The sequence below is a fragment of the Loxodonta africana genome, chromosome 5 (genome assembly GCF_030014295.1).
Source record: "Loxodonta africana isolate mLoxAfr1 chromosome 5, mLoxAfr1.hap2, whole genome shotgun sequence".
Lineage (NCBI taxonomy): Eukaryota > Metazoa > Chordata > Mammalia > Proboscidea > Elephantidae > Loxodonta > Loxodonta africana.
This window is the reverse complement of record NC_087346.1, coordinates 26,498,075-26,570,163: the sequence shown is the minus strand read 5'-3', so window position 1 is coordinate 26,570,163 and position 72,089 is coordinate 26,498,075. Positions and strand designations below refer to the sequence as shown.

Here is a 72,089-nt window from a genome sequence, read left to right as displayed (position 1 = left end):
TGGTGTACTTTAATGTATTTTTATCCCCAATTTAGGTTCATTGGATCTACTGATTTACACAGATAAAGATTTGGTTGTACCTGAGAAATGGGAAGAATCAGGACCACAGTTCATTATCAGTTCAGAGGAAGTCTGTCTTCGTTCATTCACTACTACAATCCACAAAGTGAATAGCATGGTGGCCTACAAAACTCCTGTCAATGACTGAGGGATGAGCTGAGAAAAATAATGTACTTGCAATTCTCAAATGTGTTTTCCTGAAAGGAAGTCAACTACAAGTTGATATGTTTTATTTTGCTGGTGAATTTTTAGGTGGGGAAACAACATTATACCCTACTGAAGTGTGCATCATCCATTTTTTTGTGCCTGTTTAATGTTCCATGGAGTTGACATCATGAATTTGAGGAGGTGATGGCATTATCCCTTCATGAATGTATTTGGCTAAATAGATGGGCACAAAAGCATATTGCACGTTGTCCAAAAGGGAATCAGTGTTCTAATGTCAGTTCTTTTGAAGGTGGCAACGGTACTTGGAAGAACTTTCACTATAAAGCTAAATAACTTCCTAAATTAGACATTTTGGTCAAGTAGCTTGAGTCAGAATATAGGTAGGGTGATATTTAATTGTAAATTACTGCAAAAATAGTCTGACTATTCAGAATCTTTGTTTAGATCCTGAAAATAACTAATATAATCCATAAGTCAAGAAATATTGAGGTCCGTCCAGCATTTTTTTAGATCTAGAGTTCCCATGTTGAAAAAATTCCCAATTATTTGACTATATATAACTTTATGAAGCTTTGAATGTTTCTACTGTTTAATTTCCTGTGATAGAGAACTCTTTGAAAATGTCCTTGTATGTTTGATAAAATCAAGCTTTTAATGACAATGGTGAAATAAAGTTGAATTTGTTTTAAATTTGTCTTAAAATGTTTTGATACTGGTGTTAAATGGTAGGTGGGATGGGTTCAGTATTGCAAATGATTTTTTTGTGTCACCTTTTTTTTTTTTTTTTTTAGGCTATAATTCCAAAGCATACAAAGACGAGGAAATCTTGAGGTACCTTGAATCTATTGTGTTTGGTTATACCACTTTAATCTCATAATAATCGACTTAAAATAAACATTGTTTGTATAACAAGAGATATGCCTTTTGGAATTAGTTCAGTTTAGCAAATGTTGGATTGTAGTACCTTTAGGAGTCCCTGGGTGGTGCAAAAAATTAAGCACTGGACTAGTAACGAAAAGTTTGGTGGTTCAAACTCACCTAAAGGCAACTCGGAAATAAGGCCTGGCAATCTGCTTTCAAAATTTCAGAGCCTTGAAAAATATGGAGCAGTTCTACTGTGTGCACGATGAGTTGCCATGGGGTAAAATCAACTCGAGGGCAACTGACAATAACAACAAAGTGCCTTTCTACACTCTTAGCCTTACCTTCTTGACTTATGTGTCAGATTTCTCACAATATCCTTAATACGGCCTTTTTTTTACTCTCAGCTTCATTATCTTTGTATACTTATACAGCTTGCTTATCCCGGTGCCTGCCTTAATACCATCATCAGGTGTGTTTTATCTAGTTCTCACCTATTTTTCCAAGGTCAGTTTATTGCGAACTTCAAAGAAATCTTTTATAAACTATTCTTAATCTCATCTCTTTTGTAGTAAGTAAATTTATTATGTAGCTACAATGTCCATTGGACACTGTTCTAATTTAACTTTCACTTCTAAGTGAATACACATAGCCTGTATTCATTTATTCAAAAATTACATGTTGAGCATCTATTAATGTGGAAAAATACTATGTTGCAAGTGTCAGGATGAATGAAACAACGTTCTGGCCTTTCTGAAGCTTAAAATCTTAGGAGGCAAAGGAAGATATATTGCAGAGGACCATAAAGTAGCCACACATGTCATTTAATTATGTATTTCTTTGTCTTCATTACTTCACTTGATGAATCATATCTTTTTGATCCAATTGCATACTTTTTAAGAACGAAGTGAATTGTCTTATATTCCTTCATCTCAGTGCTTGGCAAATAGATGCTACTCTTTGATGCTGGTTATACTGAATGCTGTTAAGAAAGCCCATACCCTAAGGAGCTGTTGAAGCTACCTAAATGAGGCCCAGGTGGCTAGAAAGGGTTACCCACAAGCCTTTTCTTGAATAAGAAAAGTAATAGTGCAGAAATGGAAGTGATTTTCAATTAGGTATAATCAAAAGTCTCTAGGTTTCCAAACAACATACAGTGTAACACAAAGTGGACAGTATTAAAATTAAAGCATTCCTTTGAATTCTTGGACAGTTCATAACCTGTAACATTTGAAATATAGGTTGAGAAGGAAAGGAGAAATAGAACATTGGAATAAATAAGGAAAAATGAAAATTCTGGTTGTATTTTTAGTAAATATGTTTCAAAATCTTGAAAGAAAGCAAGGATTGTTTAGCCTTCAAGAAGTATTGAATGCCTATGTAGTAAACAATGGAAATGGTAAATAAGATGTGGTTCTTCCCCAAAGGAGCTCACATATTACTGATTACACTAAAATTTCAGGCATTCATGTCTTTATTTGGCAAATTAAATGATTTTGTTTTAATTTGTGATTTAGTATAGCACTGACTTCTTTCTCCTTTAAGAGACATCTCCAGAAGTTAATGCTGTGAATTTTAATGTTTGTCATTCAAAATAGTTTTAATGATAGGAGCTTCTGTCCTGTGGTCTATAGCTGCAACTCTGTAGTACCAATTCTGCATCAGGTAAGCTCTTCTTTGAAAATAAAAGCTAGTTTAGGGAAGGTTTAATGGAAGAATGTTAACTGCATAAGGAATCAAAGGCTGAAAACCTGAGAAGTAGGGCAGCTTTAGAGTCCTCAGTGACAGCAACTGTGGATTCTCTATCTCTATGTAATAAATAGACCTTTCCCCAAATGACCTTGCTTGATGGATTCAAGAAAAATGTCAATGGAAAGCTTTGTTTGTCTTTCAGTTTGAGAATTAAGAATGTAAAACTGAAATCACATTTTCAAAGGTTCAGCATATACTTCAGTCACTTCATCTCACCTAATACCGTTAACAGAGTTAAATTTTTCGATTTTAAATTTGCATGACACTGTTTACTGTTGTAGGGTTCTAAAGACCAGGCTATGTATCAGTTAAGAAATAAACATGTTGGAATTGAATAGGAATCAAGCTACGAGCTTTATTGTTAAAGCGAGATTAGAAAACAGCTTCGGTCTATGACTCCAATTGGACTTGTCCCAACCTGTTTCTATACCTTTAGGCGTACCTTGGGGGAAGACATTTAAAGAAACAGCTGTAAGATTTGTGACAGGTTTCTACACCATTTTAAACAGACATTAAGATTCCAAGAGTCCGGTGGGCCTCTAGACCTGGCCATGACTCTGATTCAGTTTTGCTTACCATAGGTAGAGGAATGAAAACATGTTCCCGTTGAGCCCATCAAAGTCTGAAATAGAGCCCAGAAGGGACTGAGCGACACCTGGCCTCCAGGATCCTTCTCCTAGTGTCTTCACTCTGAGAAGTCAAGCCTTCATGGGAATGTCCAAGCAGAGGTATAACAGTCTCACATATTAGGTGGCTTTTGCTGCATAGTAAAGAGCCATGGGGTATTAATAAGCTCTTATTCTCACAAGTCTACAGGTTAGCTGAAATTGTTGTGTTCCACATACCTCATTCTACCATCAGAGGGGCAGTGACTAGGTAAGACTGTTAAGGCTTGACTTCAGAACCTTCACACTGATGTTTTTCCCACATTCCACGAATGAAAGCAAGACTCATGGCCAAGCCAAATGTCAATGGGCAGGGGATGATACATGGAGGTGAGGGAGGGGTAACATGAAAGCGATCTGATAAATCAGGGGTTGACAAACTTTTTCTGTAAAGGGCCAGATAGTAAATAGTTCAGGCTTTGTAGGCATCTGGTTTCTGTTCCACCTAGTCAAGTTTGCCATTGTATCTCAAAAGCACATATAGACAATACATAAAGAAATGAGCCTGGCTGTGTTCCAATCACAAAAACCAAGTGATGGGCAGGATTTGGCCCAATGGTTGTCGTTTGCCTGTAGTAGATCATAGTTTCTTCTTTGGTCACAAATATTAAAACCCCTCCCTACTTCTGAGGATTCCATTTTGTGACATTTATTTAAGGCTCACATGTAAAACAATATCATTTGTTATCTCCATCCTTAGCATCTGAAATCGTATGGCAAGTCTCCCTATTTTATCTTAATTCCATATTCTCTGAAGCACAAATGAAGGACAAAATTCTTCAAGGTATTTGTTGCCCAGGACACCCCATAGTAAATTTTGATATGAAAACTTGGGAAGTGACTTCTGTGCCATGTTGTGGCTGTTGTTAGGTGCCAACAAGTCGGTTCCAACTTGTAGCAACCCTATGAACGACAGAACGAAACACTGCCCTGTCCTGAGCGATCCTTACAATCGTTGTTATGCTTGAGCTCATTGTTGCAGCCACTGTGTCAATCCACCTCCTTAAGGATCTTCCTCTTTTCCGCTGACCCTGTACTCTGCCATGCATGGTGTCCTTCTCCAGGGTGTATCCCTCCTGACAACATGTCCAAATTATGTAAGAATGGAAAGTATGGGAATTCTATGCCATACAATTGTGTAAAAAGAGACTCAGCACAGCGTAAGTGCTCTATATCTGCATATCTCTATATCTTCTCTTCACTGAAGTCGAACGCTTGATAAACGTTTATTCTTTTTATTATTAGAGTGTACCTAAGTTTCTTATGGAAACCCTGGTGGCATAGTGCTTAAGAGCTTCGGCTGCTAACCAGAAGTCTGAATCCACGAGGAGCTCCTTGGAAACTCTATGGGGCAGTTGTACCCTGCCCTCTAGGGTCGCTATGAGTCAGAATCTGGATGGCAATGGGTTTGGTTTGTTTTTTTAAGTTTCTTATGTTTATTAACCACCCATATGTTTTTAGAATAAAGACCACCCATAAAATATTAGCACAATAAGATATCCTCATAGATGTTTTTTTCTTCATGTTTATGTTTTCATTTGGAAACCCTGGTGTCGTAGTAGTTAAAAGTCCAGCTGTTTACCAAAAGGTCAGCAGTTCAAATCTACCAACTAAGTTCTCCTTGGAAATCCTCTGGGGTAGTTCTACTCTGTCTTGTAGGACCTCTATGAGTCGAAATTGGCTCTATAGCAATGGGTTTGGTTTTTTTTTCAGTTTTCATTTGGTTGCTTAGTATCTAAAATTTATTTTGATTACTAAACATGAAAAATCTGAATATCTGTAGTAATGCTATGTTGTAACTTTTATATTTTCCACCAGATGTCACTAATGCTGTGATGTTCATATTAAGATGAATTTTTTTTTAAATTTTTTGATTATAATATTCAACTCTAAATTAGAGGCTAGCATCGAGATAATTTGAAAATTATAAAAATATGAAGACATTGGAAAAAACACTCTTAGCATCTATTATTTGCTAGGCACTTTATGTGAATTATTTAATTCACACAAGAACAATTTGAGTTACTTTTTTAAAGTACTGATTCACCCTTCAGGAAGTGGAGGCTCAGAGAATTCAAGGTAATTACCAAGGCCTTTCTTTAAATAAATGGTGGTGCTGGGATTCAAAATCAGGTTAGACTGTCTTCCAGACCCACTCACATTCTACTCTATTACCAACTTCCTCCTCTCCCCCCAGGCATGGGCAACTATGGAAGCATGGAGACTAGTTAGGAAGCTATTGAAGCCGTCAAGGAGAGAGACAGTGAATGTTTGGATGAGTGTAGTAATGGTGGAGGTGGTTAGGAGAGGTTGCTGATGGCACTTACTGATGGATGGGATGTGGGCATGAGAAAGAGGAATCAAAGATGTCACCTAAATTTTTGGTGTGGCAATCAGGTGAATGGTGGTATCATCAACAGAGAACACTTGGTATGGGCATACTGGAGGGAAGAAACAAGTATTCCGTTTTGAATCAAATTTTTGATTGAAGTTGAAAGGAGATGTATGTCAAGTGAACAGTTGAATATTTAATGAGTCTGGGGTTCAAAAACTGAGGAGCTAGAGATTTGTGAATCATCGGAGCATAAACTCACCTGCAGAAAAAGACAGCAAAGAGACAAATGCTGAAGACTGAGTACTACAACACACCAATGTTTAGACAGAGCAGACTCTGTTACTTTTTCATATAGCTGGGAGTTGTTTGGACAATCTTGGCTATCCTATATTTTGTAATGTTAATATGGTTTTTTAGTCTGTACATTTGAGTGTAGGAGGTCCTACATTTTGTGAGAACATTGAATATTAGAACACGTGCAGGAAAGGTAGCAGGGCTGATGAGGAGTTTGGAAGAACTGCCAGATGCAGAACATTAACTGGTAATATCTGTAAAATTGAAGACTTAAGGTGTAAGCATGGATAGTGTGATTATTGTTGTTAGCTGTCATTGTGTTGGCCTCCGACTCATGGTGATCCTGTACACGATGGAATGAAATGCCACCTGGTCTGTGCCATTTCCTCACGATCAAATGTAAATCTGATCATTGTAATCCATGGGGTTCTCCTTGGTTGATTATTGGAAGTAGATCACAGACCTTTCTTCCTACTTGGTCTGACTCTGGAAGCTCCAATGAAAACTGTTCAGTATCATAGTAACATGCAGTCTTCAACTGGCCGATGGGTGGTGACTGTAGTTACTGTCAAGTGTTGGGATGATCATGTTGGGCAAGGATAGGATTCATTTTCTTTGACATTCTAGGACAGAACCAGAACTGATTGGAAACTATACTAGATTTATTTGCTCAGTTATAAAGTAGAATTTTATAGCAATGAGTGTTGGGAAACAGTGGTAATTGGCAATATTTAATATTGAGCTCTCTTTGTCTTCCTGAAAATGTTCATACATATCATAAGGAGGTTGTACACTTTCCTTTTTTGATGGAAGGTTGAATTAAATGACTTGTAAGTTTCTTCCCACCTCAAGGATACTGTGAATCCATAAAGGAGAGTCATAATAAAGAGGGTAGATTTACAACTGGTAGACCTTTCCACTGGAATAAAAGATAAGTAGGTGAATCATCCCTGAGTTCAGTCATTTGAGAATAGGACAGGTAGTACAAACGGAGTGATAGGACTCCTTGCTCCTCTGACAAATCTAATTTCCAATAAAGTTAAATTTCTTAATATATTTATGTAAGAATATTCAATCAATAGTTATCAATTTTCTCTTTGGGATACAGGTTGACATTGTTGTTATTGGAATATAAATAGACTCAAACACACTGTTGCTCTCATACTTGAAGTGGTTTTTCATACATTCTGCATTGCCAAATAATTTTTATTTCACTTAAAAATTTTTTTGATTTGTAGGTTTATTCAGAGTTCTATTTTTAAAAAAGTATCATTAAAGAAAGTGCTATTTTTAAGAGAAAATTTAGTCCAAATAAGTGTATTTAAATCCAAATAAATTTTTACTTATCTCATGAGATGGGTCTGTTATCTTCTTTCTTGTTTTCTTTTCTGCTGGTAGTCATTCTAATTTAAAAGTGCTTTGTTATAAACATTTGGTTTTTTTTTTTTGTTAGCATCTGATCTTTATTGTTACTCATTTATGTATATCATACATCGGCCTCCAGAGTAACAGAGAACTTTTATTTGTGATAGGACTCTCTGGCCTTGTATTATTTAGGCTACGTTTATGTTTAAGTGATGTCTGCTTTTCTATTAACTGAGATTTTTTAAAAACATATGTTCAAATATTTACATATTGCTTTTATTAAATATATAATAAATACTACAAATTTTTAAATAATAGTGTATAAATGAAAAAGTAATCACTTTTAATGGCTTAGCATAGTCTTCAAAACATTTTTCTATGGAAATATATATATATAGTAAGCATATAATGTAGGTGTGTGTGTGTATATATATACGCACACAAACCAATCTATCTTGGAAGAAGTACAACCAGAATGCTCCTTAGAAGGAAGGATGGTGAGACTGCATCTTTCGTATTTTGGACGTGTTGTCAGGAGGGATCAGACTTGGAGAAGGACATCCTGCGTAGTAAAGTAGAGGGTCAGTGAAAAGGAGGAAGACTCTCAACAAGATGGATTGAGACAGTGGCTGCAACAATGGGATCATGTATAACAATGATTGTGAGGATGGTGCAGGACCGGCAGTGTTTCGTTCTGTGGTACACATGGTTGCTATGAGTCAGAACCGACTCCACAGCACCTAATAACAAGAACAATATATATATGTAGATGTTGTTGTTGCCAGGTGCCATCCAGAATAAAACAGTGCCTGATCCTGCACCATCCTCACATGTTTGCCAGGTTTGAGCCCACTGTTGTAGCTACTGTGTCAGCCCATCTCGTTGAGAGTCTTCCTCTCTTTCACTAACCCGCTACTTTACCAAGCACAATGTCCTTCTCCAGAGACTAGTCACTCCTGATAACACGTCCAAAGTATATAAGACAAAGTCTCGCCATCCTCACATCTAAGGAGCATCCTGGCCATACTTCTTCCAAGACAGATTGGTTCATTCTCTGGAAGTCCATGGTATATTCAATATTCTTCACCAGCACCATAATTAAAAGGCATTAATTCTTCTCTGGTCTTCCTTATTCACTGTCCAGCTTTCTCATGTATATGAGACAACTGAAGAGACCATGGTGTGGTACAATTAGTTACTTTTGTGTATGGCCTTTCTAGCCATGGTCTTGTGACTCCCAGCCAGGTGATTGTGTGATAGGGTAATTGTGCCCTACCAAGTGGGCTCATCAGTTTTGCCTCAAAAGACCCAATTTCAGAACAGTGAAGAGGAGCCTACTACTAAGGAAGGAGATACCCAGCAGCAGAGACCCTGGCAGGAGGAGACAGCATAGTGAGCTTTCTGGCCCATGAAGCGAGAAAGTTGAGTGCCTTTGGGCAGAGACTGAGGGCCCAGGAAAGGTGTCCCTGTGAGTACAGCTAGGAAGAGGCTATCCTGATGCAAGAACTGTATCTTGACTGTTCTGAGCCTGAATTGTAACTGTTACTTCCCTAATAAACCCCATTATTGTGAAAATTGACTGTGAGTTCTGTGTGGCCATTGCAGTGACTTATCAAACCCAGTACAGAGTGCTGTGGAAAGAATGGTTGGTGTCCAAACTGGTAAAGATGGCAGAGAAAGGAGGCATTTCTGACCCCCACCTCATAGGAACCAGCCTTGCACTGTTGATGTTGGGAGCCCTTCCCACTTGTGGAGTCTGAGGAGGTCAGACGCTGCCCCCAAGCTGCTTCTACACGTGGCTTGGGTCAGGTGCACCGTAGTCTTCAAAATGACATCTTTGTTTTTTAACACTATAAAGAGGTCTTTTGCAGCAAATTTCCCCAATGCAATATGTCATTTGATTTCTTGACTGCTGCTTCCATGGGCGTTGATTGTGGATCCAAGTAAAATGAAATCCTTGACAACTTCAACCTTTTGTCCCTTTATCATGATGTTGCTTATTGGTCTAAGTGCGAGGATTTGTATTTTCTTTATGTTAAGGTGTAACCCATACTGAAGGCTGTAGACTTTGATCTTTGTAAGTACGTGCTTCAGGTTCTCTTTGCTTTCTGCAGGCAAGTTTGCATCATCCGCATATCAAAGGTTGTTGATGAGTTTTCCTCCAATCTTGAGGCCATGTTCTTCATATAGTCCAGCTTCTCGGATTATTTTCTCAGCATAGAGATTGAATAGGTGTGGTGAAAGATACACCCCTGAGGCAGAACTTTCCTGATTTTAAACCATGCGGTATCCCCTTGTTCTGTTCAAACGACTGCCTCTTGGTCTATGTACAGGTTCCTCATGAGCACAACTGACTATTCTGGGATTTCCATTCTTTGCAATGTTATCCATAATTAGTTAGGACCCACAGGGTCGAAAACTTTTGAATAGTAAATAATACACAAGTAAACACCCTTCTGGCATTCACTGCTTTTAGCCAAGATCCATCTGACATCAGCAATGACATCCCCCTTTCCACACCCTCTTCTGAATCCGGCTTGAATTTCTGGCAGTTCCTTGTTGATGTAATGCTGCCACCATTTTTTAATTTTCATCGGCAAAATTTTACTTGCATGTTATTCATGATATTGTTTGATAATTTTCGCTTTCTGTTGGATCATCTTTCTTTGGAATGGGCACAAATACACATAAATATGTTTTATTGGATCTTGTTAAATATATTTTCCCTGTGCCTCCTTTTTCATTTAATACTATACAACGAAGTATTTAGTACTTTTAACCTTTTTTTATAACTATTTTTGTAATAAACATTTCCAATTTTTATGACAAAAAGTATTCAAATATTACAGTGGAGTTTAATAGGAAAAGTAAAATTTTATCTTCTGCCTTTCTCCCTTCACTGAATTAACGCAATAGTCTGATCCACAACTTGATCATGGAGATGACACAGGACAGGGCAGGCTTTCTGTCCATCGTGCATGGGGTTGCCATGATTTGGGGGTTGATTCCACAGCAGCAAAATGTAACAACAGTTTCTTATGCATGCTTCTACATGGAAGCATTTATGTATTATATATTTACAGATACATGTAAATAGGTTCATACCAAAGATGTTATTTCCCAGCTTGATATTTTCAATTAATATTTTTTTCAGTATAAATCTTTCCAAGACTGTTCTGTAGTATTCCATTAATTTATTTAATGAATCTCTTCTTGATGGCACCTAAGTCACCTTAACTTTCTCACTTTTCCAAAATAATGCTGAAAAACGTGTCTTTGCGCATGTGTCACGCTTTAGTCAGAAGCGGAATTGTAGCGTCAGTGGGTAAGTAACTCTTCCACAGCCAAGGAAAATCCTCTTCTGACTCCCTGACAAGTGTATCAAAAAGAGTGTTTCCCCACCTTTTCCCAATGGCTCTTAATTTTTAAATCCTTTTAGAAGCTGAGTTTCTAGAACACATTGGTGTTCCCCTAGTGTGCTTTACAAATTTCAAACTTATTTTATTGGATGACTTCATATTTACTCTCTCCAAACCCTAGTGGTGTAGTGGTTAAATGCTACGGCTGCTAACGAAGAGGTTGGCACTTCGAATCCGCCAGGCACTCCTTGGCAACTCTATCAGACATTTCTGCTCTGTCCTATAGGGTTGCTATGAGTCAGAATCAACTCAACAGCAGTGGGTTTGGTTTCTGGGTTTTTAGATATTCCATCTTCAGATGACTTTGACAAATGGATGTAAGGAACCAAAAGACAGAGGACTTAATCCTACACCCTACCTGTGCTCTCTAAAGAGTAAATCAGGTATGAATTTGTGAACAGGTATGAAATGTAATTTTCTAACTAATAAGATTTGTTCATTAAGTAACCTCAGTTACTTAAAATCTTGGAGGAATTAATTTTTGGCTTCACTTGACAATTTATTTTTCATGAAATATATGAAATTCTGTTTCACATTATTTTGTTCAGTGTGACCATGATAAAAGTTTGTGTTGGAATAACTATAGAATGAAACTTGTCTACTAAATTTCAAATGTTATTAGTTATACTTACTAAAAACAGATCTTTAGAGATCTTTCCATTCTTTCAAAGTCGGAAGTATTCACTAATGCTTATTTTAAAAAAAGAAAAAAAATCTAGTTAGGCAAGCGACTTAATCTCTATTAGAGTTGACAGTCCTCTTCCAATCTGGCAAAAACATTGTAGCCCTAGCAACAAGACTGTTAGAAAAGGCCTAGAGAGAAAAATGTCAGAATTGGCCCTCTGATTACACAAGTCATTTTATGTTACCATTTCACTTATTTTTGTACTCTGACCATCTGACCTATTTTTGTGCTAGAGAATTGTAATGCAGTTTCATTTATTTGTTCAAAGTCCATTTTCAAGGATGCCCTTTATCACTGCTCTTATTCAGCATTGTGCTAGAAGTCCTAGCCAGAGCAATTAGGCTAGACAAAGAAATAAAGGGCATCCGGATTGGCAAGGAGGAAGTAAAATTATCTCTATTTGCAGATGACATGATCTTATACACAGAAAACCCTAAGGAATCCTCCAGAAAACTACTGAAACTAATAGAACGTTTGGCGGAGTCTCAGGTTATAAGATAAACATACAAAAATCACTGGGATTCCTCTACATCAACAAAAAGAACATCAAAGAGGCAATCACCAAATCAATATCAGTCACAGTAGCCCCCAAGAAGATAAAATACTTAGGAATAAATCTTACCAAAGATGTAAAAGACCTATGCAAAGAAACCTACAAAGTACTACTGCAAGAAACTAAAAAGGACCTACTTAAGTGGAAAAATATACCTTGCTCATGGATAGGAAGACTTAACATAGTGAAAATGTCTATTCTACCAAAAGCCATCTATACATACAATGCACTTCCGATCCAAACTCCAACAACATTTTTTAATGTGATGGAGAAACAAATCACCAACTTCATATGGAAGGGAAAGAAGCCCCGGATAAGTAAAGTATTACTGAAAAAGAAGAAGAAAGTGGGAGGCCTCACTCTACCTGATTTTAGAACTTATTATACAGCCACAGTAGTCAAAACAGCCTGGTACTGGTACAACAACAGGCACATAGACCAATGAAACAGAAGAAAAAATAGGGACAACGTTAGGAGCCCTAATACAAGGCATAAACAGAATACAAAATATTACCAACAATGATGAAGAGAAACCAGATAACTGGGAGCTCCTAAAAATCAAACCTATGCTCATCTAAAGACTTGACCAAAAGACTAAAAAGACCACCTAGAGATAGGGAAAGAATTTTCAGCTACGACATCTCCGACCAGCGCCTGATCTCTAGAACCTGTATGGTTCTGGTAAAACTCAACCACAAAAAGACAAACAACCCAATCAAGAAGTGGGCAAAGGATATGAACAAGCACTTCACTAAAGAAGATATTCAGGCAGCTAACACATACATGAGAAAATGCTCTCAATCATTAGCCATTAGAGAAATGCAAATTAAAACTACAATGAGATTCCACCTCACTCCAACAAGGCTGGCATTAATCCAAAAAACACAAAATAATAAATGTTGGAGAGGCTGCAGAGAGATTGGAACTGTTATACACTGCTGATGGTAATCTCAAATGGTATAACCACTTTGGAAATCTATCTGGCGTTTTCTTAAAAAGTTAGAAATAGAACTACCATACAACCCAGAAATCCACTCCTTGGAATATACCCTAGAGAAATAAGAGCCTTCACACGAACAGATGTATGCACACCCATGTTTATTGCAGCTCTGTTTACAATAGCAAAAAGCTGGAAGCAACCAAGGTGTCCATCAACGGATGAATGATTAAATAAATTATGGTATATTCACACAATGGAATACTACGCCTCGATAAAGAACAGTGAAGAATCTGTGAAACTTTTCATAACATGGAGGCACCTGGAAGGCATTATGCTGAGTGAAATTAGAGGCAAAAGGACAAATATTGTATAAGACCACTATTATAAGATCTTGAGAAATAGTATAAACTGAGAAGAACACATACTTTTGTGGTTACGAGGTGGGGGAGAATGAGGGTGGGAGAGGTTATTTACTGATTAGTTAGTAGATAAGAACTACTTTAGGTGAAGGGAAGGACAATACTCAATACAGGGAAGGTCAGCTGAACTGGACTGGACCAAAAGCAAAGAAGTTTGTGGGATAAACTGAATGCTTCAGAAGTCAGCGGAGCAAGGGCAGGTGTTTGGGGACTATGGCTTGGGGGGACTTCTAAGTCAATTGGCAGAATAATTCTATTATGAAAACATTCTGCATCCCACTTTGAAATGTGGCGTCTGGGGTCTTAAATGCTAACAAGCGGCTGTCTAAGATGCATCAATTGGTCTCAACCCACCTGGATCAAAGGAGAATGAAGAATACCAAGGTCACACGATAACTAAGAACCCAAGAGACAGAAAGGGCCACAGGAACCAGAGACTTAAATCATCCTGAGACCAGAAAAACTAGATGGTGCCTGGCCACAACCGATGACTGCCCTGATAGTGAGCTCAACAGAGAACCCCTGAGGGAGCAGGAGATCAGTGGGATGCAGACCCCAAATTCTCATAAAAAGACCATACTTAATGGTCTGACTGAGACTAGAGGAATCCCGGCAGTCATGGTCCCCAAACCTTCTGTTGGCCCAGGACAGGAACCATCCCTGAAGACAACTCATCAGACATGGAAGGGACTGGACAATGGGCTGGAGAGAGATGCTGATGAAGAGTGAGCTACTTGTATCAGGTGGACACTTGAGACTGTGTTGGCATCTCCTGTCTGGAGGGGAGATAGGAGGATAGAGAGGGTTAGAAACCGTCAAAATTGTCATGAAAGGAGAGACTGGAAGGGCTGACTCAGTAGGGGGAGAGTAAGTGGGAGTATGGAGTAAGGTGTATATAAGCTTATATGTGACAGACTGACTTGATTTGTAAACGTTCACTTAAAGCTCAATAAAAATTATTAAAAAGAAAAAAGTGGACAGATTAGCTCACAATTCAAACAACTGTACTTTTCCCACAATCATTGTATTTCAGTGTGGAGTAAAAGTGCTTTATGGCTAGTTTGCATTTTGTCACGCTATATTAAAAAGGTGTTTATGTAAGAGTTGGGATTTAATAAAACTGTAATGCTTAAAAAAAAAAGTCCATTTTCATCTGCATTTATCTGCACCATTGTGCTTCGCAAGCATATTTACACAAAAGAACTTCTATCAGAGAAAGATCTTTGTTGTCTTTGCATGTTATCTATGCCAGAATAGGTCTTCAAGCGTAATCTGGACCACCCAGACTCCATTTCCATGCAAGGGAAAGATCTCAAACGTGTTTCAAAACTATCTAGATATGGACATAGCCGGTGGATGCCTAGACACGGATGTGAGTTTCTTTCTGAAATGGCAGTTTTGCTAAATGCAGATGTTAGTGGTTTTGAGGACTGAGGCTGCAATGTCCAAACTATTCCATGTCTAACATACAGTTATTGGATCACTGTGTTCACAGTCATAATAGCCAGTACAGCCCTGTAAAGAAGTGTCTGTCCAGTCCACAGCTGCAGGATGAAAAAGGAAATTCCTGTGTATTGATCATCCACTGTATGCCAGGCACTAATTAGGTGCTTTTCACCTGTTAAGCTCGGTGCCTCTAAATGAATGGAGGTTGGAGTTGGAGAGAGTGTGGGGGTGCTTGGGTCATAGTCTTGGCTGTGGTCTTGGAAATATGGGGTTAACCATGAGACAAAGGAAATAATGAAGTCTCATTCCTAAATGAGGAGTCCTCAAATGAAAGAAACCACCGCCATGAAGCCTCAATTCAGACCCATGGAGGAAGAATAGTACAGAGAGAGGAAAAGAACTGGATCCACAATGAAGATTTATAACTGCTCATGCCCAGTGAATTCCAGTGAAGAGCCATAAAGCAAAACCATGAGAAAATGCTCTGAAGGATGAGAGAACCCTTTTAATTCAACTTGTGAACAGGGAGGGAGTCACACATCAAATTTGTTCATTACATGTGTTTTCAGTCCTCGCAACAACCCTGTAAGTGTTATTATCCCCATTTTACAGATGGAAAAACTGAGATTCAGGAAGGGGAAATAATTTTTCTGCTTCAATCTTCCAAAATCCATCCCCAGGTTGACTCCAAAGCCGTATTCTTTCCACTATTATCTCATTGCTTTTCAGTTACTAAGAGACAGAAGGGTCCCCCTGCTCCAGTGTGCCCAGACTTAGCTTAAAGAAGACTAGAATATCACATGAATTGCACCCCAAGTTGGGGAAGTGAGAACGTGTCCCCGCAATATTTGAATATGAGTTGCATTTACTTTTTAAAAGACACTTTTTCCCCCCATTATAAGCTGTCATTAAATGTTAGTGTCCTGCTGTAAGACAGAAATATTCCTTTTCCTCAGTCAACTTTTTCTTCTCTTGTTTTTTTGTGTTTGTGTCCAAATGATGTGTTTGAATTTGGGCTTAACACGTAATGCCAACCCTTGTACTCTATAGGTTTTAACCAGTTTGAGAAATAGACACAGGAAACAAAAGGGGATTGAAATATAATCTCTACGTTATTACCCAAATTAGGGGATTCCCTGGGTAGAAGAATGAGGCTTATGTGTAAGGCAGAAATAGGATTTGCTCTTTCTTCTGATGTGAACTGAGCAGCCCATGTAGTCACAGGTAAAATGGACAGATTACCTTAGTCTTCTTCATCTCTGTCCGCCCTGCATCTGGGTGTAAGCCTGCACGCTGAACTGCCCAGGGCAGACGTACTTGAACGCCTAAAAGTCCTGGAGAGACGTGAGCTGTGGCATTTTCTCTTTTTTGCCTGGGATAGAGTGAGAAAGAATCCTGTTTTCCTTCATCAGGATTGGGATGGAAACCCAAAGCATGGAGTAGCAAGCATCCCTCCCAACCATTGCCAGCTTTTTATTAGCATATTGCAGTGTGTATTCATTATGTGAGTTCATTTTAGGTAGTATGTTGACAGGCTTTTTTTTTTTTTTTTCAGTACCTAATCAGGAATTCTTATCTGTATGTGTATAACTAACACACTTAACGCATTGCTTATCATGCAAAGAATATTGTTTTAAAAATACACTGAGTATTTAAAGAAAAACATTAGGTCAGCCATCATATGAATGACAGGCTGATGTGAAGGCAGCATGTCTATGAGGGAAGGTTTAAAAACAATGTCCTATCTCATTGGGCTTAACAAGCAAGTCAGAAAGAAGGCAGGATTGGCTGTCCCTCTCAGCAGGGAAACATGTATACTTAAAAGGCTACTCCTGAACCCTGCTTCCTTCCACACTTAAGTCCTTTTGGAAACTGCTGGTAGGAATTTCACTTTTTGCCCAACAAAAGACTAACAACGAGTCAGAACAGAGCACCATACAGCACCCTAAACTGAACATGCATTCCCTATCTGATTTCTTATGACTAATCATGTCCAGTCATGTTGTCCAGAATAGCTCAGCAGACTTTATGTAATGAGTGCAAAAACTGTAGCAACATAAAACTATACCAAATATGAACACTTTGAGACTTTTCTTGTTATCAGACTTCTTAACCCTCTTACAAATGAAAGCCCATAGAAACTAAAGTCCAAATTAATTCATTCCCAATTTTATACCGTTGGCTCAGTCTCAGCCAGTCTCTCTCAGATTCCTGGGTTCCTGTAGCTATAGCTGTATCCTGGGGTGTCTTTTCACAGGAATTTCTGTAGCTTCTTTAGCTTCCTCAAAGTTAAATTAATTAAAATCTCTCATTAGTTCAGTTCTCTAAGGGGTCAATAAATCATACAAAAAACCCACAACTCCACTATAGAAGTTAGCACAGCAAAATTACAATCCCAGAATTAAGTGAATGGCATAATCTATTTTAACACTACAAAAAAAAAAATTTTTTTTTTTTTAGCTGAAAGGTTGGTGGTTTGAACCCATCCAGAAGTGCCTTGGAAGACAGGTCTAGCGATCTGCTCCTGAAAACCCTATGGAGTAGTTCTACTCTGCACTCATGGGGTTGCCATGAGGTAGAATCAATTTGACAGCAACAAAAAATGACAGCAACACTGTCAGCCAAGTAGTGTGCACACAAAGATTTGTGGTATCTAATGTAGGAAGCAGGAACCTTAGAACATTTGGCTTTCATTCCTGTGGAAGACAGATCAGCTGCGATGGTATCAAGAGTCAGTAGCCTTTGAATCCACATTCACTGAGCACAAATTGTCCAAGTTGTGTCTCCATATGTTTAATATGTGTATGTGTGTGTATTTGTTGTTGTTGGTAGTGGTGGTGGTGGTGGTGGTGCTTGTGGGGGTCTCCTCATACATATTACCTACTGTCTCAGAGAATGGCATTTAATATTGCCTTCTTACACAATTTAAATATTCCGGTTTCCTCATATCCTTGTATTTAGTGTCTTGTGCTTTTGGCACTTCAATGCAAGATTGTGGCCAGTTTAGAGAAAACTTCTACTTCCAAGTTGTTCCAGGTGTGTCCTCTCCAGGTCAGTGGAATGAAGTCTACTCTTCTCTGTGACCATGAGGAATAGGGGAATGACTGTCATCCTATTCCCTCAACACTATATTTTAACTAATAATGTGTTATACTTTATTCTCATAGTACTAATTGTCATCACTCTTCGTAGACTTCATTCCTATGTAGCCAGGAAAAGTTGGATCCAGCTGGGCAGCAGTTACCCATATAAAAAAGATTGAAAAAAGAAAAAATTAAAATAGGAGGCTCACAGTAAGAGCCAATGAGTCAGAACTACTCTTGTTAAGAAATAACAGAAGGGGTAAAGAAACGGCCACATAAACCAGAGACTCCGTCAGCCTGAGATCAGAAGAATTAGATGATGCCTGGCTACCAGCAATGACTGCCCTGACAGGGAACACAACAGAGAATCCCTGGTGGTGCAGGAGAAAAGTGGGATGCAGACCTCAAAGTCCAAACTTAATGGTCTGACTGAGACTGGAGGGACCCCAGAGGTCATGGCCTCCAGATTCTGTGCTAGCCCAAAACTAAAACCATGCTTGACGCCAACTCTTCAGACAAAGATTAGGCTGGACTATAAGACGTAAAATGATACTGGTGAGGAGTGTGCTTCTTAGCTCAAGTAGACACATGAGACTGTTTGGGCAGGTCCTGTCTGGAGGTGAGATGAGAAGGCAGAGGAGGACAGGAGCGGGTTGAATGGACACAGGAAATACTGAGTGGAGAGGAGGAGTGTGTGGTCACATTGCAGGAAGAGCAAGTAGGGGTCATATAACAATGTGTGTATAAGTTTTTGTATGAGAGTCTGACTTAAATTATAAACTTTCACTTAATGCACAATAAAAAATTAAAAAAAGAAAAAGAAATAACAGAGGGATCCCAAAGTTTAGCAAAACTTTCAGGAGATTCCAGATAACATGAATTAAAGCAGTCAAAAGTTAGTATTCCAGAGGTAGAAACGACAGAATGAGCATATACAAAAAATACCCAGAAAACATGAACTTCAGGGCAGAAGTCAATTCTGTTGTCCTCTTTTACTCCTTCCTGTCTCAGTGGGATGTGACCTGGAGTTTAAGGAGAGTGGGTTGAGCTGGTGAAGGAAAGGGTGCCAAGAGCTGTTTTGTTGAAACACTATGTGAATTTATAATCAAATTCACTATTTAGGTACATGGCTCTCAGTTACTTAACTTTATGAGCCTCAGTTTTTTCATCGGTAAAAATGAAGGTAATGATGCTTACCTCACAAGGCTGCTGTGAGGAAATGAGAGGACAAGCTTGAACTACCTCGCAAAGAGCCTGGCAACTTATCGTTGCTCAACCAATTTTACTACCTGTTTTCGCTCCCTTCTCTTTTAGTTCATGGAAATGTTTGCTATTTTTGAATATAAAGTCTTCCTTCATATAAGCATAACTAAAATATTGAGGGATTACAGTGTCTTATACCTAGTGGTACCACAAGAGACATACCACAATGGGTTGCTTCAAAGAGCAAAAATTGATTTTCTCACAGTTCAGAAGGCTAGAAGTCCAAATTCAGGCATGGCTCTAGGCAGAGCTCTTTCTTTCTCCATTTCAGCTTCTAGTAGCTGCCAGCAATCCTCAGTGTGCCTGCATTTGTAGATGATCTCTCTCTGTCGTCAGCCTTCCTCTTCCCCTGTCCGTGTCTTTATTCTGCTCTTTTCATAACTCAGAAGTGATTAGGTTTAGGATCCATCCTAACTCCTGATATGACCTCATTAATACAGCAAAGGAAAAACCCTATGTCCAAGCTGGATCATATCCCTAGGGGCAGGGATTAGGATTTGAGCACATATTTTATGGGATACAATTCAATCCATAATGCTATGTCAAAGCCATGCTAAGTTTATTTTAGTATTATCTGATTTAATTCTCATAGCAACCCTATGAATCTCATCTGCAGATGAGAACACTGAGGCGTTGAAAGTGTAACTGGTTTGCCTAGTGTCACATAGGTAGTAACTAATGAGGAGGGATTCAAAACCAGGTGGTTTGATTTGAGAACTTGACACTTCACAACCTGCTTCCTTATATAAACATTTAATCAAAACATAAAAAAAATTGAAGGAAAAAATAGAATTAAGAAAAGAAAGTTTTCTTTTGCGATGTGCTTAGATGTTGGTACGGTTGGCATAGCGTCACCTTATACCGTCTCTTCTCTTTGATATTTAGGTTGGGAAGCTCACTGTTCAATGAACTAAATGAAAACAGACTCTATCACTGTTATTCCATTTGCAGGTTTTCGTGAAATAAAGAAATACCAATGGTACTTTGGAAGGAATTAAGCAGCTATTGTAAAGGTAACTTTTACATGTAACTACCAAACTAAGGAAAGACCCCTCAATGTAACAAAAGGCTTCCATTCCCTTGTTTCCTTTGCTACAAGGGGAGATGGTATCAGAACACCACGTCTTTCCAATGTACACCCAAAGGACAGTCGTTCGGAATCCTGGTTTCACATGAGTGTCACCCAAAGCCTGTTTTAAAATGCAGATTCTCCCGACCTGATTGATCAGAACCCGGTGGGCAGATGCCTAAAAATCTCCCCCACGTCATTTTGATGCAGACCAGAATTGGTTACCAGGATTATATTGTAGAAGGAAAGAAGTTCTTGGCCTCCAACCTCTCTGAAAGAGAGGCAGAGAGTGAGAGTCACCTGGTGAATATTCTGCAAATTGGGGGAAGTGCTTGTTAATTCTACCTACATTTTTTACCATAACTAAATCCTGACGATGCTTGATGAGTGGACAGAAGGTGTTGCTTAATACACTTCCATGGTGCTAAATACAGTCAGCGTGTCCCGGACTAGCACTATGGCTTTAAAATATTTTAGAAGCCTCTGGAGCCCACTGTCTAAATGCCACTTGTATGGTAGTTTGGTTTTAAGACAAGAGGCCTTAACAAGGTCTAAAAGGACCTGCATTCCTGGCCCCTACTTAGCTCTTCAGGTTTATCTCACTTTCCTGTGCCTTCTATTAGCGTGTCCCCCCACCTCATCCAATCCAGCAAACTCATGGCTCTGAAACTGCACATGTTGTATCCCCTTTGCATGGAACATTCCCTTCCACTACACACTGTTCTCTCTCCCTCCTTCTCTCCCTCTGTCTCTCTACTTCTTCACCTCTCTATACCTCTGTATCTATCTCTGTGTCTTCATCTAGTTAATCTCGAATTATCCTTTAAAGATCATTTAAATGAGTTCTTTGAATAAGCCCCCCTTGTCTGCCCTCTTTGCACAATCTAAGTCAGATGACGGGTCCCACTTCTAATGTCTTATCTCTCTCTTTACCTTTTCTTTGCAGTATTTTTCAGAGTCTGGTGTTACATACAAGGCTATCGATGTGATTATTTAATTTCTGTCTCCTGTATTCAGATCTAGGTTTCGTGAGTGGGGCCTGGGTCCCTTTTGTTCTCTGCTGCCTAGACCTAACCAAGTGCCCTTTTCCTGGTACAGGTTCAGATACTGTTTCTTGAATGAATGAAGTAGATGAAAGAGAGTCTGTTTTCGGTCATCCCTTTCTTTTCCCCATCCATGGCAAAAAACTGTTTCACTCATTTACTTCAATAAAATGGCTTTTCATTCCTCCAATATGCCAAAGCTTGTGAGAATTAAATGATAAATGAGATATGGACTTTTTTTTGAGGTATTTAAAAGATATGTATTCAAATATCTGTTATGGGAGACTACAAAGAAAACCACAAACTTTATTAGTAAGATCAAATACCACTCCTCCAAGGGCTCAAGGAAAGGAGACGCCATATGAGAAGAGGTTCGGGTACCTCACTTCCCTGAGACTTGTGTGCCCTCCAGAGTCAGCTGAATTTGAATTCCTAACATTATTTGACTCCAAGATACTTAGCCTATCTGTGCAGCATCTGTGAAATGGTTGATTAACTCTTGGAAAGGGAACACTATATTTAAAGTGTTTTAACCAGAATACTATAAGTTTCATGAAACATAAGAAGATACGGTACAAATACAAATAAACACATGAAAAGATGTTGAACATCATTAACCATTACGGAAATGTAGAGTAAACCCACAATGAGATAGTGCTCCACACCTCTCAGAATGGCTAAAATAAAAAGAGTGATAACACCAAATCCTGGTGTGGATGTGGAGATGCTGGATTATTCAGATATTGCTGGGGGTGGGGGTGAATATGAAATGATATTGCCACCCTGGGAAATAGTTTGACAGTTCCTTAAAAAATTAAACATGCAGCCACCATAGGGCCTAGCAATTGCACACCTGGGCATTTATCACACCAAAACCTGTACACAAATGTTTATAGCAGCTTTATTTGTTACAGCCAAACACCAGAAACAATCCAGATGTCCTTCAGCGAAGGAATGGTTACAGCGTGGTGCACACCCATACCACTGAGTACCACTAAGTGATAAAAAAAAGTCATACAAAGGAATAAATTATTGATACTGCAACAACCTGGATGAATCTCCAGAGAATTATGAGTGAAAAAAGACATTCCAAAAAGGTCCCATACTCTATGATTCCATTTATATAATATTCTTGAAATGACCAAATTATAGAAATGGAGAACAGCTTAGTATTTGCTGCGCATTAAAGAGGTAGTGAGTTGGGAAGGAAGTTGGTGTGAATGTAAAAGAACAATAGGAGGGATCCTCATGGTGAGGGAAATGTTCTTTATCTTGACTATACCAATGTTGATATTCTGGTTATGATATTGTACTATAGCACTAGAAGACATTACAGGGTTCTCCAGAGAAAATCAGTAGGCGAGGGAGAGAGAGATTGATTTTAGGAATTGGCTCGCACGACTGTGGGGACTGGCAAGTCTAACATCTGTAGGACAGGCCAGCAGGCTGGAAACTCAGGAAGGGGTTGATATTGTAGTCTTGACTCTGAAATCTGGCCAGTCTGGTGGGCTGGAAACTTGGGCAGGATTTCCATGTTACAGCCTTGAGGCAGAATTCCTTTTTCTCCAGGAAACCTCAGCTTTTGCTCTTAAGGCCTTCAACTGATTGGATGTGGCCCATTCCCGTTATTAAATGGGATCTCTGCTTAAAGTCTGCTGATCGTAGATGTTAATCACATCTACAAGATATCTTCACAGCAACATCTAGACTGGCATTTGACCAAACAACTGGACACCATAGCTAACCCAAGCTGACACATAAAATTAACCATCTCATTACCATTGGCGGAAACTGAGTAAAAGGTACATGGAAACTGTATGTATTTCTTAAAACAGCGTGTGAGGACGGTTTAATTTTTTAAAAATTTCAAAATGAAGGGAAAAGATATGTCAGTTAGTCAGTTACAGTTTGAACCTCAGAACTTTGAAATCATAATAACAAGTGATCGTGGCAACACCGGAATCCTCAGGCTCACAGATTTGTTTGAAGCACTCTGCCCAGTGCTGAGGACTGGACTGGTTTTCACTCCCAGGAGTTGAAGAAAAAAAAGATGTTTACGTCAATCCAAAAGCACCCCAAGCTTCTACGTGGTCTTTCAAGACTTAAGTGGACAAGGTAGTCTTTTAATATACTATTTTTAATCATCAAAATAGACTGGGGGTCACAGGAAGTGTTGGGTCTTGTTTCCTCTGAAAGACATGAACTAGTTCTTAACTTCAGCACTGGTTTCATGAAAAGCTACTCTTATTCATTAGATACAGTGCTACTGAGCACAGAAGAACAGGCTTTACATTCTCAGGAGAGACAATTTCTTGGCTCCATGGGAGAGACTTTTCTGTAGGTCTATGAAAATGTCTTCCCTATTTATGAAAGCTTTTATGGTCTGTTCAAGCTACATGTTTTACCTATTAAGGTCAGATACTCTTAGATATGATTTGGCCATAACTCAGCCAAATCATATCTAAGACCATTTTATTGATACTGTCTCATGTTTAGAAACTTTTTTTAGTGTTTCCAGTTTTATTTGATGTTCTTTATCAGTTTTCCCAGAAATCAAATATTGATTTAGGAAAGATGGGAGTTAATCCTCAATTATCTAAATTTTCATGTTAATGTAAAACGAAACTGAAATTTCTTCTTCACAAATATCCATATTATTTTATCTATGTTGGGTTAGAAATGGTCTTTTTTTTTCTTTTAAGTAAGTTCTAAGTGCTGTTTGAATAAAAGCTGTCACATCCATCATAATCTCCACAGAGTGTAGCAGAGCAACTTCTGTAGATTCAATAGTAGCTTATGGAATGGAATGAGACTTTTCAAAGCTATAAGTTGGTTTAAAAACATTAGGGAAATATCATTATATTTTTTCCTTAAAAAATATAGTAGATGCTTTTCATTAAGACCGTGTCAATGGTTACTTTTTTTATAATCAAGATTAACTAGTAGCAAATATTAGTGGACAACTTTAGAGTTTAAAAATACTTTTGATTTCTTAAACTTCATATTAATTTTAATCACAAACCAAACCCACTGCCATTGAGTTGATTCCAACTCCTAGTGAACCCATAAGGCTTCCAAGGCCGTAAAGCTCTGTGGAAACAGACTGCAACATCTTTCTTCCACAGAGCTGCTGGTGGTTTCGAACCACCAGCCTTTCAGTTAACAGTTGCTCAGTTTAACCACTGCACCACCAGGGCTCCTTTAAGTTTCATTAACCCGATTGCCATCGAGCCCATTCCGACCCATAGCAACCCTACAGGGCAGAGTAGAACTGCCCCGTAGGGTTTCCAGAGAGCTGCTGGTGGATTCAAACTGCCAGCCTTTTCGTTAGCAGCCGTATCACTTCACCACTGTACCACCAGGGCTCCCTTAAGTTTCATTATAATCCTCTAAATTGACAACATTTATTCCAGTTTACATGTTCTATTTTATTACTGTCATTGACATTTTCCAGATTAAATAAAGACTTGGTAATCTGAAATTTTTAAGTGGCTGTTTACATATATTGAGTATGCAAGATATAATATGTATTATATTATTAAGTTGAAAAGAGTATTTCCAAAGATACACCAAGGATAGCTCTCTGTGGCTCACAGCTCCAACCTCTGGGTACTTGGTTCTAACCCCGAGCTTTTGGCGTTGCTTTCTGTGTGATTCTTCTTTTTTCATGAAATATAGTGATGTTGGCAGCTGGGCAGCTTTATCAGCCTGCTTTCTGCCAGTGGCATTTTGCGGATCGAACAGCCTTCTTTAATTCTGTTCTCTTCCTGTCCCTTTCACTTTAAACTCACATTGTTTCTGCTAATACAAAGTTTTCAAGAATTTTGTGGGTCTACCACGGATGTGAGTCACTGGCAATCACTTCATTAGACTCCACCAATCTTTCTGAGATACTTCCTTTTCTGGGTTTGGCTTCTGCTGAGATGGCTGATGGACAATGCCCAGAAGCTTCTTAGAGGCCCCTTAGAAGAGATCTGTGAGTCATACCCTTAATCTCTTCAAAGAGGCTTTTGTATGACTGAACACTCTCATCTTTTCATCTCTCTAATGTTTTAGCAAAAGATCTTACAATCACATGCTCAGCTTTTTATCTGTGCCACACTTTTAAAATCAATCTCTTAATTTTAGCATCTTTTGCCATCGGAATAGGCTGAGAATTTCCCAAATCATCAGGTTATGGTTCTTTTTTGTTTAATAGTTTTCTCAGTTTATCTTTCTTTTCTCACACTTTACTATAAGCAGAGAGAAGAAACCAGGACTGACCTTCAACAATTTGCTTGGAAATCTCCTCACCTAAATATCCAAGCTCATCATTTTTAAGTTCTACTTTCCACATAACTACAGAGCAAAATTCCATTAAGCTCTGTGCCCGTATATAACAAGAATCTCCCTTCCTCCACTTTTCAATAACGTGTTCGTCAATTCTTTCTAGAACCTCTCCAGCAGTGCCTTTAAAGTCCATATTTCTACCAATAGTCTGTTTATAAATGATTCCGGTGTTCTCCAAGTCAACACAGGTTTTCTCTACAATGCTTCTCACCCTTTCTGAGCTCTCACCAGCAGAATTTTTAACATCCGTATTTCTATCACAGTCTGTTCAAGGGAATCTAGGTGTTTTCTATCATACTCCTCAAAATTCTCCCAGCTTCCATGTACTGCCAATTCCAAAGCTACCTCTACATTTTTAAATATTTGTTACAGCAGCACCCACTTGCAGGTACCAAAATCTATATGAATTTTTTTATTGTAGCTATAACAAATGACCACAAACTAAGTGGCTTAAAACAACAGAAATTTATTACCTCATAGTTTTTCTATGTCAGAAAGTCCAGGTGGAGTTGGCTGGATCCTCTGCTTACGGTCTCACAAGGTTGATCAAGGTGTCTTTAGGCCCTTGTGAAAACTCTGCTTCCAAACTCATTCAAGTTTTTGGTCAAGTTCAGTCCCTTGAAGTGATAATACTGATGTGACTCTTTTCCTACTAGCTGTCAACCAGGGCTGGCTTTTGCTCTTAGAGGCTGACTACATTCCTGTTTCAAATGTGGTTCATGCCAGCAATGAGGGTCAAATCTCACTCACACTTCAAATCTCTCTAACTTCTTTCTGTGCCATCTCTCTAAATCCAGCTGGAAAAAGCTCTCTGTTTTTAAGCATTCATGCAATTAGATTGGACCCACCAGGATATTTCAGGATAATCTCCCTATTTTGAAGTTCATAACCTTAATTACATTTGCAAAGTCTCTTTTACTATGTGACAAATTCATAGGTTCCGGGTTTTGGGTTTGGGGCAGAGGGGCATTCTGCCTTCCACAGTCCTACAAACAAACTTTCCTCCCATTATTCTACCAACATGGGTCTTGTCAGTGTCCCCAGTGACCTCCAGGTTACTAAATCTGATTGTGAGTAACCATATGCCTTGGCCTTCTGCAGCATTTGACATGGCTATTCGCACACTTCCTGTAAAAGTATCTACCCTTGACCTCTTAGTTTTCCTCTTCACTGACAGTTCATGATCTGCTTTGATGTTTCTCCTTTTTCCCACCTCTCTGAGTTGCCATCCCTCAGGGCTCTTTCCTTAAATATGCTCTCCATCTACACCAACTTCCTAAGTGACCTCATCTTTTCCAATAGCTTTAAAAACTATAACCCAATGATTCCTAAACTTGAATTGGGGAGCCCTGTTTTGGGGATTGAGCTTGTAATTTTTAGCAATTGTGTCATCCTCAACCTTTGGAATAAAACTCTAGCGTACATTTGACTATTGACTACCTCTTCTATGGTTTGCGGTGTGTTGCAGGAAAAGTCCTTCCACTGAGGTGGACACCCACAGTGAGACAACTACATTATCTGAGGGCCCCAATCGTACCCTGCTGATTCATGGCCCTGTGGAATTCAAAAGAGGCTGGAGAAGGCAGAAGCGACACCTCTTCCTCTTCAGTGATTTGTTGCTTGTGTCTAATTCCAAGTAAGTGTATTCTACTCACTCTTCTGATTATCATTAGAATTGCATTCTCACTAACAAATTGCATTTTAATAGCCCTTACTATAAGCAAATACAAAGTTTTTTTTTTTTTTTTGGCATTTGATCTTTGATTTACTCAACAAATATGCATGAAGATCCTGCTTTGTATGGTGCCCGTGGAGAGGATTCAGTCAAGAATATGACAGGAAGGTCTCTCTTCCTTGAACCTTACAGAGAGATAATAAAAATAGAAACACAGTTTGTGATTAGTGCTCCTGGGAAGAAGATACGTTGGGTGCCATTTGAAGAAGATAAAACAGTGTTAGAAAAGGGGTCCTCAGAAAGGTACCTGGTGGCAGCATTTAAATCCCTACCTATGGGATGGGAAGCCGTTACCATTCCTAGATTTGGCAGCTAGCCATCTAGCATGAAGGAATGGCAGACCCTACAGTGGGTGTGGCTTCTCCCCTTTTAGGGAAGGCTCAAGGAAAGCCCACATGACTGGAGTCTGACACATGGGGGTGTGACCTCAGTTATGACACTTGAGAATTAGGTAAGGATCTGGTCACACAGGGTCTCAGTAACCTTTGGTGAGGAGTTTGGAATTTATTCTAGTAGAGTGACCATATCTGGCTTAAATTTTTAGGATATTGCTCTGGCTGTTGGTAGATAATGGATTGGAGGGTAGGGAGACTAGTTAGGGGAGGCAGTAGTCCTGATGAATGAAAAAAGAGGGCTGCATCTTGGGACTGGCAGTGAAAATGAAAGAGAAGCAGACAAACTTTGAATATATGTTGGAGAAAGAGCCAACTGGGTACACTTTTACACCAATACAATTTATACCCAGCTTAGAATATGGTGATTGCTCAAGAAATATATGAAGGCGACGAGGGGGAGTGGTGGTGGAAGGAATTGACTAACCTGGTCATCTGTTTATCTGCTCCATCAACATTTTCATTATGAAATATCGTGAAAGTGAAAGAATGATTCAGCATAGAAAATCTCATGAGGAAGCTATTTAGTCACTACGGAAAAATAAAACTCTTTTCTTTTGCCTTTACCTTTTTTTTTTTTTTTTTAACCTTGGCTCCCATTTAAGGCCTGCCATGGATAAAACATGTAAGATTAAGTACTAATTTTGTAAACTGCTATATTTAATGCAAATGACAATAATAACAGGTAGGATTTATCAAGGGCTTATTATGTGTCAGGTATTATGGTAAAGACTTTATATACCTAGTCTCAGCCTTACAACCACCCTGGGACATGAGCTTCTTTTCCTTATTTTTCAGAATACCTTTATACTCAGAGGTCTAGTGGCCTCCCCCAGGGCACCATGTTAGTAATTACTGGAATGCACTTTTGAAACAGAACTATTTGAAAGCACAGGCTTTTACCCTGTGGTGCTGTGGCCACCGTTCTTCCTTTCTTTTGGATTTCATAGAACATTCATAAGCATGTAGTTTGTCTCTCACCATTGAAATCAACCTTTCCTTTGGGTTAAGTAAAAGACTAATTCCCATCTGTTTTGTATCTAGTGAGAAATAGAACAGAATGCCTAATAAACTAAAAAATTAATGAGATGTCTCCCCACTACCCCGCTGCTGCCATCAAAGTCAGCTACCAAAAAACAAACAAAAAACAGAGGCAATGATAAAGATATAAATGTCTTAGAATGCATTATGAATGAGAGAAGTTGCCTACAGATATAACTGTGGATTGGTGATCTCTTTAGAAGTACAGAGAGGAAAAGGCTCTGTCCAGCCCTGGGCTTGAAGAGAGGCCCACACCCAAGGGCTTTTACAGATTCCACATGGTTACAACCATAGTCTCAGGACTTAGACTGCCTGAATTCAAATCCCAGCACTGTTGTTTTGGCAAGTTACTTAACCTCTCTGTGAGTTTCTTCATCTGAAACTGGGGTAATAGAGACTATCTGATGTAGTTGTTTCAGGATTAAATGACATAATATTCATAAAATGTTTAGTGCTTGGCATATGAAAAAAGAAATTTTTTTTTTATCATAAGTGCTCAATAAATGTTACAGTAGAGTTGAAACTGTGTTCTGGGTTCTTAGATGGCTTCTTGGTTTGGTTTCCACTGTGGAGTAGATAATTTTGAAACTTTATCGAACTAAAGAGAGAATTATAGAAATGGCTTCTTTGCAGGTCAGTATATTTGGAAGTTGCAACGCAGTGTCTCGGGTGTCTTTACACATTTAAGACCCATTGCTGTCGAGTCGATTCTGACTCATAGCGACCCTATAGGAAAGAGTAGAACTGCCCCATAGAGTTTCCAAGGAGCACCTCGTAGATTCCAACTGCCAACCTTTTGGTTAGTAGCCGTAGCTCTTAACCACTATGCCACCAGTGTTTCCTCTTTACACATAGATGCCTGTTCTCAAAAATATAAAGTCTGTAAAAGCAAGCAGATATGTGCTTGGCCTTCCAAATGGCCATGTATTTTAGCTTTATAATACATTCAGAGTTGCTATCCAGAAAAATGATTTTATATGATAAATGAATGTTTCATAAAAAATCTTCAAAAATGCAGAAATAGAGTAAGAACTATTGACATAAAATGTACAAAGAAGCCACCTTATATTACAAGGCACTTTTCCATTATACTTATATTCAGTTGCTCTAAGCTGTGAATCTAGATTATCCATCAGGTGTACCTCCTGCACAATTCTTTTCATTTTGTAAATCCCATTGAAGAGTTTTAGCTCTAACTTGTCCTTGACTCAGTGGAGTCATAGGGATGTTTCCACATGAGGTGTCTTTGATCTTATTTTAGCTTTAGTGTCCCCACAAGTGGTTCTGAATAGTCATGAGTCCCAGAGCGATGTGCCCAGGTCCCCTAGGCATTCTTCAGAGGGCTGTAACTATTTAAATCTCAGGCCCAACTGACCACTAAATTTGCAAATTAAGTCAAGGGACATAGTGGTTTTATGTCAGAGTTATAAGGGGGATTAAGCAGAAATTCTCAGAAAGCAATGTCACTGCTGACAGTCAGTCATCTTCTGACTCTCCAGAGTTCAATGGAAGTGTGTTCATCACATATATATATGGCCTCTTGGCTTCTGGTCTGAATTTTATTTTTTTTTAATTTGGTTCAGTCTATAGGCTATAGTTTCTCAATTTTAGCCAGAATCTAAGGAAAAATCATATGAACAATGTCTCAAGAGTGGAAATTTGAAATAACTTATGCTTTAACGGCTACAAAAACTAAAGTTGAGAATACATTTTAAATCGATTATGTTTTTCCTCTCTCTTGAAAAAGTATTTTATGAATATTTTTATAAATCGTAAATCATGTACTTTTTATCTTTGTTCAACCTCTCAAATACTTTTTGAAGTAAGCAAGTCATAAATAATGAATGAATGAATGTTTCCCTAAGAAAGTAATAATTTGGTGACATAAATGGTAAAGCCCTTGACAGCTAGCCAAAAGGTTGCCAGTTTGAATCCACCCAGAGGCCCCTCAGGAGACCGTTCTGTCTGACTGCATCCAAAAAGATCACAGCCTTAAAAGCCCTATGAAACAGTCCTGCTCTGCACACATTTAGTAGCCATGAGTTAGAAATGAGTCGTGGCAACTAACGACAACAACAATTTTAAAATTAGAATTTCACAGAAGCTGGCTGAATGGACATGGGGAATACAGGGTGGAGAGGAATGTACTATCCGTTAGGAGGAGAGCAACTAGGAGTGCATATCAAGGTGTATAGAAATTTTTATATGAGAGACTGACTTGATTTGTAAACTTTCACTTAAAATAGTAAAAAAAGGAAAGAAAAGAAAAGAAAATTAGAAGTTTTGGTTCCAAGTCAATAGTCAGCACTGAGAACAATAAACCAGTCAGTCTGTGGTTACTTGCTTCCTTCAATGAAGTATTTTCAGGGTTTTTTTCCTCAGCCAGGTTTCCATCAGCACTTAGGAAAGCCCCATCTGACCATCGACTGTGCTGTGCACCAAGGATAATAGAGATGAGGAAGGCATGCTTTGCTCTGGCGCCATGAAAACTGATATCTTACCATGAGCAAAGCTCTGCCTTGGCATTTAAGAAACAAACGAACAGAGTTTCTGTTGGGTTATCTTCCTAGGTATAGAAAGACCTTCAAAATTAAAGATAAAATACCACTGAACACCATGTGGATGACAGACTGTGATGACACCAATGCCAAGAGGTCCCTTGTTTTGGGCTGGCCCACCGTGAACTTCACAGCCACCTTTAGGTAAGAAGCACAGCTTGGCCCTGTATTTGTGTGGGTTAGCTATGTGAAGGGCATAGTCAGCTTTTCTAGAATGCAGAGAAAAATATAATTACATTTTTTCCTCTATTTTTTAAAAAGAAAACATTTTAATCTGAGTGTGTTTTAAAACAATGACTCACTTACATGCCTTATATTTTCCCAGAGTTTTTTACTCAAATATGTGCAAATTGATAGTAAACAATGGGAACTATCAGAGCTACTCCCTTTGGTTTTGACCAAGTGGTTATAAAAAAGCTCTAAGAGCTACATTGAGGAGTGAGTATTCAGGGTTCTGTTGAGATGACTGCATCCTAAATCGGTTCTGGCATAAGTCAAATACCTCAATTTTTTTTTTTTAAGTTTTCATGAGCATTGCCTTTTACTATCACTATCTTTATAAATCTGGCAGTGTTTTGAAAAAAAAAAAACCCAGTGCCGTCGAGTCAATTCTGACTCATAGAACAGTAAATCATAAAATGGAACATCTGCAAGTGAACATCTGAGAATGATAACATCAGCAAATTACACCCTACAGCATATCACTAACAATAAAATGTACAAAAAAATGGACAGTTAAGTGAAGTTGGTCGTTACCTGAATACGTTGTGAGTTGGGGACTACCTGTACTGGAATAGACCTTTCTTAAGAAAGTGTCATTAAGTAGTCCAATTAAATTTGAAAAATTGCTTTTATGCTCCCAAATTAATTCCTTAAAGAAATAGTCATTAATCATACAAATAAAATCGATCATATTATCAATTACTTGGTTGGTTAAATCACTGTGATTACCTGATTTAATGTCCAAGAAGGTGACAATGAAAAATAAAGGTATGATTCACAAAGTGCAGATTAATTTTCCAAGACACATTTCTAGGCTTAGAATGGGAAATATCAACAGTCCGCCGTTCACAATGGCCAGGCAACACGTCCATCTGCTCTTCTGAACAGCGGCACCCCAAGCCCCGTACTTGTTTTACCCAGAGCGTAAGTGTTCATCAAGTGCACTCAACACTCTTCTTCCTGACTTCTCCTCACCTCACTTCTCCACAGTCACACACATAATCTTTAAGTCAACTAAAATGTTTCCGAATTGTTCATCTATTACACTGTAAAATGCAGCTGTTGACATAACAATTTTCAGAGCTTATTAGGAAGAAACATGTGTTCCTATCATCCTCTGCATGTCTTCTTTTCCATAATAGATTTCTGTAAAGATTATCAGTTGCTATTATCCAACACCTCCTTCATGTTACAGATGAACGGAAGCAGTTTAAATTGGGAATACATGAAGTCTTTGATGAGGGAACAGAATAAATTTACACAGGTTGATACAGTGTTATTGGTTCTAAAGCTATGTGAATATGTGTAAGGCATTTAAAACAGTGCCTGGCCCTGGTGCTTGCTATTATTACTCTTCTACAAATGGGTGTGAGTAATTAGAGGCTGTGTATATGTGCGTATGCAGGTTAGGAGGCCAAGTGGAAGACCCCTTGTCCTGATGAAGTAGATCCTGAAATGGTGACTTGGGGAGAGGGAAGAGCTATTGCTGGTGGGAATGTAGAAGGGTGCAGCTGCTGTGGAAAAATGTGGTAGCTCTTCGAGAAGTTAAACAAAGAATTACCATGTTGTTGTTAGGTGCTGTCAAGTTGATTTTGACTCATAGAGTTTTCTAGGCTATAATCTTTACAGGAGTAGATTCCTATGCCTTTTTCTCATGGGGCTGCTGGGTGGGTTTGAACCACCAACCTTTCATTTAGAAGCAGAACGCTTAGTCATTGCCCAACCACTCCTGGGTATATACTCAGAAGAATTGAAAACATATTAAAAAAAAAAAATGCACACAAATGTGCATAGCAGCACTGTTCACAATAGCCAAAATTTGGAAACAACCCTGATCTCCACCAACTGATAAATGGATAAACAAATGTGAAATATCCATACACCAGATATTAGTAGGCCATAAAAAAGAATGAAGTACTGATCCATGCTACAACATGGATGAACCTTAAAAGATGATGCTAAGTGAAAAGAGCCGGACAGAAAGGACCATATGTTTGATTCCATTTATGTGAAATATCCAAAATAGAGACAGAAATCAGATTCATGATCCCCAGGGCCTAGGTAAAGGCGGGAATGGGAAGTGACTGCTTAATCGGTAGGGGTTTTCTTTTCAGGGGAGGAAAATGTTCTGGAACTAGATAGTGGTGATGTCTGTATAACATTGTGAAGGTCCTAAATGCCATTTATGGTAAATGTTATGTGTCTTTTACCACAAATAAAATCTGATAAATGAGAAATCTACGTACAAATGAAGTTTAAAACACTTTAAGTCTGAATATTTGATGCTGTAGTAACTTTAGCCGGGAAAATATCAATCATTAGTAATTTAGCAGTCAGTGAATTGATATTGATAAGAGGATCCTTCTAATTAAGGGTAAGTTTTCTAGGAAATAGTTTAACATTTTACAATCCTGCTACCTATGTAAATAAATTAAATATTGAGTTTGTTTTTTTTTTCTTTAAAGAGATATTCTTGTTTCTAGGCCAAGGTAGTTCCATCCAAATGCCAAATATCTTAAGTATGATTTCATCTGAATAGTTCTGTACTTTATATTTGAGCAAGGCTCTAGGGGGCAGTGCTTAAGAGCTATAGTATGCTATGGCTGTTAACCAAAAGGTCGGCAGTTCAAATCCGCCAGCCTCTCCTTGGAAACCCTGTGGAGCAGTTCTACTCTGTTCTGTAGGGTCGTTATGAGTCGGAATCGACTCAATGGCAATGGGTTTGATTTTTCGGTTTTATATTTGAATAGCACTTTACGTTGTCTTTATCAGTCAGAATCCACTCAAGGACAACAGGTAGGTAGGTATTAAGTTGTAAGAACACCCTGAGGTATAATTAACTTCCTTTCCAATGGTGACAAGTGATAGTCACGGCTGTTAAATGTCCAGATAACTTGCTTATATGGTTGCAATCCAGTGTTTAGATTTCAAACCAACTTCTGTCCCACTGTCAGATCTACTTCCCGTCGCTATAACGTTGCCAGTAAAAGAGCACGGTCACTCAAGGGTCCAGGTGTGTGAAGCGCACCACTTACATGGGCATCCACAACAGTAGCAACTGGCTGCTGATATTTTATCAGGAATAGCAGTCATTACGATGTTAGTATAAGTGTTGCATACAGTTTAATTTTTTTTCCTTTTTTATTCATGCAGTTCTTCAGAACAAAAGGAACAATGGCGCTCTTCCCTTCGAAGGTATTTGTGATAAAAGATATAATCTGTGATAAAAGATATTAAAAGATTCAGGTCTCTGCAAAAGAAGTGCCCCCAATTATTCGTCCCTCCTTAGCAGAAATTGTTGTACTGTCCTCAAGTAATTTATTTAGATTTACATTGGCTACTACTATAAATAATGTGCTCTTATTTACATGCATGTTTCATTTATCTTGAGGCACTGGGACTACTATAAATAATGTGCTCTTATTCACATGCATGTTTCACTTATTTTGGAGGCAGTTCTGGTTACCAGTCTCCTGTTTCCCTTCTCTCCAACTTAGACGTTGGGGCTAACTTTACTCCCAAAACATATATTAAATCTTCATGAATACAGGTTACTGTAGTGAGAAATTCACAAACCAGCTGTTGCTGCCTACCCTTGAACCTAGGAAGGTGCTGGGCCCCCCAGTGCAGACAGGAAAGCTTTTAGGACCTAATCTGCTGCTCAAATCTCACGTGACAGGGACCCCTTTATTTTCTAGGCCACGTCTTATTTTCCTGAAATAGTTTTGTATGTTTTCTTCTAATCCATCCTTTGATCTTGCTGAGTCTACCCAACTGCTTTTAAAATGGCATACAGTATACTGAAAATATTAGCAACGTAGCTTGATTTTCAAATAAGCTATTGGCTAAATTAATACTCTTTTGGCTTATGATTGAAATCGTTTAGGTACATCAATCTAGCCAAAGAGAAAGACCACCTGAAGAGCATTCCCCTGAAAATCTTTACTGAGGATATCAAGAACTGTGCCTGTGTAAGTGTCTTTAAGCCCCTAAATTAAATTCCTTGTCTCTGACTTAGGCAGAAGGAGAGAGAAAGAAGGCATGGAGACAGTACCATGTGGAAAAGCATATGTCTTTGTAAAAGGCAAACAAGTGCTAGGCAATATGAAGCAAGAGGAATCCATGTTACTTCCACTGTTTAGCTTTGAAAGAATTTTGCATGTTGAATGTCCTTCGTGTTTCTCTGGATTTGTCTAATAGCAACCAGAGTGACTTGTGCTAACGAAGTGATTTCCACAAGGAGGTATTTCCTATCAGATTTGAGCACTGTCTTTCCAATTGTTACATACATACAGATTGGTTTTGGTTGTTTCTGCAGGTTTGTTTTTTTTTTTTAACATTTTATTTGGAAATGGCCCTTTATTCTTAAATACTTATATATTTCCTAAGAGTAAGAATACTCTGTTACTTTACTGCCATACAGGTTCACTCCTGTCAGGTGAGACATAGATGTAGCGTGTGCATGATTCTCTAGAGCCATTTCCCTTTCTAAGGTCAGATATTGCATTTAGTTATGTCAAACAGAGAATAGTTTTGAAATATTCTTCATTCTGAGGATTGTCAGGGATCGAATTGAACAGGGATGTGTGACTTTCTAAGGGATCAGTATGTTTGTACCTCTTTTGTTTATGCAAATGGAGGAAAAGCATTTAGCCCCAGTTATTGTGTATCATTTGATTTCTGCGATTGCAGTGCAGTAGGCAAGATGCTCACACTGATGAATAAGATGGATACGTCATGTTCTGAATATTTTTGTGACATTGTGGCCTGTCATACTTTACAGCAACTGTAGATTCCACAAAACAGAATTTGTAGGTGAGAAAAGGAGGTAATTTGAAACAGTTATTCCTGTTCAACAGCAAAAGGCACGTGGATGCCTTGACCTATTCCCAAGTGCCTGACGCCACTGCACGAAGGAGAGGAGACTCGAGAGTTCTCCTGTAGCGAAGCAAATGCTGGTCTCTGCCTGCTTTGTTTTCAATTGGTTCTGTTCAGAATTTTCATGGAAAATCACATTGGAATTAAAAAGAAAAACTTAAAAATAATATCTGCAGTGTGCTACATTCATTTTCTACATTCACCAGAGATTAGAGTTTTCCTCTGACTTTCATTCTTGTGAGAGTTTCCTTAGCATTTTTCCATACTACACAGCTGATGCCAACAAATTTTCTTTTATCTGAAAATGTCTTTATTTCCCTTTCACTCATGAAGGTGTTTTCCCCCACACAGAATTTTGTTTGCAAGGCTGTTTTTTCTTTATAGCTCTTTAAAGCTATTCCACTGTCTTTTGGTCTCCATGCTTTCTGATGAGTAGTCCACGATCAGACAAATCATTGATCCTCTGTATGTGACTTATCATTTTTCTTTGGCTGCTTTGAAGATTTTCTCTACGTTTTTAGTTTTCAGCCATTTGACTATTATGTGCCAAAGCATGGTTTTCTTTTAATTTATTCTGTTTAGGGTTTACTGAGCTGCTCCAACCTGTAAATTTATGTCTTACACCAAGTTTGGGAAAATTTTAGCCATCATTACTTCAAACATTTTTTCTTCCCCATTTTCTCTCTTCTCCCTCTGAGAAAAGTATATTGCATGTTTTGATATTGTCCACAGGTCCCTCACACTCTTTTAGTAATTTACATTTAATTGTTTTTCTTCCTCAGTTGGAATCTTATTATGGATCTATTTTCAAATTCACTGACTCTTTCATTTGTCATCAATATTATGCTGTTTAGCACATCCAATAAATTCTTTCTTTCATGTATGTTTCAGGTAAATTTTTCATTTTAAAATGTTTTCTATTTCTATGCTGAGATTGCGTGTATTTTTATTTGATATGAACATATTTTCCTTTGTATCATTGAGAATCTGTGGAAAGAGATGATGGAAAAGCTCAATATCATCAGTCAGAACAAGGCCAGGAGCTGACTGTGCAACAGACCATCCATTGCGCATAAGCAAGTTTAAGCTGAAACTGAAGAAATCAGAGCAAGTCCACGAGAGCCAAAATATGACCTTGAGTATATCCCACCTGAATTTAGAGACCATCTCAAGAATAGATTTGATGCATTGAGCACTAGTGACCAAAGACCAGATGAGTTGTGGAATGACATCAAGGACATCCATCCATGAAGAAAGGAAGAGGTCACTGAAAAGAGAGGAAAAGGTCAAGATGGATGTCAGAGGAGACCCTGAAACTTGCTCTTTAGCATCGAGCAGCTAAAGCAAAAGGAAGATTTGATGAAGTAAAAGAATCGAACAGGAGATTTCAAAGGGCCTCTCGAGAAGACAAAGTAAAGTATTATACTGACATGTGCAAAGAGCTGGAGATGGAAAACCAAAAGGGAAGAACACACTCAGCGTTTCTCAAGGTGAAAGAACTGAAGAAAAAATTCAAGCCTCAAGTTGAAATAGTGAAGGATTCCATGGGGAAAATATTAAACGATGCAAGAAGCATCAAAAGAAGATGGAAGGAATACACAGGGTCATTCTACCAAAAAGAATTAGTCGATATTCAACCATTTCAAGAGGTGGCATATGCTCAGGAACCAATGGTACTGAAGGAAGAAGTCCAAGCTGCTCTGAAGGCATTGGTGAAAAAGAAGGCTCCAGGAATTGATGAAATATCAACTGAGATGTTTGAACAAAGAGATGCAGCACTGGAGGTGCTCACTTGTTTATGCCAAGAAATATGGAAGACAGCTTCCTGGCCAACTGACTGGAAGAGATCCATATTTATGCCTATTCCCAAGAAAGGTGATCCAACTAAATGTGGAAATTATAGAACAATATCATTAATATCACACGCAAGCAAAATTTTGCTGAAGATCGTTCAAAAACGGCTATAGCAGTGTGTTGACAGGGAGGGAACTGCCAGAAATTCAGGCCGGTTTCAGAAGAGGACGTGCAACCAGGAATATCATTGCTGATGTCAGATGGATCCTGGCTGAAAGCAGAGAATACCAGAAGGATGTTTACCTGTGTTTTCTTGACTATGCACAGGCATTCGACTGTGTGGATCATAACAAACTATGGATAACACTTCGAAGAATGGGAATTCCAGAACACTTAATTGTGCTCACGAGGAACCTTTACATAGATCAAGAGGCAGTCGTTCAGACAGAACGAGGGGACACCGATTGGTTTAAAGTCAGTAAAGGTGTGCGTCAGGGTTGTATTCTTTCACCATACCTATTTAATCTGTATGCTGAACAAATAATCCGAGAAGCTGGACTATATGAAGAAGAACCGGGCATCGGGATTGGAGGAAGACTCATTAACAACCTGCGTTATGCAGATGACACAACCTTTCTTGCTGAAAGTGAGGAGGGCTTGAAGCACTTACTAATGAATATCAAAGACCACAGCCTTCAGTATGGTTTACACCTCAACATGAAGAAAACACATATCCTCCCAGCTGGACCAAAGAACAACATCATGATAAACGAAGAAAAGATTGAAGTTGCCAAGGATCTCATTTTACTTGGATCCACAATCAACAGCCATGGAAGCAGCAGTGAAGAAATCAAAAGATATATTGGCAAATCTGCTGCAAAGGACCACTTCAAAGTGTTGAAGAGCAAAGATGCAACCCTGAAGACTAAGGTGCGCCTGACTCGTGCCGTGGTATTTTCAATCACATCATATGCATGTGAAAACTGGACAATGAATACGGAAGACTAAAGAAGAGTTGACGCCTTTGAATTGTGGTGTTGGCGAAGAATATTGAATATACCAGGGACTGCCAAACGAACGAACAAATCTGCCTCGGAAGAAGTGCGGCCAGAATGTTCCTTAGAGGCAAGGCTGGCGGGACTGCGTCTTACATACTTTGGACATATTGTCAGGAGGGATCAGTCCCTGGAGAAGGACATCATCCTTGGCAGAGTACAGGGTCAGCGGAAAAGAAAAGGTCAACGAAGTGGATTGGCACAGAGGCTGCAACAGTGAGCTCAAGCATAACAATGATTCTAAGGATGGCGCAGGACCGGGCAGTGTTTCGTTCTGTTGTGCATACGGTTGCAATGAGTCGGAACCGACTCAACGGCACCTAACAACAACAACAACAACATTGAGCAGAGTTCTAATAGGTGCTCTTTGTCTCATGATTTGAATATCTGGGTCATCTGAGAGTTTACCTCAGTCCTTCAGACTTGGTCAAATTTCCTGGTTCTTCATAGGTCAGGTAAGACTTTAGCTCATAGAACAAACTAGGCATATTTGCATATTTTTAATTAAATCATGCAAAAGGTTTTTTAAAAAATTATTATTTTTTTACAAAGATGTATTTGTTAGAGTGTATCTGATTTATTTACAAAGAGCAGCAGCTGGATGAAATATACAGGTCCCAGGAATTATTGTTTTGAACAGGTGTGTTCCTTATGCTAAGAAAAACCATTATCTCACAAATGAAATAAATTAGGGAGGGATTATTAGCATTTCAAAAGAAATTTTCTACTTTACAAAAGATTTCATGGGAGAATTCCTTTCAATTAAATGGAAGGGTTTTCAGATATTTTAAGAAACAGCAGAACCTTTACTTCTAATGAAATACCAAGCTAAACCCTCATGTGTGAACCCTTCTAGGCACTTTAGCAATGGTTGCTGTTACTGGGTGACATTAAGTTGGTTCCCAGTCACAGCGACCCCATGTACAACAGAAAGAAACACTGCCCGGTGCTGGGCCATCCTCACAATCATTATGTTTGAGCCCATTGTTGCAGCCATTGTGTCAGTCTATCTTGTTGGGATCTTCTTTTTCACTGAACTTCTCCTTTACCAAACATGATGTCCTTCTCCAGGGACTGGTCCCTCCTGATAACATGTCCACAGTACATGAGACGAAGTCTCACCATCCTTGCTTCTAAGGATCATTCTGGTTGTACTTCGTCCAAGACACATTTGTTTATTCTTCTGGCAATCCATGGTGTGTTCAGTATTCTTCACCAACAGTATAATTCAAAGGCATCAGTTCTTTGGTATTCCTTATTCATTGTCCAACTTTTGCATGCATATGAGGCAACTGAAAATCCTGTAGCTTGGATCAGGTACACCTTAGTCTTTCAAATGATATCTTTGCTTTTTCACAGTTTAAAGAGGTCTTTTGCAACAGATTTGCCCAATGCAATATATCATTTGATTTCTTGAGTGCTGCTTCTATGGGCATTGATTGTGGATCCAAGTAAGGGGGAATCCTCCATAACTTCAGTATTTTCTCCATTTGGAATGATAAACATCATGGTAAACTTTAGCAATAGGAAGCCCTAATGCCCCTGATTCTGGGTCCCTGAGCTCTACTTCTGGGCTGTGAGACACTTTTTCAGAATCCTTGGGGCTACATCAGTGCATTTCTGATGGTTTTGTTTCTGAAAATTGAATTAACAAACAACTTTCAGGGCCATCTGTCATATCAAGAAATTGGCTCATAAGAATAAAACAAAAGGACAAATGATGAATTATGAAAGGGTTTCCTTAAGCTTTGTTTTTAATATCATTTTTGTGTTAAGGCCTATGAGTGTCCACTTAGGCTGCTTATCTGTCCTCTTTAAGCCCTGTTTACCGGAAGACATAGCCCTCAGCGTGGATTTATGTGCAAATACTGTAAAACCTATGTGCACATCTTGGTTACATGGCATCATCCTATTTTTAAACAATGTCTCTTAGAATTCACGTAGTTGAACAGATACCATCTCAGAATCCTCAGAGTCCCTTTCAGGTTGTTTTCTGCAAATTGTCCCCTGCTATTTTTTTTATTATGGATCAATATGTCAATGTGAGGTGTAGTTGAGAGCTATTACAGATACCCCGTTCACTGGCAGAGTTGGAACAGAACTTAGATTTCTAAAATTTTCAGTCTTGTTTCAAACCATTGGTTTTATTTTATTTTTTTAATTCTATTGTATTTTCAACAGTATGCAACAATAAAAACGTTAGTAGCCACTGTGCATGACTTAGAAAATGGCGACTGAATAGTCTTTTGAAAAACATTTTTTATAGCCAGTTCTTATTCTGATGTTACCATAACTGTGGGTGAAATGCAAATCAATAAAGCCAGACTGTAAAAACAGAACTCAGGAAGAGAGAGAAAGGGTCTAAATCTCTCCATTTGAAATCGTCCCCCCCCGTATGGAAATATTGTTGAGGGGCTGAGGATCAGTCTGTGTGCCCTCTCTGAATTCTCAATCTTTCTCTTTCTTAAGCCATTATGTTCGTGTGCCACACATCCTTTATTTTAGAAGAAATAGGTGTTTTACTGAAATGCTTTCTGCTGCCTTCATATTTAAAACAAAAAACCAAAACCCACTGCGTTCGAGTCAATTCTAACTCATAGTGACCCTATAGGACAGAGTAGATCTGCCCCATAGGGTTCCACGTAACACCTGGTGGATCTGAACTGCGGAGCTTTTTGGTTAGCAGCCATTGCTCTTAACCACTCTGCCACCGGGGGCCCTTCATATCTAAAGGAATGAAAAATAAAATCCTACTTAAGGATCTATGTTCTACATGTGCTTTACTTTGTCAGTGTCTGAAATCAAGCTTTGCATTTACAATATGGGTAACAATTTGCAATCATTATTTACAGAGCTGTTTTGAAATTCTTTTCTTACAACTGTATTTTTTATTTCATTTTTACAGCCTATAAGTTTAACAGTAACAAATTCAGATACAACCAATGACATTATCGACAAGTCACTACCAATGCTCGGAATAACTGTAAGTTACCTGCAAACAATTTTTAGTTAAAAACCAACTTTGATTTTTGAGAGTTGTGTGTGTGTGTGTATAAAATACAACTGCTTTCATAAGGCAGCTGATTGTTATAGATACCTAAGGCATATTTTGTCCTCCAGAATTTAGAAATTGAAAGCTTCGAAACTCTGATATTACTTTCTACACAGGTGCTGTTCCTATACTCCAATTTTAAATTCCATGTGACCTTGAAGTCATAGAATAATTAAATTGAACCATAGTTTTAGAGTGCTAATAACAGCATGTATTTTTACTGTATATATTGTGTATATATAAGACCAAAAACCCCTTGCCATCAAGTCGATTCCGACTCATAGCAACTGTATAGGAAAGAGTAGAACTCTCCCATAGAGTTTCCAAGCAGCAGCTGATGGATCTGAACTGCTGACGTTTTGGTTAGCAGCTGAGCTCTTACCCACTGAGCCATGAGGCCTCCATTATATACGTATACAACAAAATTTTTATAAGATTTTTAGTGACATAGTTGTAAACCTCCGCCTTACCTGTTCTGTTTTACTGTTCTTTCTGAGCCTCCTTTCCTGGGTCTTCCCCTCCCGTACCTCATTTATCCTTAAAAAAAAAAAAAAAAAAGTTTTTTTTTGTTTTGGGTCACTCTAGGACTCAAACTCAGTATGATGGATCCTACAGGACGTGTTTTGTAGTAAATTTTGATGTAAAGAACCCACGGCTAGAAGTCATAGCCCCTTACTGCAGGTCCTGAGGATGAGATGACTGATGCCTCTAATGAGTTGCTAACGAGGGAGACAAGTTCTGAAGGAGATTATGAATTTAGGAGCATTTGTGTGCCCACCACTCTAGTCCTTGTTTTGCTTTTAGTGTTTGCTTCTTTATATTTTGATGGGGCTGACCTAAGTTAATGAAATTTTTCTCATGGAAGAGGTGGGCATGTTTGAGAATGAGGGTGAGGTTGGGGAAAAGGAAAGAGTAATTGTAAGACTCTCCTGCTATATGAACACCACACAATTGAGAACTATTATTAAAGAGAGTGACTTTCAGATGGACAGAAACTGTAGAAAGGACTTAGATATCATGGCTCCTTAAATAATGCAGAAATATGAAAATGCCTTGCTGTTGTGGCGTGACGTGATTATAAGACTTGTAATTAAACTCAGCCTGATCTACTGATATAATACCAAACCAAAAACTCATTACCTTCGAGTCAATTCCGACTCATAGAGACTCCATGAGTGATATAATAAAGCCCCTGAAAAGCCAGAATTTGGCTTAGGGAATCAATGATTTCTTTACTCGAGAAATTTAATAATACATTTAAAATAAAATTGAGTTTATATTCACTCAGTAAATCTGATACCTCTGCACCTATATGATATACATGCCCTGAAAAGGAAAAGTTAAATCTTGGAAAGAGCGAGTGGCTTTAGGTGTAGAATAGATTGATCAGTGATACAGCTCATTTTGTTTTACATTTGTGATTTTCCTTTGCTTGAAGTCATCAGTTTCACCAGACAAGAAAGAATTTCTACTTTACTAAAAAATCAGCGTTACTTGGCTCTGGCTGTTCTATGGGATTCCAGCATAGTGTTCCCAGCTCCACCTTAAAAGAAAAGATTTTTGTTAGATCTTATTTCCTATTTGAAATACAATTTTGAGCATATTTAGCTGAGAGAGTGTGTATGTGTGTACGTGCATACACATACGTGTGCTTGTGATAGCCTCCATAGCTGGGACCCTCCTTCATACAGGCAAGGCCATGATATCTTACCAGGAGTCAAGGGCAGGCATATGAACTACCACCAACAACTCCATTTGAAACATAACTTTTGCTTTATGTTTTTCTGGAGGACTGTAAAATAGTTCAGCAGAGTGTGTATGATTGAGATGTGGTTGCTTCAAGGGTGCTTTCTAGTATTGCTGGGCAGTAACTCTGCTGGGAAAATAGTTCTCTGCATCTGGCCTGATCTCCAGCTTCGCGCCCTTTATCCTTCTTGCTCCAGAATGGAGCTTGTCCAAACCAAAGCCAGTGGACTGACTTCACTCTGCCCATCTCCTCAAGGTCTTTGGGCATTTGTCTGTCTGCTCAAGGCAGCTGAGCTTGAGATGTTTTTCAAGTTTTCCTTTGCTCAGACATAGTCACGGCAGGCTGTGTGTCTCTCTGAGTGGCACACTTGTCTGGGCAGAGACAAATGAAGACAAAGCCTAAGGTTCTCCAAGGAGTCCAGAGACAGCAGGACCGTCAAGAATAGATTAGGCTTTTCTTTCTTAGTGAAGGAACCTAAATATGATTTCATATCCACGGGCCACCCATAAAGTGAAGGACTGATTGTATTGTTGTTCCATAGATCCCCGGCCTATCAGAAGGGACAAAGCAAGAATCTGGAGTAGTCCACTGGGTGCTGGGAGAGGGATGGGTTGCTGAAATCACGACTGCTAACTCAAAAACTGTGGCCAACTCCATGCACTTACAGTATTTACACTGGTCCCAATTCTTTTTCTTTTTGAAAACATAGAAATGTTAAAGAAATGTGCCCTCTTTCAAGTACCTACTGTGAAAGAATTGTTGTAACTTTTTTTTTTTTTTTTTTTGGTCTCCAAGGGCTCTAAGAGTGATTACCAGTTGTGGGTCAGTTCTGGCAAGAAAGAGGCCCCATTCCCACTCATCGGTAAGTGGCAGGGAACTCTAAGATGGGGTTGACTGGATTCAAAATTATAACTCTAAAGTCTCAAAGTATTGATTGTTTGGCCTTAAGTTTAAATATCCTTTGGAGTAAAAACTTCTCACAATATCCATTCATACATTTGATAAATAAATTATGAAGCTTTACTCTATCCCAGGGAATAAATAATAACATCTCTTCATTCAGCAGCTTGTGGTCAAGTTGGGGAGAAAAATGTGAATTTTTCCTCTCTGCTTTTTCACTTGACATACAGCCCTGTCTTGATAAACCTCTCCTTATTTTTTATGAAAGCAATACGGATTGAAATTTCTTTTCCCCATACATCATATTTTATATTCCATTCTTGAATTATTCTGTTCCATGTTCTGACTACGAAGTAGCCTCTGTGTTGTAAGCATCCTCTAAAATGCAGCAGGTCTCTCTGTCCAACTACAAGTACTTACTGAACACCTGCTCAGCGCCCAGAGCTTCTCTCAGCATCACAGGCGAACTGAGATAAGCACATCTAGATTCCTGAAGGCTTCACTGGACGGCTGACCTGCACTTTGCCATTTTACATTTTACAGGCTGGATTTTCCAACATTTATCCTCAAAATTATTGATAAATAGATTACACCTCTCCTGAAATAGTTGTTAGAACCATTTAGCTGAAAAAAAAAAATTCTTGGATTAGCAAGTTGATTTAGTGTGGTCAAAAGAAATAGAGCAAATAAAATAAGGGAAGGGACAGGTTCTGTAGCAGAGCTTGCCATGGGGCGATGGTGAGAACTGATTGCCGCTAGAAATCCTGTGGGGTGTTCCCTCTTATCTACATTATCTTCTAAATTCTTTCCACCATCCAGGATGTTTCCAAGTGATCTGAATAATCTAAAAACCAAGTTTTTTAGGATTCACAGAGTGCATGTTCTCCATCTCAGAATATAACAAATCAAGTACACAGCTGAGGACCAAAATCCTGTTTCATATTTTGTATTAACGTCAGCATCTTTGTAAAAGTCATTCTGCAATAAAATACATGAATAAAAATCAGACTAATACTGGAAATATATTTATTTAATAAAATGTGTTCATTTAGATGAAATGAATGTAGATGGTAACTTCTAAGCTTAGAACAGCTTCAGGCACCACTGCTGACTCTGTGGAGTCTAAATCTTCCGTCATTTACGAGGGTCCTTTAACAGCCATTCTGTACATGGATTTTCATGTGCTTTCAATTTTTTTTTTTTTTTCACTTCTCAGTTGTGAATTAGCTCCTGGTTACCCTGATGAATTTCCTTTATTTTGTTGCTCTCATGGAAGCTTCTTTGTGGCTTAGTTCTTGTTATGAACAGAGCATTCATATTGTATTTATACCAGGAGAAACGGAAAGGCAAGAGCTCACCACCTTACAGTCAGTCAGAACTAGAAGAAAGGGAGTGTTTCCTCTCTTCTTAAAAAGCTCAATCTATGTTGCAGCACAACGTCTCTGAGAATTCGATGGAGAGGAAGCCATTGGAAGCATGAAAGAGCAAAAGATATCATTTGGCTCTCAACACCTAATGATTGAGGGCTCCGTTTCACTGTGTAAACACTGTTCTGGAGTTGGCTTCTGGGCTTCCAATACTCTGCAGCCTTACTTCTAATTCTGCCTGTGAGGGCCACCCTCACCCCAGGGGGGGGTGGGGGGAGGGGGAGAGGAGGTAAGCATAAGGGCAACTCAACCTGCTGCTCTGGCTATAGCATTAATGAAATGTAATGAAATACCTGTTAAATGGACATACGTGTTAGAGAAGAGTGATCCTAGTGAGTCTTGACACGTATCATCCAATTATTTAAAGAACATTAACTGCCAATGTTTATTAATATATTTACTTTGTTACTCTGATCTGTACAAATCTGTGTAATATTGATGGTAAGTGCTTTAAATGATGAATTCAGGCTGGGGTGGTGGTCAGGTAATTTGCCTAAGATGCTCAGATCTAGTTAGTTTCTAGGCAGAAACTAGAGGGCTTTCAGTATTCTCAGATGGAAACATAGTAAAAGTCAACATGGTGTAGGGCTTAAACTGATCTCTACTTTCCAATCAGGTAACATATTTTAAAGACTATTTTCTCTTTACATTTTTTAAACACCTTTCTTGGGCCCCTGCTTTGTGCATGGTCTCCGCCTTGAGAGCACACACAGGAGACAGTCTTCTTTATCCCCGAGGCCCAGCACGCCAGTGTGGTACACGTGGGTGCTGTAAGGTAGCTTTGATCACACCCATCACCAGTCGGCCTGAATCTGTATGTACATGTTTCTCTGTATAGGACATGAACATCCCTATGGAATAATAATGAGCCATCTTCAAGCCACTGCACTCCTGCCACACCGCCTAAGGGGCTCCATATCTCCATCCACTCTCCAGGAGCCCTTCTTACTGGAGCAGCCATTCTCAGAGATGGGAGGTCCGTTCATCCTAAAGCCCAGGCACCCACTGAGGAGCCAGCAGCAGAAAAGTGAGTCCCTCCCCTCCTGCAGGTGTCTTCTCTCAACTCATGTGTCCATTCCTAGAAACAAAATCGTAACACAGAGCTGATTCTCCATGCCAGGGAGAAGGGCAGTGTAGGCAAGGATCCAATCTTCACCAAGAATGAGACTGAGAGAAATGCCAAGGGTCTGTCCTCAAGAGCCAACTCACTTCTAGAAAGCTTCTTTTCATTCCGCCAGGTAGTAGTAGTTCCCTTCTCTGTATCCCCAGGGCCCTTCATGCATATTTTAAGTATGTGTGTACATATCTGTGTGTCTTATTAGAATATGGGCTTCTTAAGGCCTGGAAAGTCATGTTTTCCCCATCTCAGGGCTTTCCTCAGGATCTAGGCCACAGCAGAAGGGGATTTATGACTGCTTAGCTTAGACACACAGGAATGGAAGAGTGGAGTAGAAGAGTTTCGGAGCTGAACTGGAATCTATTCTGAGCTTGGGCTGAAGTGGCCTCTAAGTTCTACCTCCACAGCGAGCCATGAGGACCAAGCTCACTTTCCCTGTGTGCTTCTGATCGAGGACTAGACTGGAGTAGGACCGAGTGTGTATGGTTGGGGGCTTTTTAATCTTCCTTCTTACCATTCTTTTTCCTACCATTCCTGTATTTTCCCATCAGTATTTCTCTTTTTGAAGAAAATGTATTATTAATTTGAGGAATAGTGTGGCCAGAATGGAATTCCCACTTAAAGTGTTTTTATTTTTATGATAGTTATTCTATAAGCACAAAGTTTTACACATTTTATTTTTTAATATTCATACCCTATTTACAAGCATGAGGTAACACTACTCCAATCTTGCCAGGACCGTTGAAGAAAGGCTAGGTTTCTATAAAGTTAGCTTGTTCAATATCTCATAGTTTTCATGACAATAGCACTTATTTTCATTGGTCCCAGAGCAACATGAACTCTTACACAAGATAGTGTACATAACAAAAGGTCCATCTAAGCCCCAAAGTCCTTTTGAGAAAGTACAGAACTCAGTTTATACTTTGCCTTCTGTTTATGTCACAGAGTAGCTTTATATATAGCTTTAAATCAAATGAGTCAGAATCGATCGACGGCACTGGGTTTAAATCAAGGGATAGAGCAATGTTCTTAAGAGGTATTAAAGCTAAATAACTGAATACATTTGGATAGTTTTAGAAATAATAAAATCAGGTCAAGGGTAGGGAAACCAGGCCGAGTACAACTACTTCACCTACATATTAACCTGTACGTTCAACATTTGCACATGTTGACATTGCTGGATGTATAGAAATCCCTTCCTGGATTGAGGAATGTGTTTGTTTTCCTTGAGACTTTTAAAACGATGGAGTGTGAATGTTAGGGCAAGAAGAAAGAGTCTTAGTTAGGTGGAATGGTGGCAATCCTTCATGACTGCATACCCTCTGGAGGGTGCTAAGCCAAATGGAGAAGGGGATGGGGTCTGCTTTCAGAGGAGGAGACTGATGTCTTGATTGCCTTGGGCCCTCTGAGTGAGGAAAATCGTTCTCAACAAGGTTACTATGTGCTGTGCCTTGAGCTGAGGAATACATTATACATTTCATCCATTTTAGTACTCAGTTCCATGAGATGTCATGTTAAAGTTGAGGAACCTGAAGTTCAAAGAGATTGAGTAATTTGTTCCCGTACCTGGCAGAACCCTCTGATCCAGCACCGGAAGTACCGCACCTAAGGTTATACTTGCCACATCCTAGAAAAGCCAAGTCAGTGGGTATTTAAGGATATTTGGTGAAATGTTGCTCATCTGTTTATCCTTCCACAACTTGGCTCGTCTATGGACTCTTTTAGCATCTGGTTCTAAGCACTTAAGAAAATATTAGGATATCTTATCAGGAAACATCCATAGCTGAGTAGTAGAAAAGACCTCTCTGAACTCAGGTTTCATTGCTGAGCACCTGGTCTTAGAAAAGCTCTTCTTGTTCAGCATTCCTTTGACAGGGACTGTTGGGTAGCTAAAAATCATCTCTGGGTAGCATGGGTCGGTGTTACAAGAAACAAGGCCACCTGAGTTCTCATCACACAGCCAGCATTTAAAGGTGACTTCCCAAGAACGCTGTCCTCAGGGGGAGGCACATCGTGCATGGAACTGCCTGAGGGTTGTGGCCCCTTGGAGTGAAGGAGTTATAGGCTGCCCAGGAGCTGGGGTCAGGGAGGTTGAGTCATGAAGGGCAGATCTTTTTGATAAGAAAAAGTTCACAATAGTCAGGCACTCACTCAGAAAGCCAAAGAGGAAATCTAGAGGGGGGAGACTTACCGTAAAGGTAGGTGATTATCAAACTCTACTTGATTTTGATACCACATTTTTTAGCTTATGAAATGGGATCTGATCCTCATGGATCGTATTTAACATCAGTGAACTTGTACCACCAAGCACTAGGTGCCTCAGGAGGCACTGCAGCAGGAGCAGATAGCACCTGTAGGAAGTGTCTCCTCCAGAAGAATTGAACCTGAGTCTGATCAAGCCTCTGGATGTAACTATCCATTTATGGAATAAGGGAAAACAGAACAAGTTACCACCACGAGGATGTGATCCACCTGCCCAGGACGGGGGAAATTCTACACACTGAATGACTCCCTTTCTCTCTCTTCTAGCCCTAGCAAACAACGTGCTCTGCAAATGGAAACAGTGGAAATAAGTTTAAGTGAATTAATCTACTACTTCTAACAATCTCACTTCTTTCTTAGATGCAGGCCAGAAGACAGGTGAAAAGAAATGGCCTATGGTGAACTGGGCCTTTCGGCGGAACCCCAGCACTTGCCAGGACAACGTGTGCAGGGCTCTACCATCCCCCGAGCCAGGGAAGCTCTTTGGGGTTTCGCTCAAAGATGTTTGTCCCAATGATGACCTGCCCACTCCTCTCCGGGTAGGTCTCCTTTTGGCCTTCTGTGGCCCCCTGAGGAGGGAGATTGAGGAAGAGAAAGCTCTGCAAGCCCATGTGTTCTCATCCAAATCTATTTCTAAGTGGAGAAAGCACTAGACAGCCCCTGGCTTTGGCTGAGAAGCTTTGTTACATTCTTTCAAAGAATACAAATTTGACTTAGTTATTGCAGAATCATAAGGTAGACACAGAGAAAAAGGTAATTTTTCCATTCCAATAGTTTCAGCAAAGACCCACATATGTCTGCTCAGATAAGTCAGAACGTGCTCTGTGTTTACCAGTCTCTGAAGCAGAGGTTCCACCTCCTTTCACATTCTCCTTTCAGCTCCTACCTTGAACTTCTCGCTACTCTCAGCTTTCCCTTAGTTGCTTCTTCAGCTGAGACTACTCAATCTTACAACTCAAAATATTTCAGATGGTGTTTGATTTAATATTTCAGATGGCGTTTGATTTTATTTCAAGTGCATAAGCTTAAGACTACAAGACTTACCCTCTGGCATATACCAATATCTTAATCCTGATAGAATAAGTCAAACGAAAGCCACAAAGTTTAGCTTGTGTTGTCTCAAAGTAGTCTATTAAACCATCAGTGTTTCCAGTTATTGAGTATCTAGTATCCCTCCAGGGGCTATGCTAGTGCTTCACATGCTTGATGTGAAGAAAATCATCATCTTAAGGGCATGCTGGGTACCACCCCAGACCCTGCAACTTTCACGGAAAATTTGGGGTCCTTATCATTATCATCAGAGAGCCCTGGAGTTGCAGTGGTTAAGAGCTGGGTTGCTAACCTAAAGGTTGGCACTTGGATTCCACTGGTGGCTCCTTGGAAACCCTATGGGGCAGTTCTACTCTGTGCTATAGGATTGTTGGGAGTTGGAATTGTCCCAGGACAACTGGTTTGTTTTGGTTTGTGATTATCATCATCCCCATTTCACAAAGGAGATAAACAAAAGCTTTAATATAGGTAAGTACTGTACTTTCCCCAAGGTCACACAGTGAATCGGTGGTAAAATACATTTCAATGCCACAGATTACCTGACTCCAACACCTATTATCTTTCTACACTGCAAGCAGAGGCCTAGCTGGGGGTAGGGGGAGTTGGGCAGGTAGGGTGCCTGTCCTGTGCTCTGACTGTGTGCCCTGGGCACCACTTGAGGAAGGGTGCCAGAACAGTTTCTATTGGCCACCACAGTTTCCATGGCCAGCTGGGAGAGATCATTGAGAGATTTAACACTAATTGCCCTAGGCACTGCTTTCCCTAGATAGGCCCCTGACCGCAAGCAGGAGACATAAAGATAGAGAAAAAGGAAATGAAAAAGTAAGAAACCAAACTAAACCATTGCTATCAAGTCAATTCTGACTCATAGCAACCCTACAGGACAGAGTAGAAGTGCCCCATAGAGTTTCCAAGGAGCGCATGGTGGATTTGAACTGCCGACCTTTTGGTTAGCAACAGTAGCACTTTACCACTAGGCCACCAGGTTTTCCAGAAAGTGCTGAGAGGATTTATTTGGAGAAGGCTATCTGGAGGAGAAGGTTTTTGAGCCTGATTTTGAAAGAGGAGAGGAAATACAAGAAGTAGGAATGGGGGATACAGTTGCTTAAAAGGGATAAGCAAATGGGGAAAGAATGGTGAGGTAGGACAGGGTGATGTAACAGAAGTCTTAAAGTAGACAGAGAAGTTTGATTTAGAAATGTAAATTTACTGAAAAAGAAAATCTGAATAAAACAAGTGTTTGAAGTGTTTCAGTGTAGGAATGTAGAGTGGACCAATGAATAGAAAACATATTTACAGACGCGAAAAAAAAAAAAAAAACCTAAAGAATTTACTTGAGTCCTTCCAGCTTGAGCACCATACTCTCCTGTAGCCTAGCTCCGGATGCCAACAAGGACAAGCTTGTGCTGAGGCCTGTGTGTATGAAATTCTGCATATTGTCTTTTCCATTCCTTCCCCCCAGGATATGCTTTTCTTTCTTAAACAAAAAGGGCCTCTGACAGAGGGCATCTTCAGAATATCGGCCAGTGTCAGAGCATGTGGAGCCCTCAAGCAGAAACTAAACTCAGGAGAGAAGGTGAATTGGGAGGATGAGTCAGTTTTGGTAGTAGCATCTGTCTTAAAGGTAAGGAAGGTTCTAGCATTATCTTCACACAGTGTAGCTGTATAGAAATATGATTGGCTTCCTTCTTCATGATTGGCAAAGAGCCATAGTAGGTATAATACAGTCAGAATTTGAAAATCTGAAAAACATTACAGAAAGGTAAGGAAACTGCCGTGAGTGTTAAAAGCACCTGTCTGTATGCCACGTGCAAAAAAATTAAATAAATAAAAATTGGAAAGCACGCACTTACACACACACAAGCATCCTACTTTTGAAGAGCTCCTCACCGGAAATGATGGCAAAGTTTCCAAAAGAAATTTCTTTTGAAACTTTTGAAAATAATGACAAAAATTTCCCATAGTAAGGAAATTTTTACCTTATGATGAGTCCAAAAATACTCAGTCCATGAGACTAGAGGGACCCCAGAGGTCACGGTCCCCAGATCCTCTGTTAGCCCAAGACTGAACCATTCTCCAAGCCAACTTCAGACAGGGATAGGACGGGATTATAGGACAGAAAATGATTCTGGTGAGGAGTGAGCTTCCTGGCCCAAGCAGACACATGAGACTATGTGGGCAGCTCCTGTCTGGAGGCAAGGTGAGAAGGCAGAAGGGGACAGGAGCTCGTTGAATACATACAGAAAATACAGGGTGGAGAGGAGAAGTGTGCTGTACTCATTAGGGGAAGAGCAACTAGGAGGACATAGCAAGGTGTGTATAAGTTTTTGTATGAGAGACTGACTTGATTTGTAAACTTTCACTTAAACTAGAAGAAAATAAAATGAATAAATAAATGCTCAGTCAGGCCACCAACAGCTCCACTGGTTTTATCATCATTCCTTCCCATTCTCTTAATGCCTTTCACTTTAAAAGTGCCATAGGAATGATGCTACCATTGGGCCTTCTTTCATCTTGACCACCTTCGGCATTCTTTGTTAATACGTGTTGTGCTTAACCTGCCACGTAGTAACCTGCTCTTCTCAAATGCCTTGCTCTTCACATCCTTAGAGATGCCTCACATATTTTGAAAATAGGATCTACATCCAAGACCAACTTTAAGCAAAGTGTTGATCCCAGAACAGCCTCTGCAGGCCTGCTTCAGGGCTCTGGTCCCCAGCATGGTGGAGATGCAAGGAAGGCAGGGTAAAAACAGGGCCCAGGGCCTCCAACTCAGGCTGAGGCATAAAGGTCAAAAGTGCCTTGCCCTAGACATAAGTAAAGTAGAGTTTTCTGTATTCCCTTTCCAGTCAAGTGGCCAGGTGCCCATTTAATATTACTTAATGAGTTTATTTACAATCAAATCTGTCTTGGTAAAGGGGACATCATATATGCATCAGTAAATGGACGTTTCTTGCAAACCTGTGTCTTGGTCCATATGAAAATATATAGCAACAAATATTCTATCACTAGTGTGTACCTGCTTTTCTGTAACACCCTCCTGTCCACTAGCTTTTAACACGTAGGTTAGCATAAATTAGCCAGCCCCCAGATCAAAAGGCTTTGGCCCCTTACTGTGAGACTTCCACCAAGACAGTATGCAGAATTCTGCATGTACCAACAGCCTAAGCTGAATTTTTGCCCTATTGTTATTTTCTGAGTTCGGTGTTTGGTCTCCTTGGGATCCTTACAGGGCACTGGTAATGGAAGAAGGGACATGCTTCTGTTCAGGCAGTGCCCTGTTGGAAGGATGCAGAGGAAGCAAGGTCCCCATTGCTCTAATGAGTGGAGGGTGGGAGGGACTTGGGAAACTGACTTTGTCCGTTTTCTTCACAGCTAAGTCCTCAGAACGCAAAGCAGAGCCTGACACACACAGGACCTCAGTAAATATAAGAAAGAGTGAATGATTTCCAGATTGTCATCATGATAGTTGCCCTGAGGCATTTCCTGTACTAGCTGCTATTAAGAAAAGTCTCCTGGCACAGTGGTTAAGAGCTAAGGCGTGTTTTGACTGCTAACCATAAAGATTGGCAGTTAGAATCCACCAGCTGCTCCTTGGAAACCCTGTGGAGCAGTTCTTCTGTGTCCTATATGGTCACTATGAGTCAGAATAGACTCAAAGACAATGTTTTGTTGTTGTTGTTGTTGTTGTGGGGGTGTTGGGTGAGTGTTCGAGCTATTTATTTAGTGAGACCACTGGCAGAAAGATGGGACTTTGAAGCTAGCAAGGTGATCTGACGTTTTCCCCTTGTTATCACACTAAAATTAAGCTTAATAAATTTTAATAGGCCCAACTGTATGATATTAAGACAGATTTTCCAGGTCACCACTTAGGAAGCTGGCCTGTGGACGCCTGTGGCTCTAGTACTCAGAGGCCTGAAGTTTTGCTGTATCTAAATTTTGATCATTTCTTTCTGTTTTGGAACATTTTACTTCCCAAAGAAACTAAACCCCCAGAAAATATGATATCCTATCCCACCTTTCCAATTAAGGCGGGGAGCCCTGGTGGCACAATCATGAAGCACTCAGCTCCTAACGGAAAGGTCAGTGGTTTGAACCACCAGCCTCTCCTTGGGAGAAAAGGCCTGGCGATCTGCTCCCATAAAGATTACAGCCTAGGAAACCCTACGAGGCAGTTCTCTTCTGTCACATGGGGTCACTATGATGAGTCTGAATCCACTCAGGGGTGCACGGAAACAACAAAAACCCTTAAAGAGATGAAAAAGGAAGCTTTTATGAGAGGAGGTTTTTCCAAGAAGCACATATATCTCAAGTCAGAAGACCTACTCCTGTTTTATGTGTGTGTGAGTGTGTGCCTGTATTTGTGTGTGTGGTGTTTGTTTCAGAACTTTTCTTGCCAGGAATTAAGAACACCATGGCTGAAATAGATCATCAAAATGTGTATGTATCTCTTTTGAAGAAAATAATAGGATTTAGGGTGTTTATCACCAGGCCTTGTAATTTGTACCAGTTGGCTAAACTGTACATAAGCAGATTTCAGAAGATAGAAAGGGGCTTTACCTTTATTCCCATCACAGCCCAGACTCTGCTTTTATGCCACTAGTTTTAGTTGGAGAAAATCCAAGCACCTGCTTATGGGTGTGCAAGTCAGCAAAGAGGTGGAGCCGAGGTCTGTGGATGTCACAGTGTGGGTGGCTATGAAGGAAGTGGGGACCAAACTGAATTTTTCAACTAAATGTGATCTCTATCATTTGTATAATACACGTTTGCCCTAAGAATAATATTATTTTTCATCTGTTTTAGGATTTTTTTAGAAACATCCAGGAAAGTGTATTTTCCTCTGGTCTGTATTATCAATGGCTTACTGTTATTGATGAAGGGAATGAGGAGGAGAAAATAACTGGAATCCAGAGGTAATGATGCAGTCATTACCCAGCTCTGGCCATGCCTCAAAAATACAACCAACACACTCTCAGGAAAAAGAGCTTCTATTGTACAACTTTGCCTACTAAATAAGGACCACTGCCAAAGGGTTTCATGTGGTCACACCCATGGAGGCCAGTTTAAAAGTAGATGTCTACGTTGCTGCTGTCACCAAGTTACTGTTTTTCTCCTCACCTTACTAATAGGGGACCGTTGACCATTGTGCACCTTCTGAATATTTGAAATTAATAGGAGATAAAATCTGTTAGTCCAAGAGAGGTGGTAGAGGCCAACTCTGACAGCGTTATTATTTAAATTTCTCAAACTTTTAACTAACTAGAAAGTCTTGTTATGCTCAGGAAGTAAATTTAATGAAGCATTTCTGTATGCATTCATGCCTGCAACTCTGCTAGTCTCTGGGCACACAGAGGTGAAGGACCTAATCCCTCACCTGAAGAAACTCAGAGGCTGGTGGAGGAGAGAAGTAGATAAACTGAAGTGTCATCAGTGCTATAAAAGGGACATTCAGAAGTTCTGGGGGAACATGGTGGAGTGATAATTAGCTTCCTACGAGACTCAGAGAAAACAGAAGCTCAGATTGCAAAGTCAAGAAATGATCACAAAGAATTCCAGGTCTATGGCCATGCAAGTGGAAATTTCTGGCAGGACTCAACATGAATGCTATGTGCAACATAACAGAATAGGAAAAAAGTACTCAGTAACTCCATTTCCTAAGCTTTCCTTCTATGAAAAACCCTAGAATTCCAATAGTATGTAGTATGTGTATATGCCTGTTGAGAACAATTCTTTTTTCGCGACTTGCAAATGTTTTGAATTATCGCCTTCACAATACTTTTGGTGAACCCCCTTTTAGCAATAGAACATAGTATTTGCATTGAAGAGTTAGAAACTAAGGAACAGCGTGAAAGTCACCAAAAAACAAGGCGATGGAACAAAATACCACCTCTATTTCTCTTATAGTTTAGAGAAGACCATTTGAGTACAGTGAGCACCAAGTCCTATAGCTCTCTGTTGTGCATGTTACCAACTGCACTCCTGTTACGCTTTAGAGGAGACCGCTCGGGTACACCAAGTATCACATCCCATAGCTTGTTGCTGCTGCTAGTATAAAACCTGTGTACTTCACACTACTTTAAGGGTGTATCATCAGTCTGTAGTACTCAGAGCTGGGCTCCCTGTTGCTGGTGCCGTTTTGGTGACCATATTTTCTCCTAGTTGCAGCATCTTGGTATAAAAAAAAAAGTAAAACTCTGAATATGAACTGAGAAACAGTTCCAATGCATGATTAGAAAAAAAAAACATCAATCACAAATATTAGAACATTGAAAATTATACTCTTGTAAACTTGTAGAAGAAAGTGGTACCATTGAGATTGATTTGGAATAAAATTGACCTGGGATGCTGCTGAGCAGAGCAGATCTCAGAACGTACTTATATGTCTTAGTAGATAAGATTTGAACTTTTATCATCAGGCGGCGTGTTTTCATTGTTACCTTGGAAATAAAGGGAGTATTTTCAATGCAATTGCTGTTTAATTTCATCAGTAACTTTTGTAAGTGTTAATTGAGCACATTCTGGAATGTTATGGGGTTTGTGTGTCCTAAATTTATATTAAATTCTACATTAATGAGATTAGTCCAAGTGAAACTCAGAAACCCTGTGGCATAGTGGCTGAGTGCCATAGCTGTTAACCAAAGGGTCGGCAGTTCGAATCCACCAGGTGCTCCTTGGAAATGCTATGAAGGGGTTCTGCTCTGTCTTATAGGGTCGATATGAGTTGGAATAGACTCGACAGCAACAGGTTTTGGTTTTTTTTTATTGTTGTTAAACACATGGTAGTGGTTTCTGGGAAATATTGCAGGCAGCATTTTTTATGAGACAGAGTTCTACATTCTTTTAGGGTTTTCACTGGGTTATGGACATTGTGGACAAAAAAATGTCTTGTCTCTCTCCTTATTTACAAATTCTTAAAGAAATGACTTAAGAGTGTGTTCTTCTGTATTTCAAGGCTTTTAGACCAACTTCCAAAAGCCAATGTTGTTCTCCTGCGATACCTTTTTGGGGCTTTACACAACATTGAACAACATTCTGCATCGAATCAGATGACTGCATATAATTTATCAGTCTGTATCGCCCCAAGCATCCTTTGGTCTTCTACTTCCTGCAGCCCAGGACTGGAAAATGAATTGACAAAAAAGGTAATCCTATTTCTCCTTTTTATGCCTTTGGGGCCTGAGTCCTCACTTCGAACTTGAAAATCAGGTTGTTATCTAAAGCACCATTTTTTAAAAGTATACACTTTAATCCTACTCTTCTGGGATGGCAGAGTCATTTGTCTTATCATGGTGGGGTATGGGAAGGTGGGTCGTTAAGTGGGAAATTGAGAGCAGCTGAGTCACTTCTTTCCCATTCAGGACACTAAATATAAGACTGACTGAACCATAAACCAAAACCCATTGCCATCAAGTGGATTCCGACTTAACAGCAACCCTATAGGAAAGAGTAGAACTGCCCCATAGGGTTTCCAAGGAGTGGCTGGTGAATTTGAAGTGCTGACGTTTCGGTTAGCAGTGTGCTGTTTAACCAGTGTGCCACCAGAGCTCTGACCAAACCATAGAGAGATAAAAAAGTGGTGTGATATGATAGAAAAAACCTGGGCTTTGAAGTTAGACAAGCCAAGCTTCAACTCTCAACCTTACCATTGCTGAATGTGTAACCTTGGGCAAAGTCTCCAAGCCAGCCCCCTCATCTAAACATTGGTAGTTCTGACAGCACCGAGCTCATCTAGGCATTGCTTGCAGTTGTGCCCATGCACATCCCAGGGGGCCAGGCAATATGAGCACCCTTGGTTCCACACACACTAGACTTCTGCCAACACTGGCCCACTCAGAAATACTTGGCTGCCCTTTTATGTCTGCTATTGGGGTGAAGAAACTAGTAAAAGATTCCAGAACATCCTAAGGGAGCAGCAGGGTGCCTAATAAGATCACAGTTTCCCCCTAGCACCCCCACAGAGCAAGCCTAAGGCAAGACAATGCTTGGGGAAGGACAGCAGTTCGACAGACAGACAGATTTTTCTACCCCACTGCCCCATTCCTTCACAGTCAGCCCACAGAGAAATTCCACTTCTCACGCTTCAGATACTTCTTCACTTAACAAGTGAATTTCATGAATTTTCATGTATCAGATGCTTTATAAATTGAATAACATCTTTACCCCCAACACCATATGTGGGTTATTTAAAAATTATCTGAATGTTAACTGTGTAGCCATTGGTATAAAAATATTAACCATTAAGCCAGGGACACAAATTTCATGTTTATTTCACTGATTAAGTGCATTTTTAACGTCTTTGCCCAAACTACTCTTGAAAGTATCACAGTTTCTTAGAGAAAACTAGTTTATTTGCTTTCACATCAACTCTGAATTTGTCTCAGAATTCTTTCACATTTTGGTTAGATTCAGGGTGCCTATATGAAATGTGATTTATAACTTTGTCATATTAAAAAAAAAAAAAACATTTTTGCCATTTTGTGTTCCAGATTTCTCTTGTACAATTTGTTATCAAAAATTGCTTGAACATATTTGGAAAAGACATCACTTCCCTCTTAGAGGAAAGCTCAATGATCACAACAATGAGTTGTGCTTATTCAGAGAAGGCTTCAGGTACTGTGAAGAATTTAATGGCTTTTCTAAGAAAGAGTGAGCCTGGTAGGAGTCATGGGTGATGCCGAGACAGCAACTGTCCTGGAGCCCACAGCATGACCAAGGACAATGAAGCTGGGCCTAGGGGTCTTCTTACTGCTTCTTCAGAAGGGTGGCTCATGGATAGGGGGAGATAGGACACTGTTGTCAGATCAAAGAAAAGACCAAGTCCACGATGTCAAGAAGTTGCTAGTGCAGCTTGTAACAGCATCAGGACAGAGCATGGTAGGATACAGTGGTTTGGAGACTTTTTCAAACAAAACTTTAAATGGAACCCTGATAGATCTAACAGATGCGCTCTGGTTGAAACCAAAGTGAGGGGCCAAGAGCACTGCCTGTTTTATTTCTCCCCCTTTTCTTGCTCAGTGTCCCTGAGGTACCTCAGGGATCCAGTGCTCTTTGAAACAGTTTGAAAAGAACCAGCATCATTGAGAAAAAAAGGACTTGATGTCAAACAGCCTATTCAGAGTGTGAACCCCTGCCCCACTGTTAGCAGTTCTGTCTTCTGTGGCCAGTTTTTCCATCTCAGCCTCAAATTCTTAATCTCTAAAATTCAGATAAAAATGGTATCTAAATCTCAGGATATTTGTGAGGATTAACTAAGATAATGATGTCAAGTGAATTTGTAAAAAAGACAACAATGGACTAGTAGAGATTTCTCTGAGGCCAGGCTCAGTAGCTAGCATTATTTGAGTCTAGGTAATCATAGCTAAGGGGCCCCTGGGTGGTGCAAACAATTAAGCGCCCTGCTACTAACCGAAAAGTTGGCAGTTCAAACCTGCTCAGAGATGCCTTGGAAGAAGGGCCTGGCAATCTCCTTCCAAAAGGTCACGGTCATGAAAACCCTATGGAGCACAGTTGTGTTCTGCAACATGTGGGGTCGCCATCAGTCAGAATTGTCTCAATAACACCTGGAGATCATAGCTAACTGCCAACAGCCCATTTTACAAGGTGGATTTTAGATTCAGAACCAGTATCATGTATCATGCGTCCCTTCATATTTTTGCTATTTATTGGTTGTATGATATGTATCTCAGTGCTCTGAGGAAATCCTTAAGAAAGTCCATTTTATCAGGAACTGAGATGAGTCAGTCTAGTATCTGAGAATATGTTTATGCCAAGAGAACTTTTTTTTTTTTCTCATTCAGAAGTAACAACGGAGCAGCCTCTTGAATCCAAGCCGATAAGAGTTATACTAATGTACAGAAAGAGACAGCTGCGGGATTCTGCCCAGGCCCCTTCTGACGTGGACCAACCACCTGTCACCATTTTCTGAGTCCCTGAAGATTAGAACAGCCATAATCGTATTGGACTCTTCCATATCACTCCTATCTATAAGACACCACTGAGAGCTGTTGTGTTTTCCAAAATGTTTGTAGGGCTTTGCTGAATTTGTGTTTTATGGGATTTTTTCCCAAAATGTAAAGGTGTACAACTAATGAGGACAGGAAAAAACCTCAGGGTAATGCTTATCTCTGTGAAAGAAGGAAGGGGATGGGATAGGATAAAAGAAATTTCAAGCATATGGGTGTTATTTTATATCTTAAAAGAAAGATTTAAAAATGCTAACATTTTTCATATGCTTTTCACATCATTTTTAAAAATATTGTGATTTTGGAGAAAATTTACATAGAAATTAGGTCCTCATTTAACAATGTCTATACATATTCAATGACATTGGCTTTACTTCTCAGAATGTGTCAGCATTCTCATTATTTCCGTTCTGGTTGTTGTGTTTCCATTAATCTAGCTCCTTGACCCTCCTTACCTTCTCATCCTTGGTCTAGAGTAAATATTAACTGTTAGGTTTCATTTAGGTGGTTGGTTAGAGTAGCACAGTATTCACTGGCGATATTATTTATTGCTATGATCCACTCAGTCTTTGGCTGCTAGGTGACCTCTGGGAATAGTTTGAGTTCCAAGTTTAAAAGGCATCCCAAGGCAATAGTCTCAGGGTTCCTCTAGTCTCTACCAGTCCAGTAGGTCTGATCTTTTTCTAGGAATTTGAGTTTTGTACTTCTTTTTTTTTTTTTTTTCATTCTCTCTGGAACCATCTATTGTGTCCCTGATCAAAATGGTTGATAGTGGTAGCTGTGTACCATCTAGTTCTTCTGGTCTTATGGTAGCAAAGGCTGTGGTTTGTGTGGGACATGGGTCCTATGGATTAATTTCCTTCTTGAGTCTTTGGTTTCTTTCACTCTCCTTTGCTCCAGACCGGAAGAGATCAGGAGTTGTATCTTAGCTGGCCGCTCACAAGCTTTTAAGGCCCCAAACGCTACTCAACAAACAGGGATGTAGAACATTATCTTTATGTGCTATGTCCTACCAAGTGGCCAGGTTGTCCCCTGAGATTATGATCCTAAGCCCTCAAACTGCTTCACATCATTTTTTAATAAATAAAAAGTTTAGATAGTTTTTATTGCATAAATATCCACAACATACCTATGTTTGCATATGTAAGTAAATAAAGTATTATTGAATGTACCAAGGGCTGCCAAAAGAACAAACAAATCTGTCTTGGAAGAAATACAGCCAGAATGCTCCTTAGAAGCAAGGATGGTGAGACTTGGTCTTTGGACTTGTTATCAGAAGGGATCAGTCCCTGGAGAAGGGATGGATTGACACAGTGGCCACAACAATGGACTCAAGCATAACAACAATTGTGAGGATAGCGCAGACCGGGCAGTGTTTTCTTCTGTTGTGCATAGTGTAACAACAACAAAGTATTATTCAATGAATCAGTAACCTACACAAATTTTTATCATTCTGCAACTTTTTTTTAAACCTTAACATATTTTCTCCATATTGATATATGTAGAACTAATTCACTCAGTCTAGTTGTTTTATGGAGTCCCTGAGTGGTAAAAATAGCTACCATGCTTGGCTGCTACCTGAAAGGTTTGGAGGTTTGAGTCTATCCAAAGGTGCCTCAGAAGAAAGGCATGCTCTCTACTTCTGAAAAGTCAATGATTGAAATCCCTGTTAAGCCTTGTTCTACTCTGAAGGACGTGGGTTTGCCAAGATTCCGAGTCAACTCAGTGCTAACTTTTCTCTCTTTTTTTTTTTTTTTGAGTTTCTATAAGTTGCTAAAAAGCCCTAGTGGTATACTGGTTAAGTATTTGGTGGTAACCCAAGGGTAAGTGGTTTGAATCCACCAACCACTCCACGGGAGAAAGATGTGGCTCACTTATGCCTAATGTATCTCCCTTTTTTTATTTGTTTGTATGTGTACAACTGGCTTATTGAAAAGCCTGATTCACTGGGGTACAGCTATGGAATTGCTTTACTTATTTATTTTTTTCTAATCACTGCCTTTGACTGTGCTGAATCTCCCTTTCTAGTCCTTTAATGATATGCAGGACAGATCTCACAGCTGATTACTTTCACATATTAAACAGTGCAGTTCAGTTCTGTCCACTTATCCCAGTTTAAGTTAGCAGTCTCATGGCCTTCCTCTCTGCCAGCTCAGCCCAATCGTAACTGGAGGAACTTGGATTTAGGAGGGAGCCTCGTCTGCTCTTTTGCTTCTCCTCATCCTCTTATGGTCTTCATCTCTCCTCCAACGTAGTGGATTGGGGTGAGGGTGGGGGTCGTGGAAGCCTTTGGAATCTTCTCTTTACTGACATGAGCTGCGCTTTGATTCACTGAGTTGGCAGGCACCTTTATGTTGGGGGATATAGGTGAATTCTTTGTGAAATGAATGAAAAACTCTGACTTCTCCTGACCCACCTCCCCATTCCCATCCTTGGTAGTTCAAACCGCATTCTCTTTCTTTTTTTTTAAATTAGTTTTTATGGTTCTTTAAGTGAAAGTTTACAAATCAGGTTAGTCTCTCATACAAAAATGTATATACACCTTCCTAGACACTCCTACCTGCTCTCCCTCTAATGAGATAGCACAATTCTTCCCTCCACTCTCTCTTCTTGTGTCCATTTGGGTAGCTTCTGGCCCCCTCTGCCTTCTCATCTCCCCTCCAGACAGGAGATGCCAACATAGTCTCATGTGTCTACTTGATCCAAGAAGCTCGTTCTTCACCACTATCATTTTCCATCCCATACTCCAGTCCCATCCCTATCTGAAGAGTTCACTTTGGGAAAGGTTCCTGTCTTGGGCTAACAGAAGGTCTAGGAACCATAGCCTTCTAGTCCCAGTCTGACCATTAAGTCTGGTCTTTTTCTGAGAATTTGGGGTCTGCATCCCACTGCTCTCCTGCTCCCTCAGGGGTTCTCTGTTCTGTTCCCTGTCAAGGCAGTCATCGGTTGTGGCTGGGTACCATCTAGTTCTGCTCTCAGGCTGATGTAAAAACCAGAGCCAAACCCAGTGCCGTCGAGTCGATTCTGACTCATGGCGACACTATAGGACAGAGTAGAACTGCCCCATAGAGTTTCCAAGGAGTGCCTGGCAGATTCGAACTGCTGACTCTTTGGTTAGCAGCTGTAGTGCTTAACCACTATGCTACCAGGCTGATGTAGTCTCTGGTTTATGTGGTCCTTTCTGTCTCTTAGGCTTATCATTATCTTGTGTCTTTGGTGTTCTTCCTTCTTCCTTGTTCCAGGTAGTTTGAGACCAATTGATGCGTCGTAGATGGACACTTGCTAGCGTTTAAGACCTCAAACACAACTCTCCAAAATGGGATGCAGAATGTTTTCTTAATAGGTTTTATTATGCCAATTGGTTTAGATATCCCCTGAAACCATGGTCCGCAAACCCTCACCCCTGCTACTCTGGCCTTTGAAGCGTTCAGTTTATTCAGGAAACTTCTTTGCTTTTGGTTTAGTTTAGTTGTGTTGACCTCTCCTGTATTGTGTATTATCTTTCCCTTCACCTAAAATAAAGCATATCTACTACCTAATTACTGAAAACCCCTCTACCTCCCTTCCTCCCTCCCCCCTCTCCTAACCATCAAAGAATATTTTCTTCTGTGTTTAAACTATTTCTCCAGTTCTTATGATAGTACTCTTATACACAGTTTGTTCTTTTGCAACTAATTTCACTCAGCATAATGTCTTCTAGATTTCTCCATGTTATGAAACGTTTCATGGATTCATCATTGTTCTTTATCGATGCGTAGTATTCCATTGTGTGAATATACCATAATTTATTTATCCATTCATCTGCTGATGATCACCTTGGTTGCTTCCAACTTTTTGCTATTGTAAACAGTGCTGCAATGAACATGAGTGTACATATATCTGTTCGAGCAAAGGTTCTTATTTCTCTAGGATATATTCCAAGGAGTGGGATTGCTGGATCATATGGTAGTTCAATCTCTAATTTTTTAAGTGCCAAATCCATTTCCAAAGTGTTTGTACCATTTTACATTCCCACCTGCAATGTATCAGTGTTCCAGTCTCTCCACAACCTCTCCAGCATTTATTAGTATGTGTTCTTTGGATCAATGCCAGCTTTGTTGAAGTGAGACGGAATCTCGCTGTAGTTTTGATTTGCATTTCTCTAATGGCTAATGATCATGAGCCTTTCCTCATGTATCTGATAGCAGCCTGAATCTCTTCTTTAGTGAAGTGCCTGTTCATAGCCTTTGCCCATTTTTTCATATGGTTATTTGTCTATTTGTGGTTGAGTTTTAGCAGAATCATGTAGGTTTTAGCAGGCACAGATCGGAAATGTCATAGCTAAAACCTTTTTCCCAGTCTCTAGGTAGTCTTTTTGCTCTTTTGGTGAAGTCTTCGGAGGAGCATAGGTGTTTGATTTTTAGGAACTCCCAGTTATCTGGCTTTTCTTCTACATCTTTATTCTTGTTTTGTATACTGTTTCTGCCAGGTATTAGGGCTCCTAACGTTGTCCCTATTTTTTCTTCCATGATCATTATCATTTTAGATTTTATGTTTAGATCTTTGATCCATTTTGAGTATATTTTTGTGCATGGTGTGAGGTATGGGTCTTGTTTCATTGTTTTGCAGATGGATATCCAGTTATGCCAGCACCATTTGTTAAAAAGACTGTCTTTTCCCCAATTAACCTACTTTGGGCCTTTGTCAAATATCATTTGCTCATATGTGGATAGATTTATGTCTGGATTCTCAGCTCTGTTCCGTTGGTCTATGTATCTGTTGTTATACCAGTAGCAGGTGTTTTGACTACTGTGGCGGTATAATAGGTTCTAAAATCAGGTAGACTGAGGCGTTCCACGTTGTTCTTCTTTTTCAGTAATGCTTTACTTATCTGGGGTCTCTTGCCCGTCCATGTGAAGTTGGTGATTTGTTTCTCCATCTCATTAAAAAATGTCATTGGAATTTGGATGAGAATTGCATTGTATCTATAGATGGCTTTTGGTATAATAGACATTTTTACAATGTTAAATCTTCCTATCCCTGAGCAAGGTATGTTTTCCTGCTTACGTAGATCTCTTTTGGTTTCTTGCAGTAGTGTCTAGAAGTTTTCTTTGTATAAGTCCTTTACATCTCTGGCAAGGTTTTTTCCTAAGTATTTTATCTTCTTGGGGGCTACTGTAAATGGTATTGATTTGGTGATTTCCTCTTCGATGTTCTTTTTGTTGGTGTAGTGGAATCCAACTGATTCTTGTATGTTTACCTTGTATCCTGATACTCTGCCGAACTCTTCTATTAGTTTCACTGTTTTTTTGAGGACTCTAGGGTTTTCTGTGTATAAGATCATATCTTCTGCAAATAGAGATACTTTTTCTTCTGCTTTAGCAATCTGGATGCCATTTATTTCTTTATTTAGCCTAATTACTATGGCTAGACCATCTAGCACAATGTTGAGTAAGATTGGGGGTAAGAGGCATCCTTGTCTGGTTCCTGCTCTCATGGGAAATGCTTTCAGAATCTCTCCATATAGGATGATGTTGTCTATTGGCTTTGTATAAATGCTCTTTATTATGTTGAGGAATTTCCCTTCTATTCTTATTTTGCTGAGAGTTTTTATCATGAATGGGTGTTGGACTTTGTCAAATGCATATTCTGCGTCAGTGAAGAAAATCATGTGGTTCTTGTCTTTTTATTTTATTTATATGGTAAAAAGAAAAAAAACAATTTGTTTTCTTTGGGTTACATAATTTGTTTTTCTAATGTTGAACCATCCCTGCATAAACACCCCTGCATTCGTGGTATAAATCCCACTTTGTCATGGTGAATTTTTTTTTTTTTTTTGATATATTGTTGAATTCTGTTGGCTAGAATTTTGATGAGGATTTTTGCATCTAAGTTCATAAGGCTTATAGTTCTGTAATCTTCTTTTTTTTGTGGTGTCTTTACCTGGTTCTGGTATCAGGGATATGCCTGCTTCATAGAATGAGTTTGGGAGTATTCCGTCCCATTCTATGCTGTGAAATACTTTTAGCACTAGTGGTGTTAACTCTTCTCGGAAATTCTGGTAGAACTCTATAGTGAAGCCATTAGGCACAGGTTTTTGTGTGTGTGTGTGTGTGTGTGTGTGTGTGTGTGTGTGTGAGAGAGTTTTTTGATTACCTTTTCAATCTCTTTTTTTGTTATGCGTCTATTTAGTTGTTCTAGCTCTGTTTGTGTTAGCTTATGTAGGTAGTATGTTTCTAGGAACTCATCCATTAATTCTAGGTTTTTAAATTTGTTAGAGTACAATTTTTGTAGTAATCTGATATGATTATTTTAATTTCAGTTGGGTCTGTTGTAATATCGCCTATCTCATTTCTTATTTGGGTTATTTGTTTCCTTTCCTGTTTTTCTTTTGTCAGTCTGGCCAATGGTTTATCAATTTTATTAATTTTTTCAAAGAACCAGCTTTTGGTCTTGTTAACGCTTTCAATTGCTTTCCTCTTCTCTATTTCATTTAATTCTGCTTTAATTTTTATTATTTGTTTTCTTCTGGTGCCTGACTGTTTCTTTTGTTCCTCTCTTTCTATTTGTTCAAGTTGTAGGGACAGTTCTTTGATTTTGGTCCTTCTTTTTGTGCATTTATTGCTATAAATTGACCTCTGAGCATTGCTTTCGCTGTGTCCCAAAGGTTCTGATTGGAAGTGTTTTCATTCTCATTAGATTCTATGAATTTCTTTATTCCCACCTGAATGTCTTCTATAACCCAGTCTCTTTTGACAGAGTATTGTTCGGTGTCCAAGTATTTGATTTCTTTTCCCTGGTTTTTCTGTTCTTGATTTCTACTTTTATGGCCTTATGGTCAGAGAAGATGCTTTGTAATATATGTTTTGGATTCTGCAAAGGCTTTCTTTATGAACTAATATGTGGTCTATTCTAGAGAATGTTCCATGTGCACTAGAAAAGAAAGTATATTTTGCAGCTGATGGGTGAAGTGTTCTGTATGTGTCTATGAGGTCAAGTTGGTTGATTGTGGCATTTAGATCTTTCATGTCTTTATTGAGCTTCTTACTGGATGTCCTGTCCTTCACCAAAAGTGGTGTGTTGAAGTCTCCTACTATAATTGCGGAGCTGTCTATCTCACTTTTCGATGCCGTTAGTGTTTGTTTTATGTATCTTGCAGCCCTGTCATTGGGTGCATAAATATTTAATATGGTTATATCTTCCAGGTAAATTGTCCCTTTAATCCTTATATAGAGTCCTTCTTTATCCTTTGTGGTGGATTGAACTTTAAAGTCTATTTTGTCAAGAGTTAATATTGCCATTCCAACTTGTTATAGATTGTTGTTTTCTTGATATATTTTTTTCCATCCTTTGAATTTTAGTTTGTTTTCATCTCTAAGGCTAAGGTATGTCTCTTGTAGGCAGGATATAGCTGGAATATGTTTTTCTTTATCCAATTCGTACTCTCTTTCTCTTTACTGGTGCATTTAGTCCATTTACTTTCAGTGTAAGTATACATAGGTATGAGTTCATTGCTGTCATTTTGATACCTTTTTTGTGTGCATTGCTGACAATTTCATTTTCCACTGACCTTTCTGTGCTGAGAAGTTTTTCTTTGTAAATTGTAGTTGAATTTGTTTTTCATTGTAGTTAAATTTGTTTTTAGTGAGTCTTTATGTTTATCTTGGTTTTTATTTTGAAGCATGGGATTGTTAGTCTTCTTTGTGGTTACCTTAATATTTATCCCTATTTTTCTAAGTAGAAACCTAACTTGTATCTCCGTATATCACCTTGATTTCCTCTCCATATGGAAGATCTATGCCTCCTGTATTTAGTCCCTCTTTTTTGATTATTGTCATCTTTTACATAATGACATCAGTGATTCCGTGTTTTGAGCATTTTTTTTAATCTTATTTTATTTTTGTGATTTCCCTATCTGGGTTAATATCAGGATGCTTTGTTCTGTGTCCTTGTGTTGTGCTGATATCTGATATTATTGATTTTCTGACCAAAGAATTTCTTTACTAATTCGTGTAGCTTTGGTTTGGTTTTTGCAAATTCTCTAAGCTTGCGTTTATGTGTAAATGACTTAATTTCACCTTCATATTTGAGAGAGAGTTTTGCTGGATGTATGATTCTTGGTTAGCAATTTTTCTCCTTCAATATTGTATTTATGTAATCCCATTGCCTTCTTGCCTGCATGGTTCTGCTGAGTAGTCCGAACTTATTCTTCTCCTTTGTAGGTGAATTTTCGTTTATCCCTGGCTGCTTTTAAAATTTTCTCCTTATCTTTGGTTTTGTCACGTTTGATGATACTATATCTTGGTGATTTTTGTTTTGCGATCTATCTTTCATGGGGTTCAATGAGTGTCTTGGATAGATATCCTTTCATCTTTCATGATGTCAGGGAAGTTTTGTGCCAACAGATCTTCAACAATTCTCTCTGTACTTTCTGTTATCCCTCCCTGCTCTGGAATTCCATTCATACGCAAGTTATTTTTCTTGATACATTCCCAAATCTTTCTTAGGGTTTCTTCGTTTTTTTAAATTCTTTTCTCTGATTTTTCCTCAAATATATTGGTGCCAATTGCCTTATCCTCCATCTCCCCAATTCTGCATTCCAATTCCTCAATTCTACTCCTCTGACTTCCTATTGAGTGGTCTAGTTCTGTTATTTTTTGCTAATCTTTTGAATTTCTGAATGCTGTCTCTCTATGGATACTTGCAGCTTATTAAATTTTTCATTGTCTTCTTGAATCATCTTTTTAATTCTTTCAACTGCTTTTTCTGTGTGTTCCTTGCTCTTTTCCGTACATTGCCTGATTTCATTTCTGATATTGTCCTTGATGTCTTGAAGCGTTCTGTATAGTAATCTTTTCTTTTCCACAGCTGGCAATTCCAAGAATATATCTTCATCTGGGAGAGATCTTGATTCTCTGTTTTGGGGCATTGTAGAAGCAATCATGGTCTGCTTGTTCGTGTGATTGGATATCGACTGCAGTCTCCGAGCCATCTATAAGTTATTGTTATAATTTATTTTATATTTGCTCACTGAGTCCCATCTTCTTGTTTTGTTTTGTTTCAATATACCCACATGGGCTTCTAGAGTGCACTAACTTGATTACTGGAGCCTTTGAAGCACTAATGTCCTATTACCAGATGGTTAGAACTGTTACCAGGTATATGAGAATATAAGTCCATTCACTATTCTTGAGTAGAATCAGCTCAGGTGTCCTGATGGTCAGTCACCTCATGTGTGGTGTAGGTTCTCACCTACTATCTTAGAGGAGTAGTGGTGATAGTTGTATGCGCTAGTTTCTGGTAGAGGCAGGGGTCACACTCTGAGGAGGTCAGGGTTCCGACAGCCTTCCTGTAAGTGCCAGTGAGGAAGCAGTGTTCCCTTCTCTAGAGTGCCTTGGTGGGTGGGCTCTGCATCTGTACCTTAGGCACCCAGTGCTTATACCTGTAAAGACTGGTAGGTACCATTATCCTCAGAATCCTTTCAGGGGTGGCTAGGTGGTGTGGATGGAGCCTCAGCCCTCAGGTCCCTGCTCTGGGTAGGTGAGGGCTCTGTTTAATAGGTAGAGTGGTATCAGACCTCCAAAACCTGCCTCTCCACTGCTCAGCTGAAACAATTATAGTCAGACCTTTAGCAGATTTGCTTTTGCATTATAAAGGTCACCTGGTTCCATGTAGGGGTGAAAGCCAAAGTCTTTGAATCTCTTATGCCTGGACTGGAGCTGCTTCTGCTTTGATCTTCTGGTTTAAGGGAGTCAGGAAATTATTTTTCCCTGATTGTTAATTTGCTCCTTTTCCCAGGCCAGAAAAATGAATCAGACAAAAGCAGGTCACTACTATCTCAGGCCCAGGGAATTCAAATGTTATGAAGCTAGCTGGGGCAAGGAGTGGAGGGATCAGAGAGGTAGGAGATAGTAGTGTGGTAAAATAGACAAAATCACTTACCTTGTGTCCAGAACACTGTTTTATCTGAGGTTAGAGAGGTGTGTGTAGCCTGTGCGTTCTGGGTGGGTTCCCTGTCGAGATTGCCCCAGGGCTTTAGGGCTGTATCCCATGCTTGCCTCGTCTCAGGAAACTACCATCAGCCCCACCACATTTGCACCAAAGAGCGGCACCAAGGAATCGGAGTTGTGACGCTGTGTGGGCTTGGCAACTAGTCGCTGCTTCTTAGTGGTCTCTCACTTCCCTTGTCATTCAGGTTGGTGTGTAGCCTCTGTGTGCTGGCTGGGTCCCCGCCCACATTGCCCCAGGGGGTTAAGGTTGCATCCTGTGCTTGCCATGTCTCAGGAATCTACCATCAGGCCCACCGCATTCACGCCAAAGAATAGCTCCAAGGATTCAGAGCTGGGACGCTGCACAGGCTTGGCAACTAGTTGCTGCTTCTGTGTTGTCTCTTGTTCCCCTGTTACTCAGGTCGATTCCTTAGTTCTATGTTTGTTGATCAGGGTTTGTAGATTGTCATATATGTTATGGATTCATTTGTTTTTTTAGGTGTTTGTTGCAAGAGGGTTCAGTGGCAGCCTTTGACTATTCAGCCGTCTTGGCGCGCCTCTTACTGGCAGCATATAGTTGTTTTTTTTTTTTTTTTTAATTGAAGCTGAAAATTTCTGACTTTAATCAAGTAATTTAACATATCTACATTTATTATCACCAATAATATATTTGAATTTACATTGAGCATCTTATTTCACATTTTTATTTTATCAGAGATTTTAGTTTTTTTTTTTTCCTAATTTTTTTGATTGATAAACTATGGGTTACAATTGTTTTATTAGTGTTTTCCCTGTAATTTTTTACTTACAGATATTAAAATTTCTCAGCCCTTATCTTTTTGAATAATGCTGCTTCAACTTTCTATTATCTTTTTCAGAGTCCTATTAAAATTCTACTTAAAAAATGAGTTCTCAAACTTCCACTATTAGCTACTTAAAATTTTTTTTTCTCCATGTTTTATTATGGACAAAATTCTCTTCCCATTCTCTCTTTTCTTTACCGTTGTTAATTTCAGAGTTTATCCTTTAAGTTTTGTGTGTGTGTTTTAATACTTACACATTTTCTAGGATTAGTAATTGATTCCTCTTTCTGTTCATATCATTTTCCATTTTTTCCGTAGAAATCATTCTTTCCTCTCTGTGAACCTTAAACATACTTATTTTAAAGTCATTTTAAGAT

The 72,089-nt window shown here is 39.3% G+C and overlaps 1 protein-coding gene and 1 pseudogene across 1 annotated transcript; both read left to right on the top strand.

The window, feature by feature from the left end:
* Window positions 1-985, top strand: part of LOC100667875 (mitotic spindle assembly checkpoint protein MAD2A-like) — a 7,239-nt pseudogene extending 6,254 nt beyond the window's left edge.
* Window positions 986-26,770: 25,785 nt separating this feature from the next.
* Window positions 26,771-60,904, top strand: LOC104845948 (rho GTPase-activating protein 20-like). Its single transcript, XM_023548515.2, has 14 exons — window positions 26,771-26,823; window positions 27,218-27,385; window positions 31,488-31,619; window positions 34,851-34,892; window positions 35,584-35,668; window positions 42,330-42,407; window positions 45,019-45,085; window positions 47,389-47,577; window positions 50,290-50,468; window positions 52,442-52,603; window positions 55,783-55,892; window positions 57,932-58,121; window positions 59,466-59,589; window positions 60,777-60,904. Exons 1-14 carry the CDS (start codon window positions 26,771-26,773, stop codon window positions 60,902-60,904), a joined length of 1,707 nt encoding a protein of 568 aa, XP_023404283.2.
* The last annotated feature ends 11,185 nt before the right edge of the window (window positions 60,905-72,089 follow it).

What these genes read in the sequence shown, in the direction of transcription:
- LOC104845948 (XM_023548515.2), top strand. Translation starts at nt 26,771, where the DNA reads ATGGGTCTTGTCAGTGTCCCCAGTGACCTCCAGGTTACTAAATCTGAT. An exon ending in TACCAATGCTCGGAATAACT is followed by an intron (nt 42,408 to 45,018) that starts GTAAGTTACCTG and finishes TTGGTCTCCAAG; the next exon opens with GGCTCTAAGAGTGATTACCA. An exon ending in AAAATGAATTGACAAAAAAG is followed by an intron (nt 58,122 to 59,465) that starts GTAATCCTATTT and finishes TTTGTGTTCCAG; the next exon opens with ATTTCTCTTGTACAATTTGT.